This window comes from Grus americana, chromosome 7, assembly GCF_028858705.1.
Source record: "Grus americana isolate bGruAme1 chromosome 7, bGruAme1.mat, whole genome shotgun sequence".
In the NCBI taxonomy this organism is placed as follows: Eukaryota; Metazoa; Chordata; class Aves; order Gruiformes; family Gruidae; genus Grus; species Grus americana.
This window is the reverse complement of record NC_072858.1, coordinates 7,401,376-7,473,464: the sequence shown is the minus strand read 5'-3', so window position 1 is coordinate 7,473,464 and position 72,089 is coordinate 7,401,376. Positions and strand designations below refer to the sequence as shown.

At 38.3% G+C, this 72,089-nt stretch overlaps 1 protein-coding gene across 6 annotated transcripts; it reads right to left on the bottom strand.

Annotated features, from left to right (window-relative positions):
• Window positions 1-24,826: 24,826 nt before the first annotated feature.
• On the bottom strand, window positions 24,827-43,410 carry FAM204A (family with sequence similarity 204 member A). Of its 6 annotated transcripts, none has more exons than XM_054831523.1 (9): window positions 43,279-43,410; window positions 42,280-42,567; window positions 41,239-41,329; window positions 40,585-40,647; window positions 40,040-40,142; window positions 39,766-39,886; window positions 38,202-38,291; window positions 27,003-27,109; window positions 24,827-26,642 (listed from the first exon to the last, which is right to left on the bottom strand). In XM_054831523.1, exons 2-9 carry the CDS (start codon window positions 42,529-42,531, stop codon window positions 26,591-26,593), a joined length of 879 nt encoding a protein of 292 aa, XP_054687498.1. In that variant the 5' UTR covers window positions 42,532-42,567; window positions 43,279-43,410; the 3' UTR covers window positions 24,827-26,590. The 6 variants fall into 6 exon arrangements, with proteins under 6 accessions (XP_054687498.1, XP_054687497.1, XP_054687499.1 ...); XM_054831522.1 differs by lacking the exon at window positions 43,279-43,410 and adding an exon at window positions 42,740-43,088; XM_054831524.1 differs by lacking the exon at window positions 43,279-43,410 and adding an exon at window positions 42,740-43,088 and having other exon boundaries at window positions 40,040-40,139.
• Between the last annotated feature and the right edge of the window lie 28,679 nt (window positions 43,411-72,089).

The window sequence follows — 72,089 nt, the reverse complement described above, 5'->3', positions numbered from 1 at the left end:
CAGCATATTATAATGTGTGCTATTGGCTTTAATAGTTTGGAAGTACAATTTACATCCTTGTCCATTTAAATATATAAAACTATTTCAAGGGGTAGGGTAGCCAGTTAGAAAAGAAAACAAGACCATTCTCTGACTTCCACTTCCATTTTTTAATGAAGAAAAACTTATCTTTCCAGCAAAATTCTGGCTCACAATGCTTTAATGAAGCCGTACTTCTGTTAAAAACTGAAGATAAATTCTGTAGATAGTCACTTCAGAGAGATTTTAGCCAGTGAAACGCTTGCTTCCAGTAGAGATACCTGGCTTGGTGCATACATCAGGCGACATTCTTTTGTAGTTTGCAGAGCAGAACCTGATAAGATCAAGAGACAACATAATCCTGGCTAATGCAGAGTGACTTTTTATGTACTGTTTGGGATGCAGCGCAACATCAGAAAGACAATCCTTCCACCTGGAGAGGCTTGGGCAGGAGAAGTACCCTCCTGAGGGCTAACGCTGCACCTAAACAGCATAACCAGGTTTTGCCTGCTGAGCGTGTTGAGCCTTCCAGTCATTGCCTAAAAAGAGGGAGCTGTGTATTGGCATCCTACAGCTCCATCATTATCCGCTACTCAAAACTCTCAGAGCACCATTTGCAAAGCACTGTCATGAACACATCAAAAAAACCCATTTTACTTCCCACACGTGTCAGTTTGAGTTTTATTAGTCAGACACTTAGGCAGAGGCTTCTACAGGCAAAAAGGCCAGGAGAAAAGCGAAGAACGAAAGAAGAGCAGCCCATTCAAGACAAGATTTGTTGCTAAGGATCTCTGAAGCTACTGCTGCTTTTGACGTATCCTGGATGTTACACAGTCTGGGGAGCCTGCAGGCATCTGGGATTGAGATAACTGGGTTCTCACTCGAAAAGTCGACCTTAAGGTGCCTGTGCAGTGCCCAGATTCTTTGACTTATCGAGGAACAAGCACCCACCAGCCACAGGGACAGGGCTGTGCCTGACAGTCACCAGGGCTAGTTTCTGCCAACCCTGGTATCACCCCCATGTCCCCTTTAGACCTCAGATTTCTCAGCAACCATGCTCTCCTCAGGCATTTGATGCTCACTGGAGCAAACAACTGAGATAAGGATAAAATCAACTTTGATTGTGCTGCATAGAAAATATACTTCCCTTTAAATTTCCTGCCTGCCTGAGTTATTGGATACACACACAATGCCTCGTCTAATGACTCAATCATGCAAGCCGAGCTACCCAGGATGACCTGCAGAGCCTCTTGCCACAGCCTGACCTGCCTTCTGACAGAGGATGGTTTGCAATGGCAGAGCTCGCTCCACGCTTTCAAAGAGAATAACCATCATATAAAACGTCACGTGAGGTTCTAAACCACTGCTAGTTTGAAATTCCCTTTTTTTTTTTTCCCCATCCTAGCTAGGCATAGTCCAGTACTTCATTATCCTCCTATTATTAGCAAGTTTCAGCTACTCTCTAAACTAAATCTTCCCCGTTTCAGCTGAAACATCCTTGTCATATGCACTATAGTCCTGGAGGATGTTACTACCTATCTCCTTACACACACATACGTCTGCATTTCACATGCATGCTCACATAAGTTGCCACATCTGCCTTCTAACACAGGGTAACCAGGACCTTTCCCTTGTCTTCAATATTACTTCTTTAGTCATTTTTTCTGGACTTCTGATCATTCATGCTTCTTTTCTCCCTCCCCACCATTTCTGAAGTGTGGTACCTACTTCAGCTGAGGCTTTTTCCCCCCTGGACAGACCTGAAGGATTACTCTTGTGTCCTACAGCCTCTTTTTCTGATTAGTAAGCCAACAACATTCCCTCAGTGGAAATTAGCATTTCCACAAGGCATTTTTACTTGCCTTCAACATGTAAATTAAGGAACATCAGATCTTTTCCTCAAGGATACTAAATAATTTTAGTAACTAGTTAAGATCAATATCCAGTGTCATGAGTTGTAGATCTCAGTCTTTTTTCTCAGCAAATACACATTTATGATCTAGTCCTACTTGTGTCATCATCTAGCACCTTCCCTAACATCCGAAAAACTCATTGACTTTTATTCCAGGAAAGGTCTTCTCGGTATCCCAGCTTGTCCGAGTCACGGCATTAATCCAGCTTGGGAAACTTGTCCCTTTGCTGCTGGGTCTGTCTGTTTTGCAGATAGCACACTTCATTCTTCGGGGCCAAGTGAATTCACAGGTCTGACCAGGCTGCTGCGAGTCAGAGAGATAAGGACAGGAACATGCTGGGGTAGCTGAGACACTGCTGTGGCCAGGAGTAAGAATAAAAAGTGTTCTGGCAGTGACTGGGGATGATTCAGCTTCTGCTGTGAAAGGGAAGAGGTTCCCACCGAGTTCCCAAGGTGAAGTCAGAGCCTGTCCCGTGCCAGAGGCTGCCCAGGGACTGCTGGCAGGGAGCAGATCCTGCCCTCCCCTACAACAAATCCTTCCCTACCTGATCAACAGGACACATCAGCAAAGAGACAGAAAATGTCACCGCTCCGGGTTAGCAGAGTCACATCTGGCTATAGCGCTGTGAAACTGCGTCTCCTCTGCGACAGCAGAGCCCCACGCACTGAGCAAAGAGCAGCGAGCAGGCAGCGACAGCAAAGCAGCAGATATTTGTTTTTAAAGTACAGCTAGCAAATACTTGGAGAAAGTAGTCCAGCCTCATTATCTTGTAATAAAATTTGTATTTCCCCTATATATACTGTCTTACTGTAACATCAGTATATCTCGATTAGGTTACAAGGCTGTTGAGATAATTAAATAGTATACATAAATGTGAACTGGCACAGTGGGAAATATACTGCACTGCTGCTTAAATATAGCAGATAAAGCCATGGGAAAGAGGCAACAGAATATAGTGCTGTAAGATTACAGAGATATAAATTCAAGTACTCTGCTGCGGTGCTGCTAGAATATGGGGAGAAAGTTATTAGAAACAAAATGAATTCAGTAGCGCCTTGAACTCACTATCATAGTCTGGGGCAAGTTAATCACTTCATCCTCATCCACTAACACATTTATCCACCTACTAATTCTCCACCTAATTAGAGAGAAATTCAGAGCTCTACTGGTCAGGGAGGCAGGGATTAGGGTTAAGAAAACACTTGTATTTGAAACCCCCTACCTCTGCTGGTTAGTGTGAAAGATCCTATAAGAAACTCCCACCCTAGCTAATCCATGACCCTCAGCAGGGAGGAGTGTTAACAATTTGGTTTAAAACTCACACTCTCAGACAAATGCATCAAAAACGGCTTTTCTTCTTTGATTTATAGGTATTACTTGTTTTTCCAAGCTCCATTAAGGACTCTTCATCATGTACTGCAAGGGGCATTAAGCACTGAAAGTTGTTCCCAGCTCTGTATTATTCAAAGGCAATTTACACTAATTATTGGAGTCCATGGTGTTACCCATACTCATAGAATGATCCATCTCAGCAGGCTAAAGTACTTTTGAAATGTTAATTTATTACTGAGGTATAAAAACATCCTTACATTAAAGCACAATTCTTTCTTAAATGCCAAGGGGTTTGTATTACTAATATATTACATACTTACTGTTTATCTTAGATACAAGAATAAAGATATAATTTAATTTACTATATAATAGTGCCTATAAAAGCCACTATTAACACAAATTGCACTGCATTTAAACTCAGTTACGACACTGATATTATGCTTGTTTTTCTTGTTTAGTGATTTTCTCAACACACACGCAAACAGAGCACGCAGGGCTGCTTCACGGAAGCAAGCTTTTCAGACAAACAGCTCAATGGTAAAGTGAAAAAAGTGTTTCACTGGTGAAGTGCTTCACCGATTCCAAAATAATCTCATTCCCATAAAAGTGCAGATATTAGTGTGATATCACTGCTCTGAGGACAAAGAGGGAAAATGCATTCATAAACTGGCATGACAGCACGCCCGTGTATCAAATGCCAATAAACAAAAACACGCTACAAGCACCCAGTATTCAGTTAAATTCTGGCACAAAAGTCACTGATTTTAGCAAGAGCAGTGTGGCCAGTGCTGAGCACCCCACCCATATAGGTTTTGTTTTCCTTGGTTGCAATGTGTAAAAATACAGCCATGCCAACAAAAATTTATTTGACCTTGTGTTGACAAAAGCCCTTGAACAATCAAGGGGATTATTTCTTAACTGGCTCAACCGACAACTTTTACTTCACTCGAGAAGCCACTGGATTGCACTCAGTGGTAAGAGGAAATCCTGCCTTGGAAGCATCAGAGTCTTGGGATGATGCATGAGGCGTCTGTGGCAAATGAAAAAAAAAGGTCCCTTTGCTTTCCTAAGTCCTCTCCAAGGTCCCAAAGATAGTCCTCACCCATGAAATGTACACTGTCATGAATTAAGACAGTGAACATCTGAAATATCTGCATAACATCACATAAACAAAGCTTGCCATGATAGGCTCAAATCTTTTTATCCAAAAATTTTTGGCAACCTAGAATTTGTTTGTGTAGCTGAAATACAACACACAGCTTTGGAACAGCAATACTCTTGACCCACATTTCATTTACCTCTCCAGGTGTCTGAGCACTGGAGATACCCTTCCTTATACATAGTAGTTCCTGAAATGAAAGGACTTATGAAATAAAGTGTTATGCCAACATAAATCTTGTTCGCCACTAACACAATCTGTTTACCCACAGAAATCTAAATTCCAGAGCGATGGCTTGGCTTCATAAGCTGGCCAATCCACTGAAGGTACTCAGGAGTCAGACAATTTGCAGAGGAGTCGGGCAATTACATGTGGGAAGTATTGTGCTCACTCTCATGCCTAAATTCCACACACAGGACTGTAATTTGCATGCACAACAGTTTGCATACATTAAGGATTTTTTTTTTTTTTTGGTGCATAAAAGGCCTGGTAGGTGCCAAAGCAATGACTTGTGTACAAAACCACAGTAATCCTACCTGCAAGTCAGACCTTTAGATAAACAAGCTTGACTTATAAAAAGCACCTCTTAAACTATGAAAATCTCCTTTAGAGGAACATATGTTCTTACAAAATGTGTAACTGATCATGAAAATGATTCCCATTACAAAACACAACACCCCACAAATTTCTCCTGTAAAATTTATGTCATGAATTAGAAGTGAAGCATGCAATTATTTTGCTGCAGAATTTGGAAAAAAATGACACTGATCAGTCATATTTAATCTTCATTTAGTGACAGGCTATGTATTATTTTAGGAATAGGTGGGCACAGTTAATCCTGGACTACTGAGGCCCAGATCACCACAAATTCTTTGGAAAGAAGCCATCCTGGTATAAACACTCATCTTACAGAATAATCCCATCTATCTGTAACACACTGACTTGTTGGTATGCAGATAAACCTATAGGTTTTTCAAGTTTCTATTTCATTCCTCACTGAAAGTTAGCCAGCCTTTGACAATTTGGACCATCAATTGTCTCTATATAGAGGTGACTTCCAGGTCAACCTGATTTCTCTCTTGCTAAGCTAGCCAAGTCCCCGATGGCTGGGAGGAAGGATGGGTGATGCTGATGATGGGCACCTCGGAAGCAGGCATTCGGATGGGAAGAAGCAGCACACGGCACTTTCAGTTTTAGCTGAAGTCCAACTGGGAAGGAACACACTGAAGCAGAGAATGGAAATATTGTTCCTGTCTGAAAATCTTACTGTATCACAAATTGTTTTGCTTCTGCAGTTTAGTCCAAGCAATTTGTAGGAACCCCGCGTCTCACAGAAACCTACTCAATTCTCTTCAACAATGGAATGGTCTGGGAGATAAATATAGCTCAGGTGTCATTTTAGGCAATGAAATAAATTCCATGCTGCTCCAGACTCATCTTTATGATGTATGTCAGCAATGGCTTAGACTTTTCTGTGGAACACCTTCAAGAAAACAGGGTTCAGGCTAAACAAAAGGGGAAATTCTCCTTATTTCTCAAGAAGAAAAAGCAGCTTCTCCCAGACCTCAGGTTTATGCACTCGCTAAAAGCAGTGGCCCATTAGTTTTCAATGGCCGTGGCTCAGTACAGAGTAAAGATTTCATCATAGGGTCATATGAAACATTACAGGTTGCTGGAGAGAACAGATACATATAGCAAGCTCTAACCTAAATTCCTGTCTATCAAATGGCTGCCAGATCTGACTTAATGAATATGTTTTATCTTATTACACAGAAATAATTTTTATAAAGTCATGAGAAAAAAATCTGTTAGTGATCTTACTTGTATTAATCTAATTTTCAGCCACAGTAACATATTTTCTTAAAAGACTATGTTTGCCTCAGAAAATATCAACAGGTTTGCCTAATGGCATCAAGGCAGATATTCTGTATTTTGTAAATTCATCAGGATATTGCTGTGCTGCCATTCAGATCACATAGCAGCTATGCATTATATATGCAAGACTAGTGGCACCAGGCAGCTCTTTTTCTAATTAATACAAGTCAGAGGAAATTGTTAGGAGGAGGGAAAGAGACCAAAAATGAGAGAAAAGGAGATTTCCACACAATTGCCCATTGCAACATGAAAACTCAGCTCATCTGCATAATATTAATGATATCAAATATGCAAACAGATGTTTCTCTCATTAAATGCTGTATGCAAATAACACTAGGAGGAGTGGTAATGTTGTTTCAGGGTTGAGAGATCACGGGGGGTAATTAAAGGTTAATCCAGTTTTCAGTTCACAGACTCTAAGACATGAGTGGTTGTAAAGAAAAATTGTCACTTAACCTTCAATTCATTATCCACAGTGCATGGATTTTTTCTTCTAAAATAACAAAAACATATATGTATTTATCTGCACTCTAGTGCCAAGGTATGGTGCATATTGTTAGAGAAGAACAGAAATTATTTGTTGCTATGAATGCCATTAAGTAGGTGCCGGAATGCATTAATTAGGCAAAGCAGAATTTGATCAGAAGTTCTCAGACCACAATCTAAACGCTGTAATCTCACTAAACATATTTCAATTGCTGAGATGTTGTCAAATGTTAATAGAAAACCATCTGAAGTACTTGTGGAACAAGTCTCCTAAAATAATTAAAAGCCGAATGTTTGAGATGCCGTGCGAGTTTTGCTGTAAGCCCTGTGAGCTGGATGGTACCATCACTAGCAGGCTGCCAACCGTCACTTTTGCTCGGAGTATCCTGCTGGGCGGATTGAAAGCAGTAAACATTTTAGCACTTAGATCTGAGTTCAACACGCCAGATGAGACATTCCCACTCCTTGCTCATAGGAGAAAATAAAGTGATAAGTGTCTGCACTGCAGTCTAGCCATGTTCTTCAGCAGCAAGGTTTTGTGCTGAGGGAAAGGCAAGGCCAGTGTGAACTACAGCAGCCACAGGTGGGAAGAAGTAGAAAGAAGCAAAGAAATACCTTGATTTGTGCAACCCTCTCTATATAATATCTGGGTGAAAATCGATGTGGGCCTGGGATAGCGGGAGTGAGAAATCAAAGAGGAGATGACAGTTGGCTCTGTTTGGCCTTGGATCCAGGGACCATTCTCTGCCTCCAAGACTACATGGCACCTTTGGATATTTTGGTGTTTTACTTAAAAATCTGCTTCCAGAAGTCTTGCAAATTATTCCCTTTAAATGTGTGTCTCTCCAGTGTGTCTCCCACCATCTGGCGGTCCCCACTGTCTCTCTCAATCCTCCCCCAGTAACACACACCACTAGACCTTCCATCTGTGCCTCACCAATTCTTTGGGTTTGAAAACCAGTTTCCTTCCCTTCTGGCCTCTCAAGTTCCCATTTGCACAGTATATCGCTTTTGAGCCTCACACTCAAAGAACCATGACCACATCAGCCTAGCCTCAAAATTTACCTTAGTTTCCTGGGCAGAATAACTCAGATTTGGCCCAATAGCTTTCAAACAGCACTAAGTATGACATACCCTCAACTTAAGCAATCATGACTGTTCTAGCTCTAGAATTTCATTATGGAATTCAGTTTTAAAATTTCTTGTTAATTGAGAGTACCAAAAAAAAAAAGACATTTAAAGTGTATTATATGAGATAAAAATCATCAAACTTACATATCTTTGTCAGCATTCATGTGGCATCCTGTGGTATAAACCCTGCTTCATAAAAATCCCCCTTCTCAATGATTTTCACAGCTATTTACAGCCTGCTTCCATTTGAAAAAGGTCTGATACCCAAGAAAAAAAAGCCTGTGAAAAATATCGCTTTTTCTGAAGTCGAACACTGCAGAAGGATTTTACTATACTTTATTTTGTCTTGAATCGCTGCAGTGAAATAGAAGCATTATCTTCCTTGCCTTCAGTGCGCAAGAGCCGTACTTTCCCTTGGACAGTACAGTTTGTAAGGTTTGCTGTAAGCTAGCTGCAAATTTTTGGGCAACACAGCAGAAACGGTGCACAGGGGGAAAACCCACCTTCCAACCTGGCTGAGCTGGATCCTGGCTGCCTACAGCTGCACATCCTTTCCCGTGGCCACCACCCCACTTCCGCAGCAGACTGGCAGCTGCTACCCCTTCTGAGCTGCCTTAATAAAGAACTGAGGATTAATTACCCTCTTGTGAGAGAACCCCCTCTGGCGCAGTGGGTTCTGGGGCACCCCGGGGTAAGGGGAGCGCAGGGCAGGATGCGGCACGGGCATAAAGGAGCGGCAGCCGGCAGGTGCAGGAGTCCCCCGGGGGCCTGTTACAGGCTGATAGCATTGAAGCAGCCTTCAGCCCCCGGCTTTGATCACTTCAGTACAAAGGTGGCTTCCGCGCCTTCCCCGTCGCCTTCGTTCCTCGCTCAGCGCCAGGACCTGGAGAAACAAATCCGACTGGAAATCTCCCAGTCACTTATCTCCAGACCCCATCAGAAAAGGGGCCTGTCAAAATCTCATCTCTGACTTATCGCCCCCAAGTGCTGTCAAAGCCCTCTGACTCTGCAAGCAGGTGAAGATTTAAAGTTGTTCCCTGAAGTCTGAACGAGTTCTGGTAAACGCCACCTGATCCCTATTAAAGCAGATTACAAGTATCCCCTTGAAATGTCACCAAGCATTTACAGGGGGATCCATACAAAAAAAAAAAAAAGCGCCATAAAATTTTTCCTTATCATGCTCAAAATGTATTTTCAGGGGAAGTGAATGCAGGTAACCATGCAAGCGAATGGGGCCGTTGAGGATTTGGTCCAAAGCTCACAAAAGCCTAAGAAAAAGTCTAATGTATTTAGTGGGTAAATGGATGCATGAACCCTGAACGCCGACCTCTCGGGTGCACTCACACACGCGCATGTGCGCATGCAGGTCCTGACAACTGGAAACACATTCCTGCATCTCCGGTTACCTGGGAGAACCTTTGGGTGAAGGACGTAAACCCTGGGATTTTGGCATACGCAAAGAGAATAAATAGGTATTAAAATCTATTTATCACGAGCAGAGTTTTGAACGTCTAATTGCTGCAGTTTGTTAGAGGAACAAAAAGATCTTCCCTGGTTTCAGCCATATCCAAGGGGATTAATTTGTCACTCTTCAAAAACAACTCATTGGAGGAATACCCTCTTTGATTCTTTATTCCCACATTAATTAGGAGTAATAAGTACACTAGATACACTTGGTACGTAAAAAATTAGTAGAAATAAATCTGCCACACATCTCAAGAGGGCAGCGAAGATCTGGCTGTGCAGGGTGGCAGCCCCGAAAGCGAATCCCGCTAGCGGGACTGCCCTGCCACGCCGGGCCGGAGCGGGGCACTGGCCTGGGCCAGCCCCGGAGCCGCGGGCCTGCAGGGAGGGACCGGGGCCGAGGCCGAGGCCGCTCCGCCGCTGCCGCCGCTGCCCGTCCCTCCCCGCCGCCTCCTCAGCGGCCGCGGGCGCGCGCCCCCTCCGGCCCGCGGCGGGAATCGCAGCGGCCGCCCACGGCGGCCCCGTCCCGCCCGCCAGGCCCGGCCAGGCCCTGAGGAGCGGCGTGCAGGCACAGGCGCCTCCCGCCCCGTCCTTTCCAGCACAGGCAGAGCCGCCCCATCTCACCTGCAACGGCCTCAGCACGGCGTCCCTGCAAGTCCTCATGAGGCGCCAGAAGGCACCTGTCCAAAGGGGCTGGGGGGTTGCAGGAGGCACGCATGGCCACGAGTGGGGCCTGGCTGGTCTCGTCACCCTGTTTTAAGGCACATAGTATGTCCTGCAGGAAGCCCACGGGCGCCACATAGTCCATGTCGTACCTCCCATTCTGTGGTCCTCTGTGGTGGCTTTGCTCCTGTCCACAGTTTCCCTCATTTATTCCCCCATTTCCCTCAGTTACTTCCCTCCATCCAGTGAAGGAGCACAGGGGAAAAAAAAGAAAAAGCATTTTGTGTTGAAATGCAAAGTAAAAGTCAACTTGATCCTTATTCAAAAAACACCAAAAGAGAGGGTAGCTGAAAATTTCTTCTCCAGAGAATAATTCTGACAGGATTGAACCAAATCCTGTATTTCTGTCATTGGGTTTTCAAGTGGGAAACTTCCTCGATGCTTTGGATATCTCAGAGCCCCTCTACTAAGCAGTTTCTCTCACTTGAGGACAGCGGGACTGCTGACCTGCACACAGCCGTCCCCAGCTCCGGGGCAGCCCCGCTCCCCCAGCCCGGCCAGGCAGCACCCCTGCCCACGGGAGAAGGCCAGAGGAGTGCGGGGATGCCGGATTTCCAGTGCTGACACCTCCACCCTTCATCGTGTCCTTAAACCGCGTGGCTTGAGAGGCGGCAGCCTTTATTGCCTGCTTGTTTGAGGTAATTACTACATGTATTTCCTCCCTGCTGGTTCTGCTGAAGCAGAAAAGGCTTTGGCCTTCGCTATACATAATGAAGAAAAACAATAATCTGGTTTATAAACACCACTTTTTCTATACTTTCAAAGGCAGGTTGTAGGGTGAGAGTCAGGAGAATGGTCCCTATTTGGCAGGGCAGCTAATAACAGTGAAGTTGCTGGAGGGAAATCTCTTGTCGAGTCTCCCTGAGCTGGAAGGATGCAGAGCACTCTTTGTTCCCTTGGTAGTAAACAATAAACCTTTAAAGATACTCCACTGTCCCCATCACTCACTCTCCTATACCATATTAAAAACCCCCAAAATATAAAGCAGCCCAATTGAGTGTAAAGAGTGAATTTAATTTCAGAGAGGGTGGGAATTTGTGACTTTCTTTTAAAAGACACTTAGTGTTAATTAAAATCTATGTAACCCAAAGAGATATATGGCACTTTTTCAAAGAGGGATGAAGTCAATCTGATTAGCAAGTGATTTATTACCATGTTAAAATACGCTTTTTGATTTTTAAAATTCAGTGTTTAGTACTGATGGAAAACAATTGTTTGTGCTCCATATAGCAATGAAGGTTCAAGTGACTTTAAAATACAAAAAACCCCCGTGATATACTAAAAGATAAACATTTATGTTTTACAGGGAAATCTAAAAAATAAAACTTTTTTTAGAAGTAGATTGTGGAGGAAAACATATAAGCAGTATGGAAATTCTCCATGTAAAATCTACCTTGCAGTCAGCAGTGTGTTGATTTGAAATGCCTTGCCTTTCTAACTGTTCCCCTCCTCCTCCTAAGCACTGCATCCAATTTGTATGTTATTCTGATGAAATGGTTTAGGCGAGAGAAAATGAGTAGTTTGAAAAATAAAGGAAAGTTCTACAGAAGAAATGAAGTGCTATCATTGAAATCTTTATTTATGTGAAAAGAAAGGGCTAAAACATTACCTCAGAATTCAAGATTACAACATCAGTAGGATATAAAGTAAATCCATTCTAGTAGTGAAACATCAGAAACCATAATCCTTTTTCAAAGACCTTTTGTTATTTTAATGTCTGACAAATTATGCTTTTTTAAAAGAAGAAAAACACTTCGATTTAAGAGGTTTCTTTTACTTCAGTAAAAGTAGTTTCACTATTTAAAAGTTTTAATTTTCTGTAACCAATAGTATTTACTATGCTGGCTAAGTATTAACACAAGAGTAAGGTTATTTTAGCCTCAATAGGACCGAGTACAAAGTTGCCACCAAGGACTTTTGCATCAAGTTGTTATGGCAACTTAGTGTTCCAAAAAGTATTAAGTTTTAGCAATGGGTTTTGTTTTGTTAATTTGGCTGCTTTTCCTTCAAGTTTTGAAGTTAAGTGTTATAAAAATGTTACATCATTATCATTCAAATGACAGGAGGTCTCAGAACATATTTAAAACTTGTTTCTGTTGCAAGACATTCCAGGATGATGTCCAAGGACCCCCATCCCTGCCTTTAGGGGCTACCCCCCTGACCCCAGTATGAGCGTAGGAGTCATTCCAGTGTTCCTAGCACTAAGAAACAAGGACAAAAAGAAACAAACTACATATGTACCTCCAACGTACTAGAGGCAAGACGGGATGGATCAAGGGATGGAAGAAGGGACCTTTCTGTTGTGCATGCAGCATCTCTCTTTCATGTTGAAAAGCATCAGGAACAGGATCATTATTGGTATTCTTGACCCTTGACACCACATGAAGAACTGGAAGGGTGAAATAAGCTCCTGAGGGCTCTGCAGCCAAAGGGCAGTTTTTGACTGGTGCACACATGGCAGGAAATTGTTCCAAAAAAGCCCATTTTAGGTCATATGCTACAGGTAGGGAAGAAACAGAATTATGGGCTTAAAAGCCCATAACGGACAAGAGCTCAGGATCACAGATTGTCACAAGCCATTCGCAACAGCCCTCCTCAAACGTCCCCAATGTGGCAAGTTCCAGCTCTGAAGGCCCTCGGTTCCCTAACCCCACCCCTGACCCTACTTCAGAGCACAGCCTCTCCCATCTCCAAATGAGCTACGGCTTCATCCTGACATCAGTGCTTGTTCCACCTTGTCAGTTTGGGCAGGGGAGCACTGGGGCCGAGCCCAAATGAGTGGGAAGAGTCAGATGTGCAAACTGAGCAGAGTGTCCTGGGCTGACTTCCCCGGGCAGCCTCATGGGTGGATGGCCAGATATCTCTGCCGGCTTCATCTCAGCCCTGGTTTGGAGGCTTGAATGTGCATGGTAGAAGAGGGGAAAATAAAAGACCGAAGGAATTGTCTCTCTCATGAAAAGGAGCCCCTTTTTCCCCATATTGACTAATTTTCAGAGTTTTTTCATGAAGCTGGAAACTATGGGAAGATTGTGTTGTTTTTGTCAGAATTTTGGCTTATTGTTTTTCCTCACCAGTTCTCTCAACTCTTTCCTCTCCTAGGTTTCCTACTAGCCTCTTTTTGAATAGAAAGATGGATGGAAACAAACTGGGGAAATTGAAAGAAAAACCAAAAATTTCAAAAATAAAAAATTGACATCCATGTGCCCTTAACAGATTTAGAAGGTAACAAAATTATTTTTAAAATTGTAAATTGTTTTGACATTTAAAACAATATTTTCTTTCTTTTGTGGAAGGAGATCAATCCACTAAATACACTGTAGTCATTTCCCTAGAAGGCAAACAAAACAAGAAGCTTTGTCTACCAACTTCTGCCAAAGACTTCTTGATGAACTTGGGCAAATCATTTCATTTGCCAGTTTCTCAGTGCGCTGTTTGTACAATGAGAACAATACTACTTCCTTTTTCTCATCCTTTGTCTTGTTTATTGAGATAGTCACTACTCCAGGGAGTACACAATCTCTAATTATGAGCAACTAGCATAATAGCACCCTGATCTCTAGGACCTACCGCAATACAAAGAACTAATAATCATCACAAGTCTTCTGTTCTGATGCATGATCTGCAAGAGCTATGAATACTAACATATGCTGGAAAGTTCTGTTTAATTTAATGTCTTTGAAAGAAAATAAAAGCCTATTTTTCCCATTGCTGCCATTTATATGGGCTTTTACTTTCCAGGAAGCTTCCGCCTTTACATGTCTTCCTTCCCCTTTTCAAAATAGAAATAAAAGTCGTGCTAAATAAAATAAAGACTATGAATGGCCAGTCTTTTCCTTCCTACCAGTTATTGTCACCCAGGAACATGCAGCAAAGGATGTCTACGTTATCATTTAGTTTCACAGAGATCTGCAGAGATCTGCCAGCTGCTGGCCATATGCTTAATCCTAAAAGGAATTATCTATGCTCTGTGTTGCCTGTACATGTCTGATTCCCTGTTTATGTATTTTTACTTGATTATAGCATATTATAAATCCAGCTAGCTTAACTTTTATGGTTAGAATCCAAATCCTCCAGTTTTTGAGGGTGTTTTTTTATTCAAATGAAATTCTACTGCCATTGTGGAAAATTCATGCAGCAACAAATGGGATGAAAACACCAAGATTTCATACAAATGAATCCAACACAAAACAAAAAGTTTATGGCATTTAATTTACAATGACATCCCTTCTTTAGAGTTTTTTAATGATCTGATAGTATTTCACAGCAGACAGAATTTCCCATCGGCTTCCATGGCCCTGTCCAGAACCTCTGTCCATCAAGTGACTTGTATGGTTTCCACCACGGAGATCCCCGGCCACCCTGGCCATCACAAGGGTGGGAATATTCCTTCTCTCCCCTCACCACCCTTTACACGAGGGGACTGGGAAGCAGGGAATGGTGAAGTGAATTGCTCACAGTCAGAGGAAATAGCCAACCTGGGAATTGAGTTCCAGTTGCTCAACTCCCTCTAGCAGGAGCCAAACCACAGGCTATTGTTTGCTATTGCAGGCTGCAGACATCTCCAGATATTTGAAGTCAGATTTTATGAGTGGTCTCACTATACATATACCCATGTTAAAATGATACAACACGGTACTACACCGAGGAAGGTTTTTATACTTCTAGGCCACGGTAAAGCTTTACCACAAAAGCATTGTAAAATGCCTTTTACATAGCAGGCTTATTTTTCAGAATGCAGGAACACATCCCTTGGGGATGCAGATTGTTTCCTTAGGACTCAACTTAAACATTCCCATGTGGTAAAATGAAGTAGGAGGATCCAGTGAAAGGAGCTCTCATTTCTCATTTAATTTACTACCTAATACTCAGCAGCCCAAGATTTATAAGACACTACAGAACTGTCTACATGTTTCCCCTTGTGGCAGATAGCAGATAACTGTTAATAGACTTGCTTAGAAAGTTTATTTAAAGGAAGAACTTAACTGTATTATTTTTCATGGAGGTGTGAACATTGCTTAAGGAGCTTAAGTCTCCATGTATAAGTATTATCAGATAGGTTCATGAGGATGCTAATGTGCATTAATATGAAACTCCAAAACCAGCTTTCACTGGTATATGTAGATAGTGCCATTTGTAAATAATGCCCTTTCTGATATTGCAGAGTTCTGGGATTGCTGAATATATTATTATTTCCAAGTACAATAATATTAACCCATAATAAACACCCTCTCTATCCTCTTTCTGCAGCTCCTGTAAACCCAACAATAAAACCACTCATGCAGAATTCAGTCTTCTCTACAGCCACACCTGGCACCTGCCTCAGTAAGATTTTGTCCACCCTTCTAGACAGGACCATGCAGCAGTTGTGGGAAAGCAAAGGTACTGGAGGGGCTCCAAAACTATTCTCATTTTCACTTGTCAGATGTACCCATGTACTTTGAAACACTGTCCTAGTCCTAACTTAAATCTGTACTGCTCCCTGTAAGGAGCAGCAAGGAGCTCACTGGGTGGGACTGGGCTCTGGTTTCTGCACACTGCAGCATAGCTGTCTGAGCCCTTTCCTGGCTCTTGAGCAACTTTAGCATCTTTGGCCATCAGTAAGGGGAAGGTGCACACACAACCAACTCAGCACTTTCCAGGATTTAACCCGTATTGCACATGCTGTGTGGAGATGAAAACGTGATTAAAGGAGCATATATTACATTATGTCCAGCTTTAGAGAAATATTTTAATGGAATAAAGAAAGAGCCATACATTTTCTTTTTTTGGTTGAGATGTAAGCTTCACCTCCTGGTATTTACAACCTAAAGCCCTCCAATATTGGGTTGGTTAATAGGATCCAGACAATGAAGCTGACTACAGGGAAAAGCAAGAGACTATTTCAGTTTCACCAGCCAAGGAGAAGAAAAGACCCTGCTTGATAAATGGTGAGAAGTATATTAGATGTTAAAAAATATTTCATTTTTAATAATCCTAGGTGTTACTGACAACCCAGGTAAAGAGCAAAGTTCATTTCTTCAAAATATATTTAATCTGACAGTATCCCTTTAATTAAGTAGCAATTTAGATTTTCCTCTCCTCCATATACAAAGCTTTAATGAAACATGAAAGCCACAAAAGAAATTTGTGTGTGTTTCATGGCAAGGCGTGAGGAATGATTTTCTGTTTAAATTCACAGACAGTAGCTATACAAATAACATTTAATATTTGTCGGAAGTATTATCTGCCTTTTTCCCTCACAGCATTACATTACTAAGGTAATAAGTACATGAGAATACATGATTTCCTGGCTACTGTATTGAATATGCACCTTTAAACAAAGTTAGGCTTGGGAATTTACCCATATCTTAAAATGCTAATCTAACACTAATTAAAAGGCCAGTGAATACGCTTTGATGGATTCTAGTTCATAGAATATGACAAATGAATTCAGATGGCATGCACAACTGCAGCAGAATTACAATATCGGAGCTGCAGCAAGCCGAGGGAAGCCGGGCAAGCAGTTCTCTGCACTGGTACAGGGGCAGGGAAGAGGGAGAGCTGGAGCTTGCCACAGCTTCTGTGGGTGCTGCCATCCTCTCAAGGTGTGGTCAGCCACAGTCTTTGTTTCCCATTTCATAGCTGCTTTCCAGGCTATGCTGAAGCAAGAGTTTGGCTCCTTCTGTATCCCACCCATCCTCCCTGTAATATATACAGCCTTCCTGCTCTTCACTGTGCAGTATCTAGTTTTTCAGAAGGGACAACAGCCACCCTGGGGAGGAAAAGTCAGATTGTAGCATTTCCTTTTTCCCACAAAACCAGGTCATTTCATAGGCTTCTTCAATCCCTTAAGCCCCATACCTATATATTGTTAAAGAAGTGATATCTATCTAATCTATCTATCTATCCTAATATCTAACATAAATCTCCCTGCCTTCAGCTTAAGGCCATTCTCCCTTGTCCTATCGCTCCATGCCCTTGTAAACAGTCCCTTTCCAGCTTTCTGGGGTTCTCCCTATAGGTTACAGTTGAACTTTGTGCATCCCATCTGTGATAAGATAGACAGAAAGCAACCAGCCTCTCACCACGGACTAGCTTTTCACCAAAGTAGTCATCAGAATAAAGATTTAATTTATTTCTACCAAATTTGGACTACAGTCTGGAGGACACTCTTCTCTCAGCTGAGGAAATATTGCAGCCACTGAGGCACCGGGTATCCCGGGATTGACTGATCCTCCCTAAAAGCGTCATGTCAGTTTGTATAAATAATTAAATTTCCACTGGATCAAAAAGAGAGTGCCTGTACTTGGGGGTTAATGCACAAGTTCATTCATAGCCTCCCTGTGAGGCAGTGTCAAAGTTTGAGTGGCTTTTTATATACCCTCTGGCAAAAACAGAGACTGCAACTGAGCAGTGTCTTTTAAAAGATCAGTAGCATTTTAACAGTGGGCTCTGGGATGGCTCTGCACGTTTAAAAATCTGGCTCGGAGTACTTTTTCCAGGGTCTCACAGTGAATGAAATGGTGCCAGTGCTGGATATTGAACTATGATCTTCTGCAGAATGTCTATCCAGATTTTTGCAAACAAGGCTTAGAGACTCTCAGAAGGTTTAATAGAGTGGACATAGCATGGCACTAATAGAGCTGCACAGATTGGGGATTGGAGCTGGCTGGTTGCTGGCCAGCTTGGATTGAGGACAGGATGATCTTTGTCTGGCCTGCAAAAGACCATGGAAAAAGATCCAGAATCCCAATCTATGCCTTAAAAACAAGATCAGACTGTCCTTTCAAGGGGGTGGGGGAGAGTTTTTTCCAGATTTTTCTTTTTCCTTTGTGAGGGTGGATCTTATTATGAGCACAGCTGAATTCCTAGATGAAGAAAATTCTCCCCCTCACAAGTTCTGCTTGATCTTACTATCACAAACTGTGTATACACCCCTAGTATGTTCCTTGACTGCCACTTCTATGTTCCCCTGCTCTTCGATCAGAGATAAATAAACCAAAGACAGCATGATGCCTGTTATCTAAAAAGATTCAGGTAGAGCAAGTATCATAGCACAATCAGGGTGCTTGAAAATTGTATTTTCCTGGAAAGTACTTTTACTTGCCTTCTTGGATCATACACAGAGGAAGTCCAAGGTCTAGGGGGAGAAAATAACTCTTAGTAACAGAATGTTTGAACATTCATACAGGATTAATTACTTGTTTTATTTTTTCTTTAATTTTAAATGATTGTACTGCTAGCAAAAGTGAAAACTAAAGACTCTGATCTATGCCAGGCACTTAGTACATGTAAATACTCTGCAAGTTTTTCCTATCTTGAAGAATTTCAGCATAGACTACAAAGGCAAAGTGGACTGAACTGATCCCTGGAGAAAACATGTGCAACTCCACTTATATAAAAAGACTGCTTGCTTCAATAGATCTGTACCCGTTTATCCTCAGGATGAATTCACACATTTTTTCTATTATTAGATGGACATCCTATTTCTAATGGACTCTATGCGATCTAAGCACTTCCACTTCTTTTTTCTGTAAGTAAAATTCTGTGCTTATATGATAGATTGCAATTGCTGAGCAGTGTTGTAAATATCAATTGAGGTACATTAGCATTTGCAATGCCATTATGCTAAATCTGAAATACTGGGCTATATAAAAAATTTCAAATAAGGCTTCTGTTCAGTCTTGGTATAGCAAATCTTTTGTCTGTGGCATATTGCACTAGCAAATTAGTGCCACAAGGATTATACAGCTCTTGAAATATCATCAAAATGAATTTCACAACAAATAAATAACATGGGAAGAAATGTGAATTTCTAACAATTATTCCCCAAAAAACTATTTCAACAAAATTTTGCATCCTAGATGCAATTATGGCTCATAAATTTCTAGTTAACATTTACTTATGACAATAATTAAGTCAATTGAAAATACTCAATCTGGGACAAAGGCAAATTATGTAAGACCTGAGGGTTATGAGCAGTGGAAAATAGTTGCTTATAACAGATTACTTGTGAATCACAAGGGCTGCTGCCAGGTTCTCACTGTATAAAAGTCAAATATCAGGTTGCCTGTGCTTGGTTATGATTAATGTGAGATCAGGTCTCTGTACCCTGTGAGTCATATTCTCCACAGCCTTAGCCAACTTTCCTAACCTGTCTGTGCTCTTATTGAGAAAAAAAATAAGTGTATTTACCCTAATACTTGGGCCCTTGCAAGTCAGCAGCCCTATCTCTGAGCTCTGTGCATGGTCAGCGCAATAAGAATGAACAGCCTTTGACTAAGGGGCAATACAACTCAAGTTGTATTTTGTTCCCATCGGTGCAAGCAGTACGTGTTCTGTCTACACCAGGGGGAGCTCAGACACGACAAGCAGAGGTTACACTATAGCCTTATTTTCCACATGGCATTACCACAGGGAGACATTTTCAGAAGGCTTCAGGATTACAGAAACATTCTCACTAGATTACACTAACTGATGACCTGATCAGTTTGTATAATCCATGAACTTCCTCCTCCTAAACTAAGGAATTCTGTTGATGAAGGTGTGCACGCTCCCAACTAGCACCGAAAATGTGTAGTACGTGGTCTATTTGGTAGTTTTTCCAGTTTTTACCAGTCCATCTACAGCGTTAGGGATGGTGATTGGTACACCACCACTAGCAGTCATCTGTTTATCTTATGTGAAGGTAATGAAAGGGACAGGCGAGCTGCGATAAGCTCTCACCAAACAACACAAAAACATTTCTGGGAAGGTCTTTTTTGTGCTTACAGCAGTAGTTGTGTTGAATTTTAGCTCACATGCTGAAATATAAACAATATCCAGGCAGTCTTGAGTTGTTTAGCACCTCCCTGTACCTAAATAACAGCAAGTCATGCACTCAACTTGTGTAAACCAAAAAACATCTGTTTTTTAATAGGCAGAAACTCTCACCATTGACATCAGTGGAGCTAGAATAGTTTCCACCAACCATTTTCCTTCCTTTATCTTTGGTCCTCCAGCTGTTTCTGCTCTCAATTCCATTCTAGGGTTTCTTCCTACCCTGCCCCCCCCAGCTTCAGTATACCCTTTTCCTTGCATCAGAGTAGTGTCTGAAGCCTGGCCACCTCACAACACTCCCTTGTGGTTATTAGTTAAAAACTCCTCTGCAACCTGTTCCACTTCACCTTACTCAAGACTCTAAGAAAGCCAATATTCCAGAAGCCTCAGAGCTAAGGTCCCAATCTTTTGATGGAGCCCATTAAATCCACTGGGAATCACATTTTGAGGATCTGTAAATATCTGATAGAACTGGCAGAACAACAGGCAGGTGCTAGGACCAATGAATATTAATGCAGAAGAACAGAGCTCAGGCACCTGCAAGGCAGTTAACACACAGAAGAGCTCTTTCTGCACAGGCTGTGCCAGCATTTAAGTGCTATATTAGGTTCAGCAGCACCAAACACAGCAGTTTCTCCACCTAACAGCTGCCCTCAGTTTAAAGATTTATACACCTTTCTCCACTCAGCATTGAAATAGGAGCTAATATCCATTCCTCTTAGCAAATGCAGGTCCATGTCTCCAGTCTAGTTTGTTTTCATACAAATTTTGTCACCCTTATTTGTTCCAGTGCTACCAGTTTTGGAGCAAGACTCTTCTTGATTGAGGGCAGCAGAATATGATCCTCAGAGATTAGTCTGTGGCTAAATTCTGCCACTTTCATGATGAAAGAATCTGGCAATATATTCCTAGAGCATTGGCTTTTTGAATTAATCAGAAATAAAGAAAATTAATTACATCAAGTAATTCTATGCTTCAAATCCATAATTATATTTAACAACACCACCCAGCATTATCATCAGCTATGAAAATCAATGAAGGTTGATTCCAATGGAAGTGCTATCAGACTAAAACTGAGCGCAGGGTCAAGTACCATATGAGCTGAGATAATGTCAGTATTGGAGGTTTATTCCCTCCCTCTTTCCTCTTCTACAAGAGCCTCATCCTTCCTTTTGCTCCCACCTCCCTTCCCCATCCTGCCACTCCCCCAGTTAGCCCTATACAACCATTTGTGGAGTTGCACACTAAACTGGATCAGTGAAAGGCACTACTCTAAGACACTTTTTCCTTTAGGAAGAAGAGATTGGAAAGGAAGAAGCAACTGCTCAAACACACCAGAGATGGGTAACCTGAAGTCCTGACCCCACTGGCAAGCAGTCCACTCCAGACTGCAAGATGGGACGCAGATCTTTTAAAAATCCTGCTAGAGGCATGGCGCAAAACAGCAGCCCCACGGAGCTTGGAAAAACGTGCTGTTGCTTGACAAAGTGCACCCAAATTCTTTAAAAATTAGTGACCTAAAGCAAAGCTTATTTTAAAATGTTATTTGTTAGAATAAACAAAAAAACATAGTGAGAGAAGCAAAGGAAATAATTCCTAACAAAGAGTATTCTGTGATTCTGTGGGAAAGGCCCTTGGCATTGCTGTGGTGAGAGTGGAAGATATTTTATAAACATATTTCTATAAAGAGAAAAGTATTCAAATTGGAAATGCCCATTTGTCTGACTCTCACCCTTTGCAGCTTGTGTACGCCTTCAGCAGATAACAGAGAGGACAGCTCTTGCTAGCAGGCTGTTCTCAACATTCTCTTCATTAACTATGGGAAAAATAAAAGCTCCATGCTACATTCTGTGATGGTAATTAGAAGCTGAATCATACAATGTGCCAGGGCTCCAATGTTCTTTGGGTGTTTACAGTTTATCCTAGTGTATTATACCTAGTTTTATTTAAGGCTTTCTTAGAAACCTATGTTGTTATGGAGAGCAGTTTGGGGAGCTGGTGACATACTTAGAATAAAATTGTGGAAGAGGTATTTTTATAAATTCTACAGGAGAGGAATCAATGTTAAAAAAAATCTCAACACCTCCTGGTTATGCTGGGAATTGTTTCAGTTGTCAAAATAATGTGATGATTTTTCATCACAGATGCAGATGATTTTTCACAGAATCATCAGAAGATTACTTTTCCTTGTCTCATTGAGCAGTTCTGGTAAATTCAGGGGGCTACTAGTTTGGAATTAATGGTCTCTACCAGTAGAGGCCAACTAGCATTTCAGCATTAAGATCCCACAAGGTCAGCAACCAACTATCTACACAGAAAGCCTTAAAATACAATAAATCGCATCTAGCTAAGAGATTCCACAGGCAGCATGACACCACTCACTATCTAGATTTGCTGTTTGGGGTATATGAATATATTGGCCATTACAGATAGGTTGCCAAAAAGGATGAACAAAACTCCCTCTTTGGCTATCAGAAAGCAGTCAGTTTTCATTTGGGTAAGAATCCTTATTTCCCTATCTTTTCTCTGACATCACATGAATTGCACTCAGTTACAGCAGAACTTGCAAAAGGCTGGTTCATTGGGACATGTAACATAGAAATACAACTGGTCATTTCAATCTGTGGTCACTTTATGTTGACCTGAAGTCACTTCATCTGTACGAGCCAAGCAGTCGGCATTACCTGGGAAACTCCAAGAGAAATGAATGTACTAGTTAAGATGATGATTCAATAACTGACATGTTGCTTTGATTTGGAATTCAACCAACATCTTGGCATGACACTGTATTTTCACTGCAGCTTTCTCCTTCCCCAGATGGTGCCCGTCAAATTTATGAATGTAATCAAAGAATGAGCATGGTAAGAACCATCACATACAATACCTGTAGAACTCATTTTTTATATAAAGTTGACTGTTTGCATTTCTTAGCATTGGTTTAACTCCTATGCTTTTTGAGGAGAAAAATGTTATATTCCAGGTCTAGAATCTAAGCAAAGAAACAGAAAAACTCTAAACTCTGTTACACACAGTCCCAAGGGAAGTGGGAAGACAAGATCTGATGGTATAACACACACAGCTGGAAGCAGATCAAAGCAACACAGGCATTTTTCAACAAGAAAGATGACAACTTTTCTCATACGAAATTAGGGCTTCCACTTACTCTCGTGATACTTGGAACATCTGCATTCAATACCCCAGTTTCACCCTCTCAGTTGGACAGATGGTAATGAGGTGCCCAGTTTCTAGTGGCTTTCAAAGAGATTCAGGCACCTGCCTCACATTTGTCCAGGACTTCTTTCTCCATGTTATTTCCAGCCATAACAAACTGCACCCAAACCAGGAGATTCCATTTGTCACTTTGCTGCCAGCTTGCAGTTTGCCCTCACATGAACTACTCAACCTTTCTATTCCTCTTTTTAGCCACCCCATTTGTGAAGCAAACCCCCCACCCTATTATTAATATATTTAAAACTTTTTAAAATGCTTTGAGCCTGCACTATAGATACATTATAAATACATGCATAGCTGAATTACCAACATTCAAAAATAACAGGAAAAATACTTGTTGGTGGATTAACTACATATGATCGAAGCCAAATAAAAAGTTACTCTGGTTTTGCTGAGGTCATTCAGTGCTGTACAATTCTCACAAAGTAAATATTTTTGAAAGTGGGGAATGCTCTGAGATTAAGCAATACATTACATTTTTTGATCAAATGCCAGAAGCCATAGGTGAATAGGAAACAGACATCAGTAATTACAGTTCGTACTTCAGCTATTTCAAAACCCCTTGCTTCAATGAGCAAGTATTAACTGGACGGACACTCCTTCACAAATTAGAGGTTGCAAAGGCTTATTACACACCATATTTATCTTTGAAACTTGTCCAACAGAATTAAACTAAAAAAATAATGATACAGATTATGGTTGCAGGCAAAAAACTATTAAAACTCTAACAACTATATATATGTTTTTATCTGTCAAACTGTCCCTGCAGCCACTCTTTGGTTTAGGAGCTCAGGAATGCAGTATTAAGAAATACTAGCAATTGTATTAGTATGCTGCTGTCAAACTTCAAAACTGGTTGTATTTGATCACAGGAGTTGATTATTTATTTACTGATTGTGGAGGCCTTAGAATGCAATAGAATTGCAAGAATATGAGTCTGGACTATCCCCAGATGGGAGCAGAAATGAAAAAGTAGGACACCAACACGAGTGAGAAGTGTACGATGAGGAGCTTGGTGAAACAGCGCACAGAGCACTGGATAATTGTGAATGGACATTCCCCTTTCCAAATCATCATCTCACATTTAGTTCACTATAAAAGATTATATATTTAAGCTGATTAAAAAGGTTTCAGTTAACTGAAACAAGCATTTGGACTGTTTTAACACTGTTAAAAACAGGGAAAGTTAAATCTCAGAATGCAGTTTTACTCATTGGCCAAAATTCACTTTACAAAAAGCGTCAGGAATGCAAGACATCTTAGAACCACATCAGCGGTTTAGGAGGATGTTTGTTAATGGTACAGTTATGTGTTCATCTATTATGTATTCAGATGATCTCTATAAAGCTGTATTAAGCTTTTGTATTCTCCCTGTTATCATGGTTTTTTTGAACATGGTATAATTCTGGGAATTACCTAATATTCTAAGCGAATACTTTAGGTAGATCAAAATACTTGAAATGTGCTATTTTTTAAATTCATTACACAAGTAACCCAATGCAAGTTTTCTGCATACTACCTAAATAGTTACATTTAATGGCCTAACATAAAACTAATTGGTTATTTTAAGTGAAAAAAATTAGAGGTGGCTGGGTATGCACTGCTGCAACAAACACAGTGTGGCAATTTCTCAGACAATAGCTGGTTTTTGAGGGTTTGGATTTCTTTTAAAGCACATTTTCATATCAAACAGCATTGATTCTTGCAATTATATCAAGATTTTTATTTAACTAATAAACACTGTTACTATTAAGAGCAACTATTACAAGAAAATGTATAGCATCTGTTTAATATACACTACTTTTAAACATTTAATGGAATACTGTTGATAATTCGGTGGTGAAAACATCAGTATCATTCTGCTTTTCAGTATATAACAAGCAGAAAGGTCAACTGTATCTAACAGCTGCTTAAAAAGAATAACAGAAATTATGGACAGAGTGCCTGTAAGTTTTGGACAGGAAAATTTGGAACTGAGAAAAATCTTGATGAAGGTTCATGGTATAATCTGTTTATACAAGTAAACATGTCATTTACCTTTATAATCACTTTACAGAGATATCATCATTTGCTTCCTTTCGCACCAAAGTTTCTAAAGCTAATATAGTTTGTAAAACATAGTGTAAGATTTATGATGTTATACTGCAGAAACCTGTTTAGCCCCTGATTTACAGTCCTGGCAATTGTATTCAACTCTGTCATCATAACTAATTACAGCTAACTGCAGATTACCATATTGCAAACTCTCATCTTTGTGAAAGAAATCAGACGTTCTGCTAAAAAAGAAAAAGAATCAAACATCCTGAGGGCTAATGAACAAAAATGCACTATTCCATGTTGGACTGCAAACCTAAACTCTTCGAATTGGTGCCATAAAACTTGCTATTTGTTGGCAAGTTGTTTTAGCCTCAAGTACTTACGTAGTAAATCACCATTACGCTAATACCATACCTTTGGCCTGAAACATATTAATCTTGGTTAACAATAACTGACATTTACATTACCAATTCAATTCAGGCATTGTGGTAACTAAACATATACGCAAGAGCTTCAGGGAGAAAAGTTATTAGTTCTGAATATGTCCTTACTTTTCACTGAGAACAATTCTGAAGAAACATTATCATCAATTCTTGTTATAATCTTATAACATAAACATTCAAATCCTAATTGATCTGTAAAACATTTGACTTGGAGTAAAATCTGCATCTGTTTCTTGGGTGCAGCTAACTGCACCACAGAAAATATTTCAGATATTTTTCAAGATACGTATTTCTATACTTTATCTGCTCAAAGAAACTGGGACTTTTAAAACTTGAGTTCTTGGGAAGAAAAGGAAGATGGGAATTGGAAGTATTCTGAAGAACATGGCACCAGGACAGGACAAATAGTATCAGAGCCCTCCCAGGAGAGGGAGGATGGACTTTTTCAGCTGATTTTTTTCTTTTTATATTTACTAAGCCCATAAATGCATAAATAATAATGGTTTTAAACAGGTAGGGTGGGTTTGCTTTTCTTTATTTAATGCCCTCCCCCAAACTTTCAAGCAACCAGAAAAGTAGTACTTGCTGCATTAAGTCCATATAGCCTTAGCAGGAAAACTATCCCTCTCCTTACACCCACGCATTGAAACTGCAGTGCAGCATAGAACACATTCGGACCAAGTATGTTACTCCAACTTCAGAGAGTTCTCTTATCTGACTCCAAATGCCTTCTACCATGCATTATCTGAGACTTTCATATTTTGGAGAAAAATATGGTATTTAACATAGCATTGATGTTTAGATAGTATTTTTGCTACATTCTAAGAGAGCCAAAACAAGATACTGCAGTCTAACAGCATTAAGAGAAACACTAGGAATTTGATGCGTTGGGTTTTGTTTTGGGTTTTTTTGTGTGTTTAGATTTAAGAAGTAGCCACAAAGTAAAAACAGGTATTTGACTCCAGAGGAAAACAGGATGATTACATGTATCCCATGTTGCTTTTTGTTTCCCATCTTTTCTTGGCTTCAAATCTGAAATAGAGCACAAAAACCACGTTAGGATTCACAAGCATATGTGTTTCAGGTATTCAACCATACTATTCTTAACAACAACAAAAATAAAAACATATTTTTAATAGTGTAATAAAGACACGAAGGCAAATATAGCCACGTAACCCATACATTAATTCTGGTAAAGCCTCTGTACTTAAGTCTGATATACTGCTAAAAAAAACCAACCCCCAAACCCCTCAAAACCCAACAAGGTTAAACTAAACAAATAAGATTAGCACAAGCCTATTTCAACTAAGAAAACATTTAACTGAGATTGTATTGTATACACTTAGTGCCAATAAAACCACAAATGTTTAATTCCATACTCAAATGACTTACCCCCAAGCAAGCTTCTTTTTCTTTTGAGCTTCTTGGGCAGCCTCTGCTTCTTGCTTGGCTTTTACAAAGTTACGGCAAGCAGCAGCTTTGGCAATTTTCACACCAAGCTAAGACATAAAAAGGAACAAAGGAAAACTGAATAGATGCAAATGGCTCATATGAAATTTAAGCCTCACAAATTACTTGGTCTGATATTGTTTCTCAAAAGTCAATAGATATTAAAGTATCTTTCAAATATTAGGCCGATGCTGTACTATCAGATCAGAAAAGCAAGAATGTCTCAAGGGAGATACAGAAGAGTAGGATCCTGGGGCAAACAATCCTTTTCACCAAACCCTTCATTTTTCAAGAATAAAAGCAAAGGCAAATAGCCCACTAGATCCTTTTTTTGTTTTTTGGGTTTTTTTAAATAACTATATAGACATACATATACATACACACAGAGTCTTAATAATTAAGACCAATCTGTGACCTCAGCTGCACTAACACAATAGTATCAGGTTTTAGCAACATAAAAAACAGCCAAAAAGACAGTTTTATACAGGCAGAACTGCTATTACCACACATTTTCCAGTAGTACCAGTAGTCATGTTCTAATCGGTCTGTCCAGAAAGTAAATGAAGCAGTGTCCTTAGAGTCCATCTGGCATTTAGACTTCACATTACTAGCTTTTAGATTATTAGTGTGATAATATGCATGCTTTTCAAATAAGGTCATAATAGGCTCTAGGTGAATACCACTTTAATTTCATAAACTTATTCACACTGTGAGAATTAAGTTCACTTTGGTGAATGTCAAGGGGGAAAGAAGAACAAAGCAAGAAGGTACTGTGAACTACGACCAGATTGTTTTCCTGAATCAGCATTCATAACTTGTTCATTATAGTTATATTTTGCGATTGCTGTCATGACTTGATACTATCTGCAACTAAATTATGAATTACAGATTATTTTGGTCTCAAAAGTTACCATTTTTCTCCACAACAAACAAGCAATTCCTTCAGCCAAAACTGCTACAAACCGTGATGTGGACAAACAGCTTTTCTTCCTATCCAGTCCAAACCCACTGAAATTAGCTAACACGTTTCTGACTGGATCTGCTAAATTCCCCAAAATGCCATGGGAGCATCAAACAAGAGAGGCATGGGAGGCCCAAGTGAAGGAACACTCCTTAACACTTTGGGTAAAATTTCCATTATTAATGGTAATATGCTTCAATAATCTGCGGCATCTATGCTGGCAATTCTTACTTACTTCGAGACACGTTTTATCCAGGTAAGATGTGAGAGAACTCAAGAGCGCATCTTCAGGCATAGATGCCCTGACGCATCTTCTACAACTCTCTCATCAAACGCCTACCCTGTAGGCAGGCTGGCACCCCGATCATTTTGTTAACAAACTAAAACAAAACAGCATTGCTACAAGCTATTCTATCTCATGGTCCTTTCAGGGTTCAAGAATCAAGAGAGTAGCCTTTCCGTAGAAGGCTTTGGAAGTCTACATGCATGGAGGCAGTAAGCACAACATCAGTTGGTGCTTTGAGGCTCTAAACATCAGCAATACAAGCAGTTGAGAGGTAAGCGTAATATTTTAAAAGGAAAATGTGCAAAATAATGCTAAACAAGTTTTTCATCTATTTGCACGTGTTATAAGGTCATAAACATGTACTTATGGAATCACCTTGATGCACAAAATAATTCATGTGACCGGACATTTCAAAAGTTTTATACTGTTAGCTACATCATTTTTCCCCTGAGCATTAACATTTTTGACCAGACATTTCAAAAGTTTTATACTGTTAGCTACATCATTTTTCCCCTGAGCATTAACATTTTTGACCAGACATTTCAAAAGTTTTATACTGTTAGCTACATCATTTTTCCCCTGAGCATTAACATTTTTGACCAGACATTTCAAAAGTTTTATACTGTTAGCTACATCATTTTTCCCCTGAGCATTAACATTTTATATAATCAGTAATTCAATGCTAACATCCAAACTGCCAAATCTCAAGTCAAAGACTAGAACATAACATTCTCTTATTTGCATTGTCACTTAATATTTTAGGGCAGCTATTAAAATACTTGCAGTATAAAAATGCTAAAAAAACCTCACCTAAAAATATTCAAAAAATGTTTACTTGTTAATTGAAACAGGACTAAATATTAGCTTAAAAAGCAGAGCAATCTGATGGCTGAAGTCAGTCAATCAGCAGAACCACGCCATCATTTTTAGAACTGTATTTTACCTCCTAACATGCTTGAAAATTAACTCTTATGTGATGAATAACAGCATCTCCTCAAAATATATTCTAGTGGCCTACTGAACACTTATACACAAGTGCTGCAGAAAAATCTTTTGATCTGTATTTCTTGGAAGACAGAACGAGTTCTTCCATCTTTGAAGAGTATGGAAAAAAATGGGATAATATGATCCTCTGTGGTGTATGTGGAAGTAAAAGGAGAAATGTTTTGCAGCATTAATGTTATCATTTCTAGGCTAGAGTCAAATTTTCAAGAGACAAACAAATATGTCACATATAAACAAACCCAAACGTTTTAGTCAGATTAAACGTCCTCTGCTCCCACCCACACCCAGACATACATCTTCACTTCCTCCCTGCCCCCCGCAAGAAAAATCCATAAAAGCTTGGTCAATGGGTTTTACATTAAAAAAACCCAACATTTCAGGTCATCAGATAACTCAATAAAATACAGTCTTAAAAGAAGTAAGAAAGCATGAATAAAAATATATACAACAATTTCTTGTGTAGTCAAAGTATCAGCATTTTCCATATAGAACATCCAATATTTTGCTGCATTTTAATTAAGGTGTCTAAACATTATCACAAAGAACTGCAAATTGGTCAGAGCACGCAGTAAGGAAAATTAAGCTCTAAAGGCTTTTTATCACCATATTTCAGGAACCAAGGGTGTAAAATGTTCTAATTTGGGATATATTAAAAGCCATAAAAGGTCTTTCAAAAAGATTAATGGTACTTTGCTTGGATTTAAGATAAGGGCTTTAGCTGGTTGGAAAAGCAGGGCCCTGGCTAGACCCTTGAGGCATTCATCTTTACAGCCACTTGGAAGATTTGTAAAAGCGTCTGCATAACCTCAAGCAAACGCACTGCGACATTTTTTTTTTAAATTCCTTTCAATTTTACAGGTTTAAAGTGTGTAAATCATATTGGGTAGTAAAGCTGATATAACGGTTCATCCTTGTAACACTATATATATATATATATATATATATTAAGACAAACTTAAAAAAACAACTTAGTTTCTACAGGGCAAAGACCTTTCCATTTTAAAGTTGACCGATAATCATGTCAAATATCTTACTCTGGATGCTTAATGCAGCATAAATGAAAATTCTTTATCTGTTATTTTTCATAAATTTTCTACTCATCTGAAATTGTTACCTTGTAACAAATTTCTGAAGCATGGCTTCTTTTTGAACAGTTTCAAGGCATTTATTTAAAAATACCAATTATCATACTTTAACTTTTTATGGAATAACAGGTCTCTGAAAAATATTTATGCCATTCTCTTTTGTTCTTTAATTAAATGAAAACAGATGTTTTCTGAAGTAAAGCGGAACCATTACTGGAGTACTTAAAGTGTTAAGGTCTTTAATTTTTATATCAGTTTGGTCTACAATTCCTGATTGTCTTTACTCAAGCTCAACATTAATGTCAAGCAAGTTACCTAGGAGACGAAAGAGATCAAAGAGACAAAAAACCCTCAAATGTCTGATTAATCAAGCCTGCAAACAGCTTATTTCTTTTAGCCTGCATGCAAGTATGAAAATGAGATTCTGGGAGCCGTACATTGTGCAGATTTGTTCATTCTTATCAGAACAAAGCCAGCGGCAGCTTATTTCATGGATCATTGGCACTGTCATCAGTGCTACACAGAACGGGTGACAGCTCCTCATTTTGAGGCTTGAACAAAATTAGCAAAAAGTCGGCACAAATTAGCCTCTCATCTTTTTAGTAATATGACATTATTCATTTACTTTTTATCCAATTTTTAATTTTTTCCTTGTCAGCTATCCCTTTCTAGTGTTTCTTGCACAGCATCATAAAACACTTTAAAACAAGCAAAGAAATGGCTGAAGTTGAAATAGTATGTGAAGTTCAGGCAGAAGAGTAAACATTTTTATTAAGTTGCAAGAGAATCTACTGTAACTTCCAGAGAACTTCCTTGAAAATCTCGACTATTAACATTAGATATCATAAAGCGAAGATGTTTCATTACGATAGCACCATGCAATGTAAATGCTGAATGATAGGAGTAATGAGACAACAAATTCAAGAACTGCTCCAGAAATATTTAGATATGATATACAAAATGCTAAACCTACAGAAGCTCTAACAAAACATCTATATTCAAACAGGTCCTGAAACATCCTATGATCATACCAGAGAAGCCAAACAGCCTTTTAATACAGTGTTACAGTTTCTCATCAAATATGAATGTAGTTATTTCAGGCTTGCCTTTAGCAATGATTTTCTCCTTTTATGTTATGGAATGTTATCCATTGCTGACGTATATAAAATATATAAAGCAAACAAGAATACCGAGTGGATTTTGCAGTGAAAATTGTCCCCTTTCAATGATGTGCCCAACTTCCACTGTAAAATACTTTGTAATACCTTTGTTGTATTTTTATGCTGTGTATTACAACATCAAATTATATTTTGATGACACAGTAATGGAGCAAGGACAGAAAACTGTTCTAATATTAAGCTCTTTGCTAGATTTAAACATTTAAATGCAAGTAACTTCTTCCATTCATGAGAAAACACAGCATTAAAAAATTAACTATAAGCTGCTAGATGCTTTACACAGCCTCCTTATAAGAAAGGCAGTTTTAAAAAAAGAACTGTAGTACTGTTTTCAGCAATTTCTTTATCTCTGTTCTTCTAAGTAAGAAAGCTTATTAACAAGCTTTGAACTTAAAATCACATTTACAATAATGTGCCATCAACAGTTTTATAAGCTAATTAGAAAAAAAGATTAATTAATGACTGGCTGCTAATAAAATGGCAATCATGAAGAAAGAAACCAAGGGTGCTAAGCTTCAACTACCACCAATTAAGAGCTAATTACAAACAAATTATATATGTGTTTTGCTGTGGGCTTTAATTTACTAAAATGGTTTTAATTAAAAGAGAAAACATGCTGATTAATTGAACTGCAGAAAAAATCTACAGTATAAACTGTGCTTTGTCTGTCTCTTTAATTAGACTTGTAACATCTGAAATCTTTTTTTAAGGTTTGTTAAGGAAAAGATATACATAATTAAGGGAGCATAAGAATGTAATTCTAGGTGATAACCCTGCCATGTTCCAAAGGTTAAAAGAAAACCACCTCAATGAAGAGAGATATTTGGAAGCACCTCTGCTAAGTGTTAGAAAGAAAATCCTTCAGAGATGAAAAAAAATTTTTTTTTTTTTTTTTACCCCAGGTCCTTCAATGGGCAAGCCTTCCAAGTTAATTGGTGCTTGGTTACATTCCATATAAAATTGCATCAATCTCTTCAGGTACCTAAAAGCACTATGATAAATAGCGAATGCTGCACAGAATTTAGAAATGAAACTCTTATTTTACCAATAGAAGAGCAAACGCTATAACCTGTCCATCTGAGACAGTAATGTGTGTGTGACCTCATGACCAATCATATCCTACCCAGATTTTCAAATGTAAAACAGCTTCCAGAACGGTTCTCAGTGGTTACAACATTGCTCATGTACTTTCCATTCTAAATTATATGACTAGAAGGTACTTACAGGCAAGAAATACTCATTTGATCATGACAAAATGGTCAAAACTGATGCAACAAATTTTGAAGACAACAGCAGGACTGATCTTGCTGTAACATGAGAATGATATCCCAGTGAATAGCCAATTAATTTCCTCAATTATGATGTAGATCTTTTATTTAAGCTTGATTACAATACCATAGCTTCCCTATAAATAGCAGCTTTTTTAAAATCTTTCACCAAAATGCCAGAAGCCACTAAGCTAAGCACTTAGGAACAGTGCTGTCAAACAGCCTGCGCTATTTAGAGACTGACAACTACTCCAGTAATTTAGCACACTAAATTACAAAATATTTTAAAAGTTCCTTTTGACAGGTAAGTCTAATATGGTCAAGATTATTTTATCGTATTCAAGTTACAGTCCTCAGGCTAATGCACTCTTAGACAACGTGGCACCTACCTACCAGGCGGTTAACACAAAAAACACAAGTAAATGCAAAGTTTGAGGTTTAGCCAGATTAGTTCTCAAAATATTAGAGCCATAAGAAATCTGCATTCTGCTGCTTGAGACACCGCACAATGATCTGAGTACAAAAGCACTATGAAAAGTGAATTAGTTATTTCTCTAGGGGAAAAAAGGATTGGAAAAATATTTTCAGGTTTATATAGTGGGGGACACCTTTTAAAATTATTTGGTTTAATTAGGAAAAGAACTTTTACAAGTATCACTCCAAATTGAAACTGATTTACAGCAAAGTGAAATTACCAGATATCTCCACATACCCTCTTTACTCTAAAGGATAAATACCTCCAACTATGCAGTCACAGTGCTTTAATTTATCAACATTTATTCTTCAAAAAAATCCAGGCAGATTCCCACAAACACAGTAGGAACAATTAAAGTAGATGTCAAGATATTATTTCAAAAAGTTTTTTCAAAAGTGTTAGAAAAGTTGACATCATTCCAAGTGTCTGTTCCCAGCTACATATCCAAGTACGTGCTGCCATTAAATCTGAACTACCCTACCCTACAGCATCATCAAGAAAACTATTTTATCTCAGCTCAGGTAAGTGTCCACATCAACTTCATTCTCTCAACAACTTTCATTCTAAGAGGTTCAGAATTTTTGGGGGTAACTCCTCAGTTTATATTAACGCTTCTATTCGCATCTCTCAGGTTCCACAAGCCATCGTTAAATGCAGTGTTCGAACAATAGCTTTAGGTATGCCATTCTACATTTTGAAAAGCAGAACTTTAAAACACAAAGGAGACTCTGCCAATGCTGAAAGCCCTGGGATGTTGTAACAAAGACAGCAACAGATTACAATAATAAACCTTAACTGTGCATATTATACCATGCACACTGCAATGAATTGCTAGTTATTTAATACCAATAGTACTATGTTGTAGGTTTTATAGAAATAATTCAGTCTAACAGTGTGTTTAAAAATCCACAGTGAATTAAGATTACACAATATGATGCACCTGGATTAGGTTGATACTCAACAAAAATTTATTAAAGGAGTGCTGATCTTATATACTATAACTGCGCCACAGCACTGAGGTGCTCAAGCTAGACTGGGTTCTAGAAGCAGTCTAGCTACAGAAGCAGAGTTACTGATGGCCTAAATTATTCCGTACAACATAATGCAGATAGGCATGTATTCTTTCAGGAAGAATTTCACAAAGATAATGCAATCAAGAATTTCAGGATCACTAGAGCTCTTGGCAAAGCAGAACACCCCACAAAAGAACATGCTGTGGGGATGGCCAAGGATGCTACAGTTAAGAGATCTGCTACCCTGATAACTCCCTATCACTTTTCTAGTCCACAAACTAGGATGATGACAGGAGACAAGAGGTAATACTTTGTAGTGAGGTTTGCCAAGAGTTAGACTGATTATCATCATCACCACATAAGTACAATTCATTTTGTAAATATAATAGAAATGCAACTGCCAATAAAAAAAGGGTAACACATTTTTAGCTAGTCTCAAAAGCTACATATGAATCCACACATGTAGTCACTAGTGTAAATACAGAGCTTCAGGCATAAAGTATCCAAGTTCTAACTTCTAACTCTCCGTCTAAAACTGCGAATACTACTAGATTAACAAGTTTTGTGCTTATTCATTAAAGCAGAAGAAAGCAACAAATAATATATTGCCCAAAGCCTCATTTACAGCAGTACAGCAACATTTTCCTTAAAGAACCTGCAACAAGTACCACATGGAAACCAAAACACCCAAAACCTTGAAGCAGTATCATTTTGGTTTTTAGGATGCTAGATTATGCACATTGCCTAAATCATCACTGATTTTAAAGGAATCTGATTTAAAAAAAAAACCCACCTTTTCTCACTGTGTCATAATGATAGCATATTGACAGCATCATTTTGGCATTCCTTTGCTTTTCAGGACATGTTTTTACTGCCTATTCTCATCATCTGTTTATTTTTGGCTTCATTTTTCTAAATACTGAAGCTGCCCTATCAGTTTCACAGGCTTATAAATGTTATACATCAAAAATTAGTTTCACTTATTAAGGCAGGAAACGGCTTTAAGAACTCTGGGATCTGTGCCTCAAAGCAAAAGCTTTATCAGCAGGTTCCAGTCACTGCTTCTTGCAAAAGAAAATGGTGCCGATTAAAACCCCATACACCTGATTTCAAAAAGAACACCTACCCACTGAACATTTTTCACATGGCTGCAAGGGGGGCTGTACCCCAAACAGAAGGCAGCTGTTTTTCATACGCTCCCTGCACCCAACCCTGCAACATTGCTCAAGAAAAATGAAAACTATACAGAAAAAGATGAAGTTGAGATAAAAGAACAATAATTCAGCCACTTATTTCTCGAGACTTCAGAAGTGGCGTACTTCAATACAGTCATAGTATAGTTCCATGCCTGACTTGCTCACAATGTTGTGTTGCATTTGGAAGTTAGAGGGATACAAATAGCCACATTCTTTAAAAATTAACTCACTTCTTAGAAGTATTATGTAAAATGAGTTTTAAAAGGGGCATTTCTTTAAATTGCAAAGAGAAGGAAAGCAGTGATTGAATCAATACTGTACAATATGAAAACAATATTTTATTGTCTGTATACAAAACAAAGATTTTTGAATCAATCTTTTCCATAATCAAATCCTTTTTTTATAGCTCTTCACTGAATCAGAATGAGTCACTGTTAGAATGATTTCTTTAGAATAAAAAGTATTTTAAAAGATCCATTAAAAAAAAATACAGCTTCTTAAAATCACAAAGAAAAATGAACCTTGCAGTGGGCTATGTAGCACATCTTTACCACAGTAGAGAACCCCAGTGAATTCACATGGATTCTGCCTCGACAGAACTCCTCATGAGATCAAGCCAGAGTCATTTGAGTTTTCCTTCTTTCAACATACTATTTATTCAGATAAACCCACTTAACCAAAACCAAGTCAAGGCTGTGAATACTAATAATGTTTCAAGCATTTTGTTTTCAGAATTACAACATGCTAATATTTGAAAGTCAACAATTTGGAGCTAATGTTCCACAAATAATAATACATTGCTGTAGCACCTGGGATATGCTAGATGTTGTACAATCCCATGGCTACCGAAATCAGATAACAGTTTATCATAAATATTACAAAACCGTAAAACTTCTTACATTAATTTGTTTTTATAGTCAAACAATTTGCACTAGAACCTCAGTATGTTTTATTGATTATGATACTCTAACCACTTTAGAGCAGATGGGAAAATGACATTTGTAAAGGAGAACAGCAAGAGTTTCTCACGTTGTAGACATGAAAGGTAATATAGCAGTATAACAGTGAGATGCTGGTCAGACTTAAAGGGAACTTGTTTTAGGACACATTCCCATCACCATAAATAGCTGTTATCTTTGCAAATTGAAGTTTTGTGATCACCAGTGAAAAGACAGATAAGAGTCTAGTCATTAGAAACTGTCCTGTCTAAATGTAGTTTAAGAATTGTTTAAGAACACCCACTGAGGAACGGTTAGTTTCACCTAACCTTAGAGAGCCTTAAGAACTGTATTCCCCATTTCAAAAGCAGTCTGTTTTTTAAAGCCATTGCAATATTGTATTACATTAAACAGATTTAAATCTGCAATTTTACATTAAAGCTTAGCTTAGAACCCTGTACTTAAGAAACATTTTAAATATTTGTATGAGAATGAGAAGTATTCAGAATTTGACTTAATCCTTTTCTAGCACTTTTGAATTTTGATAGTATATACAGTGGACAGAAAATTCCATTACCTCTGTGAAGATGGAAGAATATGCAAGATAGAGGAATGAAAGCAAAAATTCTATAATTAATTTCTAATATAAATCTAGAATATTTACAGTTCAAATTATATAGCTCCAATGACTTAAAAATGACAGCTTCTCCACTCATCTCAAATAGTACTTTAGTTATTTTCTTACCTAGCTTCACAACTATTCCAACTAGCTTTTATCCTAATTTTCTTCCTTTGCATGTTCTCCCCGACGCACAAATAGCAGTGGGCACAACAGCCTTCATGGATTTGTTACATACTTCAGCTGCTACTACCTACCAGAAGCGCACCAATTTAACTATTTCTTATATGAAATTGCAATTCCTCATCAGTTTAAGAATTCACTCAGCCCTACATACAAATTTAAAGGGTCCAATTTTTGTAGCAAAGAGCAGCATAGCCTTCATGAAATTACTCAGATACACCAACTAACAAGACAACACCTTGCAAAAATGAAGTTTCTCTCACCTGGATTTTTTTTTTGTTAGATATGCATTTATATTCTAAAAAAATGACGACAATTAAAAAAATCAATTCATTCTATAAACATTATTTTAAGGCTACAGCAATATGTTTGACATCCATCAACTCCCATTCTTCTTCAGAATTCTTCTAGCCATAAACTCCTGATCACAAGAATACATAAGGGCGGGGGGGAAGCACTGGTGCACAAGTTTGGGTATACCTGTCCTTATTTGGGCATGTCTTGCTAAATCTCTGCCTTTCTTTAGGCTTTCCAAGGTTATGGGAGAGGGAATGCAAAGAAAAATCTGAGGCATGGGGAACTGACAGGAAGGGAACATCCTACTCCCATTTTCTTGGCTTGCGACATGCAAAAAAAAAAAAAATCAAAAGCTCAATATATATGACCAGTTACTGACTCCTCTGACCTGTGGGTCAGCACGAAGGCTTTAAAGCAAGGTAATGTACATGGTTGTATTTTTCATTCTTATGCATAGCTACAGCTGTCCAAGCATTACTAGATCAGCAGCAAAATCCTTCGATCACTGACAGAAATCTGCTTAGGAAATAAGAAAGACAGCCAAACAATCTTCAATGCTATTTTAGTTATGACATTTTTTTGTACAGATGTACAAAACTAAAATGTTTCCTCAGAGCTTTTGTTAATAGCTCACTTACCTCACGAGTGGCTAATCTATCACTCAGCTCCTCAGCCTTATCAATGTCACCTTCAGCCACAGACTTCTCTATGCTAAGTTCAAGGCCAGACTGGAAAAAGAAAAGCAAGTATCTTTAGGACAAAAAGAAATACGTTTAAAGGGAGCATCTCCTTTCTAAAAATATTTCTTTCATATTTAAGATACTGCATAAACCTGTAATTTCTATGTAACACAAATCACTTTGTCTATGTATTGTAATGGACAGTATAATTAAGAATTTACTGAAAGGCTGCCTGAGCACAAATCATTGCATTAGTTCCACCTTATGTGCAGGATAATACTGTAGGTTAAAAAAAATTACACGGACTAGTTTATGCCTGTCACAATAAAATTTCATCTGAAGATCTGGCTTATCTCTTCCATCCCTGGAGCTTTCTAAACAAAATGTGAAATATATGTGTCAGGTAACATGAAGAATGGCAATTACCACTGTATCATTACAGTTCTAAGATCTTATCTTTATCCAAAAACTGAGTTCTGGCATGATGCCACTCCACTGTGCTAATAAATTAAAAATTCTAGCAATCCTATAGAAAACAATGAAAAAGCTTCAGAATTCAACCTCTGAAAATAAGAAAATAACCTTTATGATCAACATAACTTTGTTAAGCAACATTTGCAAATAACGTAACAATAGAAAGTAAATATTTACTGGAAATTATAGTTGGAAACTTCTGAATGAGTACAGAATGGTAGCACAGCAGTAGACACTGACTTCAGAATTTCACAAAAAACTCAACTGTCTTATAACAAAAGAGAATTTACAGCCTCACTGGTTTTACATATTAGTGATATTAAAGAAAATACATTTGACAGTTTCATAACATATACATTTTTAAAAGATTGAAGCAAAAACGCAAACAGAATTCTTGAGAAACAGTGATCTGCAAATACTGCACTTGAATTATTCAGGTGGAAGTTAAAAAAAGTGCACAACTGGAAGTTGCAGTGCTAACCAATTCTGCTAGATGTCTTTTCTGAAAGTAACGAGACATACGTTCCACTACTGATAAAATCTTTGAACTTTCATGGAGAGTACCTTCATTTTAACACTTTGGGCCTCATTCCAGTTCTATCCTGAGCAGTTAATGACAGCTAAATACCCACCGAAAGTAAGAACCTGGACAGAAGTGCACAATGTCTCACGATTTGCATGCAGAAACTTACTTTAGGCAAATGAAAAATACAAAACATATCATAAGAGAGGCTAACTGGACATTTGATGTCACAGAACTTATACAGGCTTTTACTAGAAGAACTACAGAACAAACAGAGCTACCAGGAACTCACAACATAATGACTTTCCTCACTTTTCCATTGTGTTGTAACACTTATTTCAAATATGACTGGTTACACAATAATATTTATGAACAGAATGTGCTATAAATCCAGTAAAACTGTATGGTAGGTTTGGCCCTCTAATTCCTATAGCCACCTTTACTTGACACATTTTAAAGTTAAAACACAACTAAAAAAGAACAAAACAAACCAACACCCCCCCCCAAGAAAACAAACCAACCAACCAACGCATATGAAGTCTTCTGTCTCTCATGATAATAGAAGACAAAACCAGACAGGAAACAAGCATGGATACTGTCTCGAAAGCACAGCAACCTTTCAATCCAAGTACAATTCATCTGATATCTAAAAGAAAATTCTTTAGAAATATACACTTCCTCAGAGTGACTTGATCATTTACTCACTTTCAAATAGTCTCAGCTTTATTCCTATCTCAGTTAAGGTTGAGTTCTTTTACTGCCAAGTACAAGCTGACATTGCTTTTGTATCAACAGTCACCTTTTGTGGAGCCCTGCTATCCACAGGTGATTCAAATCTATCATTGATTCCAAAGTACTGTGTAAGTTCTTTCCATTTGTCTTCATTTGCCAACTGCTGACTACTAAAAACAAACAAACAAAGCCATTAATATAACCAGTTCCCTTTCCACAACTTGTAATATTCTTTTCAATGCTAAAAGAAATTCTTCCATTTGGCAGACATGCTCTTTTCACCCATTCACAGTTTTTAATAGGATTGAAATTAATTTTTCCTTCCCCTCTAACTGTAATGCCACAATCTTGAAAGCAAGCTTGTATGCAATTCCATGCAAAACATCATTAGGAATAACAGTAAGTCCATTTTACATTAAATAATACATTTGTGTTATTTTTAAAAATAAAGCAATATATTCCATCAAGAAATCACTGGAATCAAATTTAGCCTGCCCAACAGAGACACTGAACAACTTCAGCAGGTATTTTAGGTAATGTTCAAAGCTGGGCTTTGGCCATGCATGTGGTGGTCAAGCTTTTTACAAGTTTTGCCTGATATTAAAAACAGACCTCGGATCATCACATTGACCTGGTTATACCTCTTAGTCATTTCATTGTTCTTTTTCTGTTTTTCTAGGGGGAAAAAAGAAAATAAAATCCAACATTACACAGTAATACCCCACGGCATCCAATGAAGTTAACAAAACTCTAATTGGTCACATTTCCTTTGCAAGATTGATGCACAAGGATTTTTACCCAATGATCACGTGGATTTAAACTACTCAACTGTAACACTTTTCATACAAAGAACCTCCTACGCTATCTGTGAAGGAGTTTAAACCAGCATACACAAAAGTATGTTTTATAGAATTACTGAAATACTTAATACTGATTTATAATAGCTAAGTGTAAGTGCTACCTCCTTTTTAAACAGGACATAAGTATAACTTGAACTTTAAGTAGCAATTTATAACCTAGTCCTACAAGTGATGTATACAACTGGAAAAATAAAGTCCTAGGTAATAGCTAGAATACACCTACTCAGGCATTCAATTCTTGGCAAAAAACCCCCAAAACCAAAAACCAAACAAAAATCCAAACACCCCCCCCCCCAAAACAACAAGCCAAATCAACAAAAACCCCACAAACCAGCAAATCCCATTTCTACTGTATTTGATACTAATTCTATTTTGAGAAAATAAATTCTGTAATTATATAGAACACCTTTTCTGTGGCGTTTTCTTTTTCGGCCTTTGTTTCCCTGATTTGCTTGGGTTTTCATTTCATGATTTTTCTTCTGAAGCGCCAAAAATTTCTACAAGATTAAGAAAAGGCAAATCAGTACTTTTTAATCGTTTCTCCCTTTTCAAAAAAAAAATTGCAGTGTGCAGAGAAATGTTGTCCCAATACCTTACTTATCCACAGTACCTTGTTATATCAATTACATTAAATTTTAAAGCATTAAAAGCAGCCAACTCTGATGGTGTTAAACTGGAATTAGCTCTAACTTTTCATCACCTCTCTCTGACTTTCTGCCCTCCCTAAATCCCAGGACTATTCAAACCCAACAGTTTTCTCATGGGACATGCCAACGAATACGCTTTTGCTGGTTGTGCACTCCTGAGCTATTCGATGTATCGTTATTGCACACAGGCTACAGACATGGATTGACAGATGGAGGAGAGCAACTAGTTTTTGCCAATTCTTATTTTAACTTAAAAGTCTAAAGCATAGATTGCTTTGTTTGTATTTACTCTTTTCAGTCTTTACATGCAACAGGAAAATCAAGAGGTTATAAGCAACTATGAGTCTGAATGCTTACAACCAAGCCCTACAGAAAGCAGAAGGGTACACCCCTACTTTGCAGATAAGCATCACCAGTGCAGTGGCTGATATACTCAGCTGTAAATCCTTACTAATGCAGACAGCAGATATGAAGAAGGTCAGAGCACATACATTACTGAACACACAAGTCTTTATGCGATGTATAGTTATCCAAACATCTCCCTGCTGTGCTTTCAATCACCACAGCATTAGGGAGGGGGGGGGAAAGCAACATTTATTTCCTGTCTAAATCCCTGTCCACCCTGCTTGAAACACTCTAAGGTATATTACGATGACTGCACTTTGATTATATTTTATTTTGTTTCAGATTTATATACTGAATATTCAACATTGAGTTATTTTAATTTAAAAATTAACCATTTGACTTTGAGTATGTTGCATTTATGGCCTGGACATTTGGAGCCCTGTAACGATACCCACATTCCACATATTTAACGAAATTCCAGAAGGACATGTTTGAGATTCGCTTTCTCCATCTGTCACTGACAGCAAAACGGGTTCACTGATGGCATCACTTTCAGGTCCATTAATCTGGAATTCCGAAAGCCGAACTCTTTCAGTATCTTCTTTTGCATCTTCCTTTGCAAAGGAACTATGTGGCTCCTCTCCCTCATCAGAACTAAAGTCAACATCACTTTCGTTCAGTCCTGGAGGTAACAGTCCACTCCACATCTTCCAGTTCAAACAAGTCCAAGCCACTTCAAGTCACTGCAAAGACACCAGAGTTATGTAAGCTTACCCATTCTGCGCTATAATCAGCCTGCAGAACGGAGAAGCAGAAATAGCAAAACACATAGTCAGAAATATTTTAATTTCTCTTGACAAAAGAACTACCATTAGATGTTTTAGACAACCACATTATAAAGCTTCTAATACTTACTATTTCAGAGACACACAATGGATTTAAGCGCACAGGTTGAAGCTACTAGCTCTTTTTTTTTTCTTCCGTGTTCTTTAAAGTTCTATCACTTCGCATTTGTTTATAGCTGCTTGCAGTTTAAGGGCGATATTGCAGCGAACGCCTCCCGTCCCTCCACGGGCAGCGGGGGAGCACGGCCAGCCCCTCCATCGCTTCCCAGGGCAGCGCAACCGCCTCCCGTCGCCCCCCGCCCGGTGGGCAAGGCGGGCTACGGGCAAGCTCAGCGGCCCCCGGGGGGAAGGACGGAGAGAAGAGCCCGCTCGGGAAGGCGGTAAGCCTGCGAAGCAAGGGCAGCCCGCTCCGGACGAAGCGACGCGAAGCGACGCGAAGCGAAAAGCCGCTCCAAGCCAGGGCGGGGGGCGGCGGGGGGCGGCGGGGGGCACCCCCCCGTCCCCGGCACCCCCCCGTCCCAACCCCGACAGCGCTGCCAACCAGCCCGCACACCCCCCACCGCCCCTCGCCACAACCCCAGTGCCGGCATTCCCCCCAGCTGTGTTTACCTGGCCGCCATCTTAGCACCACCGGAACACCCTCCCCTCCGATTGGACTCTAACCTGCAACCAATCAACGGGCGCTTTGCTGCCTTGGGCCCGGCCTCTCTGGTCTCCATGACAACTAGGCCCGGCAAGCGGCTGTGGTGGGGCGGAGGGGAGAGGGCCCCGGCCCCGGCCCCGGCCCCGGCCCCGGCCCCGGCCCCGGCCCCGGCCCCGGCCCCGGCCCCGGCCGAAGAAGTGTTGCTCTCCCGGGCAGCGGGTTCTTCCCCGGGGAGGTTGGGGGACATAGGCTCCTTCCTGGCAGTGAGGTCGCTCTGGCGGAACGTAGCAGCTTCCTCGCACCCAGGAGGGCTCCAGAAGGGTGTGCCGGCCCAACATGTGCGGGTGGTGGCTTTTTCAGAATTAACAGCAGTGCTGTGCAAGAAAGGTGACAAGTTTTGCAGCAATCCTCGTTGCTATAAAGGAGCATGGCATGTACTCCAATAGTAAACCTTGGAATTTATACAATACCTAAGTGTTTATGTTGGGGCAGAATCACTAGGGTCAGCAGCCTTACTTGTCAAGGATGGAAAAATCCTTTTTAAGTTCCCAACAGTGCCTTGGATTAATGTGATAAAGAGAAAACCTCAAAATGCTAGTCCCAGGTCATGCACGGTTGTTCGTTGTGGATTGACATCAGAGCTTGCATTTTCCTTAAACTGCTCCAAGAATGTGGAAAAGCTCTTAGAAACTCATCAGGAATTCTGAGCCAAATAGCACTGTGCAGGGTGCTTCAAAGGTGAGCAGTAAGTCTATGCAGAGCAACCAGTAAAGGACTTGCTGATTTGGAAGATTCACTTACACCTTGTCCTTTCAGCTTACATAGGTGAGACAGTCAAAACAAGTATTTAGGAGCAGCCTGAACATCTTGCATATAAGGAGCAACGGGAGGGGAGGCACAGAGAAACTTTGAGAAAAAGATGAAGGGATAAGGCAGACATCGCTAGCACTGAAATGTGTCTGAAAGATGGGAGGTTTCGTGATTGAAGTAATTTGTAAGAGGATGCATTTCTGAGTGATGATTTGACAGGTTGAAAACTAAATCTCAGTATCAAGACTTCTGAGAAGGGAATTGCTGACACCAAATCAGGACATAACCCAGTTGTGGACAAACAATTCAGCTATGAGGGGAATGAGAAAGGGGCAAGAGTTTGTTATGAAGATGGATAATGGGGAATATGGCTTTGAATAGGGATTTCTTGGTGGATCACAGCTTCTGGGATTGGCTGCGCACGGAAGGAAAAAATAAACAGCCTTCTCATGGACATAAAACAGATCTTCAGATTCATTTCCTTTTTATGCCATAATTTTACATCCTCAGATTCATTTCTAAAATCAATTAATTCCGTAAGTAATCACTTTTTCATGAACTACATGTAAATTTCACACTCAGCTTGCTAACTAGATTTTCCTCTCATCTGAGAAATCAATTTTTAAGAGATTTATTTTATTTACATTTAATAATTGATTGTATTTGGTATACAGATAAGTGGTAATTGATAAATGTATTGATATTGGATATTCATTGCCATTTGTTCTAGCAAAATGTTAGACCATTAGGCTGCATGATACTTTCTTAATGTGAGCTAATTTGAGAACACTCCAAAAACTGAAAGATGTGTGACATCTTTATGGCCTGTAAATTTATATGTTTGGTAGGGATACATTTTCAGAAAGCAAGTTTAATTTCATGACACAATTTGTGTCCAGATGTTGGTCTCTTTATTTAGTATCCACAAGCCAATTTGTGGCACAAATTGGTGCTGGTAGTGCACGCAAATGAAGTACTTGAATGTTCACCTGCATTTCATTTTCTAATTACAAATTCATTGTATTTCTAATTTAAAGAGCCAAATTTCAGGATAATCTCCAGTTTTCCCTGCAACAAATTCTGACTTCTGAGAGGTTCTTCTATGAGAAAAAAACGTAGAAAGAGCTCCTCCCTGGCTTTTAGCAATCCAGAAGCATTTGCATTCCAAAGGTCAGTGATTGCTGAAGCTACAAAAGAGATTGTTGACTACTTAACAGAATTTACAATTTACTGGGGGTTTTTTGTTGTTGAAACAACATGTAGAATCTTTTTGTCTGGGGAAGAAAGGAGAAGGCAGCACACCCTTGCGACCAACACTGATGTCCCTACATCAAATTTGTGAGGGCTGCTGTTCTGTCCAAAACTTGATTCAATGTCGAATTTTTCTAATGCCAATTTTCTGTTCCTTGTCAAGCAAATATTCAAATAATCTGATTTATTTCCTTTTGGTCAACTGATCTAACTTCCTTTCTCATTGAATTCCTGTCCTGAAGACCTGCTGGACAATGACTCTTACAAATGAAACAAGTCATGCCTGTGAGATTCCCATGGAATATCAAGCTAGTGCAGTACAGTAATTACAGGTTAGATATTTTTGATGCTATTATTAAAAACTACTTGAACTTTAGAAGGAAGGCCTACTGCAATTAGATATAACATCAAGTTTAATTTGAATCTTTCAGGATCTCTATGAATTTCCAGGTTCTAGGTGATTTTCTCTATATCTGTGTTCCCTACCTTTACCTTCTGCTGTTGGATATTTACATATACTACTTTGAGTCCCAGTTGTTATAGTTTACTTTTTCAGATGTATTGTCATGTGGCAACAAGAATATGAGGTTCCTGCTACGGGAATATCTGTAGAGCAAAGCACATGATCTGCTCAGGAATTGAAACCAGCAGCTCTGGGGGTTGGTCTTTCTATTGTTACTGTAGAGTAACTAAGTGTATAGTTCTATGGTATTTCTAGTTCACTCTGCCCAGAGGTAGTCTTAAGCTATTTTGCTTGAGAAGAGGACATCCTGTATTCATTTGGGTAACCAATCTGTGCTTCTGGTGCTATTTTTACTCCTGATACTGTTTAGTATGGATTCTTCATACCATCACCACATTTGGCAGTGTGCGCTGTATCAAGCCTGAACAGAGCGTTTTTCCATACCTTTGCTTGTTTTCATGTAGCAGCACTGAAAGAGACGGTGCTGCTAGTTTCTGGGTTAAAAGTGTTGATAATGATCTACAAAACTGAGCATTTCTTGGGTTCTTTAAGAAACACTCTCTTAATGAGTAACCGTAACAAAAGCAATCAAATTAATCAGGTATCAGGAAAGCTGGCGCCTGTGTATATGCCTCGTCCCCATGGCTGGTTCTTACAGTGGAATTCTTTTCCTCAAACTGGCTGGAGGTTAGATTGTTGGGCTTCAGGACACGGTGGAAGCCTGAACTATTTCCTCAGACATATGCTTGAAGCCATGTTTAGCTAATCATAAATAATCATGTACATGTTTATTTCCACAAAATATACACAGTTTCCTAGTACAGAAATGGAATCTGCTACAACATAAATTATCTATTATTGGCTGTTTCTTTTTTTTAGCAGTAAATGAGGACATCAGAAACTTTTCCTTAAGCATGGAAATATGCTACATTTTATCCTTTTGAGACAGTGTTTTGGAACTATGTTGAGACAATCAAGAACTGAATTCTTGTTTAAACATAATAGGAAGGTCTTATTGTATTAGCAGATTACAGTCATCGTGTTAGTATACTATCTACCTTGTATTAATTTTTGCTAACATAATGAGAAATTTTTCTAGTATGATTATATTTTAATACAATAAAATAGTGTTGGAAAGGAAAATTAATATGATTTTAAAGAGAGATGTAAAGACAATAAAATAACCTCTGTTTTTTTCCTAAAGTTTTAATTTGTTGATAACTTAAAAAATACTTTTTATTAATCCTTTAAATAATTATATTCAAATGAGCATTTAAAGTCAGTTAAAAGGATTACAGAGGGGTTTTTTCCACATACAGTGCCATATAAGAATGAAATTAATTCTTGCTAAACAAATATTACAAGAACCATCATAGAGACAATTAATGGAAATCTCCAAAGAACATTATCTAAGACCGTACATTAAAGTATATTAGTAAATATTCTATAGTATATATTGTAAGTAGTAATGATGTTTTGTAATTTGAGCTCTCTTTACCTTGTTCAAAGTAAGACTTTAATCCAGGCAGGCCCTTGCCTGAGCCCTGATTGGAAGCCCATTAAAGTTGGTGGAAAGATTTCCATTGGCTTGATTTAGGTTTGGATTAGGCCAAGAGTGTGCAGCAGAGAGCACAGAGCTGTTACACTCCAACCCATCCCAACCTTAACCTGACTTGTCTGGATACCACAGCAATGATAAGGCAGCGAAGGTACGAAGTTCTCTTCTCATTAAGTGCCATAGCATTTATTCAGCTACTTGGCACGTGATGACTGTTGTGCTTGCTGACCTGACTGCTGTGTTGCTACAACCACATTTGTTACTTTGAGTATAAAATATGATTTACGGGACCTGCAGCCATGTAATTCACTGCAATGTAGACATCACCCCTATGTGAGGGTCTTCGCCTGGTATAGGACAAATTTCAGCGATCCAAATACATCAATCCCAATTTTGTTGTGAACACAAAGTCCATATACTGGATTGGGATCTTGGATACATTTCCTCTGCTCTGGCAATAGAAGAGAAACACCCTTCTGCCATATCACTAAATGAAATATCACCTGACTGTTTGTACACAGGAAAGAGTCAGAAAGCAGTTTTCTTAACCTCTCAGAGAGGTTTTCTTTGTGTATTAATTTGTGTTATTTAGAAGCACAATAGTGAGCCTTACAGCTAGGAGTTCCTTCATGTGGCACTCAGATATAGAGCCAGGGCAAGGCACTTAACCTCTCCTTGGTTTAGTTTGTGAAACAAACAACACTATTTTAAGTACTTTTCAAGGATATTAGATAAAAGTAATTAGTTTAGTATTTGTTCTGCAATACAGGTCTATATAATTAGAAAGTCTTATAAGAATCTCGATCGTTTTAGTTTTATTTTGTGTTGATTTAACTTTGAAGGGCTGGTTTTGATACTCCGTACCATACTTGAGATGTGCTATTGTTTTATTTCTATATATAACAGCTGATTTTTCAAGCTACTGTAATGAACCTATTTAGTCTCTATGTATACCAATGCCCTCTACTGGTTTGAAACACAATTGCTCAGCAGAGGGTATTGCTGTTCTCCTTTATTGAGGAAACTGTAATATTTAAATTATTTTCCTTTGAGAGTGGTAGAATTTTGGTTGTGTATGCAGGCTGTCTGCGAAGTGCAAGTAGCTGCACCACGGACAAGCTCACATCTGGGTGACTGTTGTACTACGCATGTAATACTGTGCCAGCTTTTTTGTTGCCTTCTGCATGTTTTTGTTTCACTGGATTTGCTATTCTTGCCATGAATGACAGGCTCATAGGTAGCTGTCTTGAGAGGGAAGAAGACACTTACCTGAGACTCGTTCAGTACAAAGCTGCTGTGTAGATGTTCTGTCAACACAATGGCCACCTCTGAGGAGCCTGTCTGCTCTTCAGCTTGGTCCAGGGCCTACCTTAGAAGACGAGGGGCAGTTGTGTTGACAGGCTGTGGTATAAATAACCCTTGAGGCACAGGAGCCGCAGAGGTAATGAAGTGCCTTGAGGAAAAAGTCTTAACTATCAAGGGATGGATCCACTCCCCCCCTGCCACAAACCAGAGGTCACGTGGCTGAGGAATGTGTATCCAAAGATAATGCTACCTTCAGAGAACTCTACTTACAGGTAAGTAACTCTTCTTTAAAGGAGGTATCTTTGTGTGGCAGACTGTTTATGGGAGCAATTTGAATTGAACTTTAAATGAAAAAGGCATATCTCTGTAAGTGGTAATAATTTTAGTCATCTCGCTGTGGCTAGGGGTTGTGGAATTCATTAGCACAGATTAACATATAAAGTGGGTGAGATATCTAATAGCAAACGTAGAGGTTTAGGGACCTTAATTCATCACTGAATGAACAGCGTGTACAGTATTAGGGACTATGAAATTTTTAATTTACACAAAGTGTCCAAGAATATAGGGAATAAATTTAAACCCAAAACAGATAATGGAGCTGTGCCCTGCCTAGCTGGCAAGTTGAATTGTTTTTACACTGAGTGAAGAAAGCTAATTATCCCAAGCACAAGGAGACTGCTAAAAATAATAAGATTATAAAGAATAATTTGCTGATATAATTACAACAAAATTGGGTACACACAATCGTCAGATACATGTATTGCTTGACCTGGGCGAGAAAGTGAAATAAATCCTTCCTCTATAGCCTTCGTAAATTTGTTTTTATCATCTCCAAGTGGTGTTTGCACAGGCAGCACAATTTGCATGTGTAATGTGGCTGTACAAATTGACAACAAGTAAATTATTCAAGGAAATAGGCTGGTCGTGGGTCTGAACTATCTCGCAAAGCCTATTCATTTTGAAGAATCACTGAGACGTGAAGCTCATACATCAACCATTTTCTGACAATCCTCAGACTTATTGTCTCCTAAAATGTCATTATGGCTATTATTTATGAAGCTAATTCATTTATTAATATATATTTAACTCTGACTTGTCATGCACCTTAGCAGGCATTCTGTGCACTGCATATTTTTGAATAGATGAAAGAGTTTTGCATGCTTTAATGATTACTGTAAGCTGCTATAGATTTATAGAATGCAGCTTTATTATCTACTTGCATTAATACCTTTTTGTAACTTTTTTTCCCTTAAGGCATCAAATATAAATGGTAAATGACATATCCAAAAGATTGTATAAAAAGAGATTTTCTCAGAGTTTCTTGAATTTTAGAACAAAATGAGATAGCTAACTGTTAAGGCCTAATTCATTTTTTTAAGAGTATATAACAAGTATGTTGATTTTTTTTGTGTATTTTGCTAAAAATATAGGATGAAATGTATAAATTTAGATGTTTATTATGCTTTTCTCTTTGAGGACAAGTTGCCATCTTTTGATTATACCAACAGGGGGAGTACAGTTTAGAGGGGGGAAAATGTAGTAGATGGAAAATAGATCTATCCTGCTATAGTATACATAGAATATAGATAATTTCCCTCATATAGAACAGTCCTTAGGAAATGAACAGCACAGAGAGTATGGATAATGAGGTTGCCTATGGTTCATGGATGTTTTCATCTTGATTCACTTATCTTTAGGGCATATTAGAAGACATAGGGATCGCAGTAACCCTTCTCTGACATCTGCAGTGTGTCAGAAAATTAAAAATCACAATCTACTATGAGAAACATATTTGAGGTAGTTCTAAATTTTATTACACACACAGAATTCAGATTAAACTTGTAATTATAATAACAAATTGGCTAATTTAAATGCATAGTTATTATGACTATACGGTCAGTTTGACTATTTGCAAGGGCCCATGATCACAATTTGAGGCTACTGGCCAGTAACCTAAGGACTGATTTGGAAGTTATGAGATCCCACTTGTGATATTGCTACCACCCACAGATTTGCTAGGTCATTTGGTCTTGCTGCCTCAGTGTTCCCATCTGTAGGATGGGGATAAAAAGTTTGACTTGTCCCTGGTGGCACAAAGGAGTAACCCATTGGGGTAAAGGAACTCCATGGTCAGAGTCGTTCTTTAGTATTAAAATTAAGAATGGTCTTATTTTTCATCTACTCCCAGGACGTGCTAGGTAGTAGAAACCATGTGATTATGTTATACCGTGGAATGGATTGTCTATGAATAAGGAGGTATTTAATTCTGTATCTTCACCGTAAAATCTTGCAGAGCTATGTTCTTCACGGTCAAAGCTATTTCACCTTAAGGAGAAGAAGAACACAAGAAAGTCTTCAATATTCAGAAGTCTTTGCAAAACGAAGAATAACCAACTCCATAGGGAGCATGAAGGTCTTTTGAAGCTAATGTTATAATGGTAAATAGTATAGATAGCCATATTGGAAAACTCACTTATTACTTTGACTTCTTCAACTTTTTTAGAATGTTAATAAGAACACAGAAAGATATATAGGAGCAAACTCAAATGACAGAAATAAAGACACTTTGAGAAACCAACTCAATCCAGACAAGAGCAAAGAAACTAGACATGTGGTTCTGAGTATGTGTGGTGTATAACTAAGGCTTTTTCGTGTCTGAAAGTCAGTAAGAAGAGTAACATTCTGTGTTTTGGAAATAGAAGCTTATGTTTTCAAAAGTGTGCTGTCACTTTTGGTACTTGCAATTTTAGGTGTCTGCCTTGAGACATCTTAGAAGGTAAACCCAGACTTCCAGAATGTTATTTTTTTAGCTGAGCCTAGTAGAGTGATGTAAATTTGCCCTATGGTAACTCAGAATGTTTTAAAATTGACAAAATAAATTCTTGAACTTGTGCAGCTTAAATTTAAATATCTTTTGCCACTTGAAAAACTTTATGGTATAAATATTGGTTGGTCTTTTGTACTTCCGAAGAAAAATGGTGTTTGCAGTCAGACTGTCAGTCATTCAGTAGTCGACACCTTCATAATTTTTTAACTTGCCAACCAGTTTCAACTAAGAGAGGTAGATACACAAACTCCCTGCAGGTTTGTTGACTGTAGCCAGTTAAAGATAGAGACTGAATTAATGCTACCACCAAATTAATGTGGAAAACTGATTTATAGCATATTTTGTGTTAGTTTACAAATAGTAACAGTATTTAAGTGATCTCAAAATGACATGTCAAAGAAAATTCATTGAGTGTTTCCTTGTTATATCTGAACATGTTTGGAATACTTCCCAGAGACTGACTGAATTGTTTAAAAAAAGCATTTATTTTCCTCATCCAACAAGAGATTACAGACTTCTGCAAAGATATTGCATGGCACATCAAACTCTAGTTCATGCCATTGCTGTGTACAGTAGTAGAGCTACTTTTTTCTTTTCCGGAGATCAAAATTACACCTGCTGTATAAGATATTCATTCATCTTTATTCAGTAACCTGTAAAATTCAGAGTGTAGAGAGGGTGCAAATCTGCTTGATAGTTCTGGACAAAATTTTTCAGCTGTGATTTTCTGAGTGGATCAGCTGTATAGCTGCAGAATGATGTGCGAGGGAAGTGCCCCATCAGACTGCCTGTGCAGCTCTTGCTGCTGCTCCTGATGACACTAATCCATATTCCACTTCTAAGTTGGCTGCTTCTCAGGGAAACGCTGCTGCTTCAACATCCTTTACTGCTGATCCTGCTTTACATTTTTGGAACAACCCAGGAATTCTCACATCCTCCTTTATTACCAGGGAAAGTAAACACAACTTATTGTTTCATAAAACAAAATTCATGAACCATAAAATCATTATGTATTCTAGCTGTAATGCCTTGTGCTGTGTTTAAAAGCCTTAGTATATCCTGTGATAGTCTTTGTTGGGCTACCATGGCCATATGTATAGCCTAAAAAGCAACCATCTTGAGATTCTTCCAATGTGTTGGGTCTCTGTAGTTACAGTAGTCAACTCATTTTACTGTAGGCGGTATGTTAGCAATATGCCAGGTGGTACCCAGAGGACTGCCTGTAGCTAGCTGCCTGATAATCCCTTGAAAGCTAAAATCAGAAAGGACGTAATGTGAGCAGCTTCCAGATGCTCTAGTTGCTGCAACCAGCCCACGTGCCTGCACCCCAAAATTGCTTTCCTTTTAACTATACCAAATGCATATTTTGGAGAGGAAGGTTTGAACTCTCCTGTAAAAACAAAAACATAAAACCAAAACCAAAGAAAACCCAGGCTTATTCATTGTGTGGCACCCTTCATTCTGAAGCAGTCACCCAATCAAGCATTATTATCCATTATGCAGCTAGAGGATGCTAACCATCAAGATACCACAGGAATGCAATAATAAGAGCTGGGTTGTAAACCCCAGTGGTTAATCCCAATCAAATTCCAGGTTAAATGATTATATTTGACCCCTAGACAGATAACTGCTTCTTCACTTTTGTTTTAAACATTTACACAGTATTGCCAAGTGCTGACGGTTTCAGAAATAATGGTTGTGTATCAGCAGTGGAAGTTGACATGCCGCGCTGTTAATGATATTTGCAAAGCACATTGGAATTCTTGGATAGTGTAGCCTATGCAACAGTTAAGGTAATTGGTGTGTATATTTTGGGGGATGAAAGAGTCTACTGAACACACATTGTTAAATGGGTGCTATTTATTTTTTTTTAAATATCTTAAATGTCCTTTGATTAGAAATAAACACTGCAGGAGAAATTATTCACTTAAATAAAAGAGGAATTAATGGTTGTAAATCAACAATCATTTTGGAAAATGTTTCTTCTTAATTCTACATAGTGTCAGGCAGATCATAATAATTTAGCACATTTTAACCATATTTCTATTGTATCTGATTATTTTTCAACAGTAATTTTCCAAAATCTTTGGGTTTGGAATGTTGTTAAAAAATTAGGTGTGATACTTACAGTACACGGAATCCTATTCTTTTCTCAGTAAAAGTTGTCTTGCCTATTTGCAGTTTACACAGAGGTAGTTTCCAAGAGAAGGATATATTTTAAGAGATGGAGATATCATCTATATCATCCCTTATCTCTTAGAAGCCAATCATTTGTATTGTAAGTACCCAGTATATGTTCTTCATCCTTTGTTTCTTCAAAACTGCGCAACATTCGTCTGTTTCTTTTTTTGCTGAGGAAATGAATGTTTTGATAAGGGTCCAGTTAAATCGGTGCCGAGTACTCTAAATTCTAAATTTAGTGTTCCCACTCTAAATTCTTAGTATATCTAGTTACGTATATTTCAAAGTGTCAGAAAACCCCAGTCACATATTTTCTACATATAGAACTGTGTGCACAGCAGAAGTCTATCTGATGTGGATTTCTGGGTAGTTTTTTTAAGGTTTGCACCTTCCTTGCTGCGCACTGTTTTAATATGGATAGATAGCAGTGAGATTGATTCTTCTAGTCTGTTTTGGTGTATGAATCAAAACCAGTCTTGTTTGTATCAGGCTAAACCATGACACAGGCCCTTGATGAAACTCAGATATACTAAAACTGGCTGGCCTGTCCATTTAGGGTCCCAAATTGAATCCAGTGCTGTTAATCAAAAATCTCAAAATATAGATGCTTCTTTTGAGTTGCAGGCAGCACTTGGCAAATTAAGTATTGTTTCCAAAAAGTGCTATGGATTTCTTCATTAATTGGCTGCTGCATTTTGCAGATGGTTGGATCAGTAGCAAGATCTCTGCATCTGTGTGTAGTTGGCAGACAGGTGTGTGATTTTTGCATTTGTGAGTTAACCATCAGCAAGAAATAGATTTTACCAGCAGTGGGAAAACTCAAGTACAAGGTTAACTTTATTGTTCCCACTTTTTTTTCTACACATCCATTGTCAAATTTTGTTTTGTATTGGAAAGCTCAATTGCCTCTCCTACAGTCCTTTCATGCCCTTAAATTGCCAACTTCCTAATAGTAAAGAATTCTGAAAATATTTAATGTTTATGGGAATGTAGAGTAATACAGTGTGTCTTGAAAGTAACTGAAACATGCTGTAAATGAGTCACGATGTAGAAAGAGTGGGATGATAGTGGTGCTGACACAGTGAATTCCTGTATAAGTTGTTTAGGTTATGTTGGGTAGCGACAGGTTTCTGCTTAAATGTGAAACAATCTGACTTTCTCCAAAACTCAAATGAGGTTGTTAATTCTTATGTTTTCCTTATCTTTAAATTCTTTATATTTTTCCAGTTTGAGACTCTGATGAGGAAAGCAAGCCAAAATAACACGTTGCCAAGGCCTCAAATTTTTCATTTTCTTGTATAGCAACATGGTATATGACAAAAAAGTAAGATCTAGGTATACAGCAGCCCTCTCAGTAAGTATGCACTTAAAACTATTTGTATCTCTGAACTGCTCTGCAAGACATAAATTCTCCATTTAAGGTAGTGTCATAGTGCATTTGACTTTGGCTGTGTCTTAAAAGACAAATTTCAAAAGCAAAATTAATTTTGGAAAATGATTTGGATACCTGAGAATTAATTTAAAAAACTTCCTGCAAGGTTCAGTCCCCAAGAATGGCCTGTATAATGAATATAACACTTCATAAGGCTTGCATAACATTGACACATGCTTAGCCCATGATGGGCCAAATATTTGATCAGTTGTAGGAACTCCTCTTACAACAGAAAAATGTTTTACCTTTACAGCAGTGGTATTCATACTGACACTTATTTGTCTGAGCACTCTATAGATATTTGGTATTTAAAATGGGAAAAATATAAAAAGAAGGAATGGTAGAGGAAAAACCAATTACCTGTGCAAAAGCCCGTGCATTGGAATAAAAAGAATTATCCACAGCAGTAACTTCTGGAAGCCATGTATACTATATTTTATCTTCCTGAAAGTTACAAATATACTTGAGATTGAAATTTAAAAAAAAATGCTGGGATCAAGATGGATTAGAGAGAAAAGATATATTTAACAGTTGTCTTTACTGAATAATCCACTCCCCTTTACCATATACGTGTTTTCCACTAATTCACATAGGAAATGTTTGGAGATGGTTGCTAAACTCAATCCTGCCCCATACATTATTACTGCAGGACTGTACTGTTTGGTATACTAATCTCAATAATATGTATGTATGTATTTTCTTAAACTTCCAGAGTCATGTTTCTGAGCATTTGAAGCATAGATCCCATAGGATTATCTAAATCTGACATTTATCTGGGTAAAAGCTAACACATAAAGTGTCATAGCTAATCACATGTTTTTTATACTTTCACTTGGAAAAGAAAGAGTACTGGAAGTGACACACTAACAAATAATACATAATCGGTACACGTGAAATAATCTTTGCTGCTTTGTTACTTCTTAAATATGCGCCATGCACCGTTCACAAATACAGCTTGTTATCTTTGTAGTTGAGAATCATGATAGTGATTGTAAGTAGCACAACAAGTAAATCATCACTGAAAATTTCACTTGGGAGAAATTACCTGTTTAAGATTCCAAGGCATGCTGTTATTATTTTAGTCATGTGATTTTAAAGTAGAAATCTGTGGCAAAACTCTCTCCTTAGCCACATACAATATGGAAAGTTAGCAGTTACTCTGCTATGCTAAATATACTAAAATGATAGTATATATTATATAGAAATAGTATATATTTCTTTCGATTTATTTTACTGCATTTTTGAAAAATTATAATCATGAGATTACATGAAAGATCAAAACACCAAAAGTCTTATTTTACACACTTCCATAAAATCTGACGTCTGGAAGGAACTTCAGGAATTCATCTAGTCCATGTTCCCTGACCCAAAGGAAGCTTTATCTATGTCATCTTCGCCTTACTTTACCTCACTGTTGTTAATAGTCAAAAGCTTTCCCTAAATACTTAACTAAAATCATTTGGACTGACAGTTGAACCTATTCTCAGCTACCCAAATTTGAACCAGAAAGCATTCTCTAACTTTCCTGTTGCCGAGACAACATCTAAACACAAGTGTATTAGGAAATATGTTTGCTTCTTTTACTTGCTATAAAAGTCAGATTCTGACATGAAACGCCTCATGCAAATTTTGACTGGAAAAAAATAAAAACCATAAACAGAGATGATAAATATCAAGGTCTATTTCTTCCCCTGTTTCTGTGCAAGATACATGAGACTATAGAATAATAAAATGCAATATTGTGTGACACACAATTCAGTAAGTATTCTAGTCAGATATTCTTCAAGTGTTGCAAGATAATCTAGCTTCCTAAACGAATGTTAAAATAACTCTTACCTTGCTTGTGCCTAGAGAAGCCCAACTACATGTGCTATTAGTGTATCGCTATGATAAAAATAAATTAGCCAGTCTGCATTTTCAGGTTAATCTTCAATTTCATAATTGAATCAGTAATTACTGTAAGTTAATATAATTAGGTGCTAACACTTATTTGAGAATTATTTATTCAGGAATCTTCACTATTGTAACATTTTTTTATAGCTCCAAATCATTCTGAGTAATAAACTGCATCAAATAAGCTTAACCAGAAATTGAATGGACATTACTTGGTATCTTGCAGTTTAGGATTTTTAAGCTACTTTTTATCACTAAGGTTCTTGCTGAAACAAGAGAAGAAACAGCTTTTTTGGCAGTCTTTCTAATTCTGCCCATAGCTGAAGTGCCACCTGAGCATTTTCAAAGGGCTGAGCCAAATTATATTGGAAAGACTTGTACTGTCTCCAGTGGTTGTTGATGACGATCCCAAGAGAAGACTTTACCTCTAAGTCTCTCTCAGAATAAGTGACTTAAAGAAGTGAATAGCAATCCCTCATCAGTGTCTGGTGATTGCACATGGGCTTGTACCTTTAGCCTCATATCCAAACATGAATTCATACTGTATTTTTTTCAGAAGAAATGGAACTTCAGATCATAGCATATAGGTGCTATGGCTAATATACCTGAAAACACAGTGATGCAGTTTAAAGCTTGTCTCAAAGATCAGTGAGGTTTTCATCTCTCTTATTTGGATTAAATGAATCCCCGGCAGTAATTTACTGAAGATACACACATTAGTCTCTGCAACTTTGTCTTTGTTATCTGTGCCTGAGTATAGGCTCACTTTTTCTGTACCATATGGTTTGAACAAGTTGCATTTCTTCTATGCACTTGAATTTGCTAGAGTTTGCATCATCCTTCTCTTTCCCTGTTGCGCTGGTTGGCTTGCTCCGGTGTTAACCAAAGCGTAAATCAATGTGTAGCCTGTGAGGTCAGTTAGGGGAGTTTAGATTTGAGTGTGAGCACAAGTCTAGAGCTAACATGACAATATATGAAGACAATATGTCTAACTCTTTTAGCTAATGCTCAATATGCAAAAGTAAAGGAAATACGGAATAATCACCTTTTGACCTCAGTCCTACTATAAATCAGGTCAATTCGGTAGAAGAAAGTATGATAGAACTTAGAAGGCAACTTGTGTGTTACATCCAAATTTTGCATTGCTGATTCAATGTGTTCCAGACCAAGGTGTGTTTGGTGAGCAGTTCACAGTGGTTTCACTTGCTGGTTCAGCAGAGAAAAATGCATTTTTCAAAGTGATGTGAGAGTGTTAAGCTGTCTGACTCCCAGGAAAGTCAATATTAGTTGTGCTGTTAGATGTCTGTTTCCCACTTTATAAAGTAACAATGAAGTGCAGTAGGTTCAACAGAACTTCAGAATTACTTTGATAAATCTGTCAGAGGAGAGAAATATTAAAATCTGTGTACTGTCTGTTTGCCTTTTTTCTTGAAATATAAATTAATTATGACTATATAAAAACCTTTTACCATAGCTAATTAATCAGAATCTCCTCATAAACTATGTGTCGACAGCACTGTATGTCTAATTATCTTTTTCACTTCAGAATTGTGCGGTTGAATAATGAAGAAAACATTACCTGATGAATTCTTTTATTTTACGATGATATCTCTAGAGACAGAAAAGACAGAGCAGCTTAAATGCCATCTTAAATTACATCTTGGCCTTGGCAAGCTTTCAGCTGGTTTTGATTTGCATGGAAACCATTTTTGTAAGACTCATATTCTCTGAAAAACAGAACTTAAAGCTATAACTAGAATAAATTATCTATAGCTATTTAGGGCTCTATTAAATCTAGATGCTAGACACCCTTTTCACATGCAGAATGCAATGGAACAGCTTTTAATACCCTGTCAACCTGTTCTGTGAAAAGTCGATTGGGCAGGGAAGGTTTGATTTGGCTGGTTTTATTAAAATATCTTTCCCCTCCTTACGCCATCGTGAACCACTCAGCCTAATTTAAACCAGGCAAATTCACCAATCTGTCTTGCATGTCTATAGAAACAGCTTTTATTTTTTAAAGTGATGACATCTACCCATAACTGTTGGCATGCAAGCTCAAGACACAGTTATTCATACACTGCTGATAGGGAATTGTTCTTTATATGATATACCAAAATAGGGAGCACATTCACTGATTAGATGCATCCATTCCTCCCTCTTTTTATTGCATCATCTTCTCTATAGCTGGTTAAGACTTTTTTTTAAGACTAAGGACACAGGGGGAGGGCCAAATCAAATACCGTTAGACTGCATCTCATTAGTCAACCTTTTAAGTTTGTTATGCTTTTATAATTTAGAGTATGTCCACCTGCAGCACCACTGTGGTTATGTATCATCCCACCACACAGGGGTGCATAAGAATGCCTGTTACTACAGTAAAATTATGATCTGATCTCGTCTTATTAATTATTTAGAGCAGAGCTTAGTTTGATCTTATGCCTGAATTCAGTGCTTATTTACTGTGGTGCAGACCAGCTAAAACCCAGGGAACTTCTTTGGGTGTGTACTCGTGAGGAAAAGGAAGACAGTTATAAATATCTTAAAAACAAATACTCATAATATTTGAAGGAAAGACTTCAAAAAACTTAAAAAGAGAGTTGTTCTTTATTTCACCTGCTGTGCTTCCTGGAAATATTGATCTAGATCACATTGTCAAACATGCTTTAAAAAATAGGAATGTCTTGTGTAAGCATTGGATTTCCATCTGCCAAGTCTCTTCTCTGCAGATCCTTGCCAAGTTATTGGGAGAAGCTGCAATAATACAGTATTTTTTTCTTGCAGTGCATAGGGGGAAAATAACCCTGAGACAAGACTAATTCTATCTCTGAAATACTGACTCTCAATGACATGTACATATGTGAAAAGACTATAGAAACCTAATAGAGAGAATCGCATAACTTTTATACATCCTAATAAGCAATCTGAAAATGTATACCTTAAGTTCAGATTTAGAGCATGTTAGAGAGTCAGCTAGTCTGACCTCCATGGTTAATGAATTCCATGAGGAGCGAGCAAACACTAAAAATGCCCTGTAGCTCAATGTCTTCAGCCAAAAAGAACTAATCCAATTGACTGAGACCAAAGAAAACGACTGGGGATGTATGGTTCCAGAATGTCTCTGAGGTATTCAAACCCAAGTCAATTTAAGGACTTGTAAGTTAATAACTAGGACTTTACACATAATCCTGTACTTTACAGGTAGCCAGAGAAGGTTTTTTACAACCAGGGTAATGTGATTTTCATGCATGGTGTCAGTCTGGAACTCAGCTGCTTGAAATTTTGACTAACTGAAGTTTCTTCATCAGCGCAATAGTAAGACCTACAAAATGCTGACATGGAATTGCATTAGCTAGTTCTAGAGTGGACACAGGCATGCAAACTTGTATTAGTGAGAGCAGATACCATGTTTTTTTCTCTATGTTTTAGAACAGGAGGAAATAAAACAGTAACAAACTGAATATGAATACTAGAATATATGACAGCCTCAATTATTACCTGCAATTTTATCATAAAATCACACGAATCAAATGTGGTAAACCAGTATATTTTGGAGCTTGAAACTAAAAGTTGGGAGTCTGTATTAGAATAAACTAGTTGCATTTTTTAGTACGTATGTGTTATCTGTACTAGACATGTATTGATGGAGAGGGTGGGAAATGGTTTTCTGACAGAAAAATGTCTGTGATAAAGGGTTGTTTTTTCCTTTTCATGTTCAAAAGAGTTAAACTGGTATTTCCAGACACCAGATTCCTGCTTTAGAATTGACTTGAGTGAAGGATACCGTTTTCCTCTTCAGTGGTTGTTGTTGTAATGATGAGCTGTTTGTACCTTAGCAGATGATAAATAGATACATAGACATTTAAGCATAGAGCCACCTGAGTTCATCTTTATACTTGCCTTGGCAGATGAAACTTGCTTTCAATTGCTGTCCTCAGATATATTGCTGAAAGTTAAGATATGAGAATCAATCATTAGGGATGAAAGCGCTGGGTATTTATAGGAGAAGGGTTATTAAAAGAAGATCAGCAATGGTTTTACCAAGAATAAATCCTGTCAGACAGAATATGACTGAGTTCTTTGAAGGAATGACAAAAGAAATAAATGATGGGAACGTGGTGGACATAATTTATGTAGACTTCAGTCAGGGGTGTAGCCAGCAATTTGAAGTTTGTACACATCCTGGCTGATCCCTTGCCCCCTGCCTGCAGTATCCCCATAATCTCGCACAGCAGACAGGCCATTGCGTATGATCACTAATGCAGCAGGCACACATAGATGTAGATTTGTATCAGAGCTCTGCTTTCAGAGCCCAGAAAAAAATGCTGGCCCCAGGAAAAAACAGATTGTATTTTGCGCATGCTGCTTAAATTGACAGTTTTAGAAAATGTCTTTTGTAAGACAAAATTAAAAATACAGGTATCCGCATTATAAAGGCAGAATGGCCTAGGTCAATAAGAAATGTATTTCTGTTAGACATTCAGTAATATTTCTTCTGAAAGCTTTCCTCTGTTATTTGCAGACTGAAAATCAAATTTTAATTTGAGGAATTTAACATTTTTTCTGAGTTTTTAAGAGTTTAGGAACTCTCCCCCTCTAGTTCCTGTTTCCAGCACCCTCCACTATGATTACATCATCTTATGTCAAATGCAGATGTTTTCACTATGTTTTGCAAGTATTGCTAATCCAATGAGTCAGAGAATCTTCTGTCAGCTTTTGTTCTGCCTCCTCTGAAAAACCGAGTGGTAATTATATGGGATTTCAACCACCATGCCTATACTATTTCCTAAAATAAGGCCAGTTTTCATATCACATCCATAGATGGTAGACTATACGGTGGTTACTTACTTGTAACCTTTTCTGATTGCATCAGTGAAGAGTCTACTCTTCTTCATCTTATCTCATAATCTATGATATATTACTGGGTGTTATTACCTTCAGCAATGTCATGCTCCTAACTCATATTATTTCCATTCTCCTGCATGCAATTAACTAGACATCATTCTTCCGTGTTTACCTACATCTTAAAATTATGGTTTCCCTTACATTTTTTCCCAATTCCTCTGGATAACTTAGTCTTTTAATTACTATTTCATAATAATAATAATGTTGCAGCTAAGCTTGAATTAAATCTATGGCTTTGAAGAGCCATGCATGTACAATTTGAGTTCAGTTTCAGATCTGAACTTTACAGGTGAACTACACTGGGATACTGAGTCCTGAAACTTTGCAGTTGTATTTCTATTTTATAGCTCACCTTAATTTCTGAATAAGGTATGGATTAAGAACATATTGTTTCTTTACAAAATTAGCTGCAACTGAAGCAAAGGAGAATAGATTTATTTGAAGCTGGATATAGATTTTTAAAATCTGAGCTGCATACTTTTCTTAGATCTTTACCACTCATCTCATGCTACTAAGATTCTGCCAAGTGGAATATGATTGAATGTAAATACAGAGTACACTGGGTTGTTTTGGTAACACATAGTATGCAGAAGATCTAGTAATTCTGCGCTCAGGTGCCTAAACGCATAAGCTTTTGACCCCAAAGGGGCTGTATTCTTGATTTCTTGGAACATAATTTGAACCTAACATGAAAAGTACTTTACTTGCAAGACCTTGGTCTATCCTCTAACACTTGCTTTACTTTTCGCTTTTGTCTAGAACTTTAAGTTTTGCAAAAATTTGAGTTTTTTCCTCACAGCATTTTGAGATGTGAAAGACTGGAACAACATGAGGAAAGTCTGTCATAAAAATCATTGCTTTTTTCTTATTGTAGCATCATATCTGTTTGTCTCTTCCTATTTCTACTAATGCTCACCACTAGACAGCCAGGGAGATTTGTTCAAGTAAGCATGTAATCATGTCCTCGAAGAAGTGGTGAACCAGATTACCACAAGGCGTGAAAATGTTTGACAGATTATTACTAGCAATATGCTTGCTTACAAGAGTCAGACCAATCAATTCTCTCTTCTGTGCTATGTAGGTTCAAATACTGACTGAATTGTTCTTTGTGTCTTATTATGTAGACTTCCCTGAATAGCAATGTAATGATATATGGTGGTCTCTCCGCCTGAACTCAAGCATTGACATGTACCAAATGTTTGCACTGAATAGCAGCAGCTGGGATTTTGTTGTTCATCTTTCTACCAGTGCTATCCTTCAGGGTGTCATTATCAAAGTAGAGCATGCTTCTCAACCTCAAACAGTATGACTCTTGTGGAAAAAAAAAAAAAATCAAGCAGCAAGATATGTGAAATTCTCATTGAATTAATGGGCCTCTTTGATTTTTTGCCCAGGAGAATAGAAAAATCAAAAAATTTTTAAGCCAAAAAAATCTGGTGTCTCCTGGGTAAAATGTGAGAGTTGAGAAGTATGACATAAGCATTAGTAGCCTTTGTGCCTCTTGATAGCTCTGCTGAATCTCCCAAGACTCTAAAAGTTGATTTGTCAGCTTAACATTAGCTTCAGCCTTAGCTGCAGCAGTAGCTGTTGTTTCACCTTTATCAGCAGAAATGGTACAGCTACTGGAGGGACTGATGTGGTAAATCTTTTTGTGACACCATTTTGTTTTTGCTACTATCTCTAATTGGCTTGCTCGTGCACTCTGCATCCCAAGCTAGATAGGCTGAAAGCTTCATCACACTTTAATTAGAAAAGAGCTATTTTAAAGTTACAGAGTTGACTAATTTTATTCGTCAAGTCTCTGAGGGTCACATTTTCAAACTGGACCACTTAAAAATGTCATTGGTGATATTTTGCACAGGCTGAATTCACAATACTGCATTATAAGCATCATAATTTGACGCATTCACAAAAATGAATGTAAGTCTGCAGCCACAAGCAAAACACTATGGGTTTTGCGTGTAAAAAGTTAACCAAGGCCAGTTAATATTTATTCCTATCTGTTGTTGTGCTTACTGCTTACAGCTTCCATCTGTTTGATCAAGTCTGGATACGCAATATTGAGTGGTTAGATATAAAGTCAGTCCTTGGCATGACTCCCTCTGTCTTCTTTTTTCTTGTATTTGCTAATCACATTGACTGAAATGAATATATTGGTTTGCAAATTAAGGCCCAGCATATATCTTAACACGCTGTAGAAGTAAGGGTGACCACAAGAGGATGATGAAGAGTTGTAGAGCATGCTAGGCCTGTATCAAATGACAAACAGTAAAGCCGATGGTACAGAACTTTCTGGACATCCACATCCTCATCTGTGACCCAGTTTGTGAGAGGGAAAGAGAGACAAAGATCAGGGAGATCAGCTCAGATGAACTGCACACTTTGCTCAGGGTAATCTTGCAATGGCCTTGCAGTGTGCTGTGGGACTACAGGACAGTCACTGTTATCTCTCACCTGCAGATCACTTCTTGGCTTCACTGTAGTCAGAAACATGTCTTACTACAGCGGGATCCAGTTGCTCACTGGCTTTCTCAAGCATGGACTATTATAGCTTCAAATATTCCCCGGAACAGCCTCTGTGTGAGAAGTGATTTTCAGTTCAGTCACGCATATTGGGATTTTTGTTGTTCTGGGTCCTGATTTAGGAGTCTGATGCAGACTGTTCATTCTGCACATATCTTATTTTTCCTGCCAAATAAAATCCATTTCCATTATACAATCTAGTACCATTGTGGTCTAAGAGGGAACTCTGGCTCAGTATTCCAGATAGGTGGTGGGGCACAAAGACCTACATCACATATGAAAAACAGACCTCGCGTATTCCGATACGTTGAATGTTTTCTTCCCAGATGCATAGCCACCTAGCGTTTTTCTTCTCTCAGGTATAATAATAAAGCCAGCATAGACAGCCTATAATCCAGTTTTGAAGATAGAGCTAGCCAGCCATGTGTTCCTAGGGCTGGTTTAAGGTGGAGGTAGTAGGAAGCCATTGCTTACATGCTCGAAACAGTGAGAGTTCTGTGATCTACCTGCAACAAGAGTAGGCAGCTCTCTATTAGTCTTTTTGTGTTCATGTAGAACTGCAACATTAAATTGCCCTTTGATTTTTAAAGCCTTCAATTTGTTTGTTTCTCTGGTACAAAGAAACTTCTTAAGCAACAGTTAACATAATCTCTTTTTCTTATTATGGTTTTAGATGTTATCGGTCACAGTATCTTTCTTCATGTATAAGGATAGAGAGTAGAGCAGGAAATCTATCCTCACTTGATAATCAGCAGAAAGGGATTCACCTTGATTAAATGCAGAGTTATGCCACATCATATTTCCCATCTCTCTTTGTAAGGCTTAGTGTTAACAGAATCTGGGGCGTCATGATGTACTCAAGCAATTTGGATGGCATTTAAGGCTTTTTTCGTTAGTTTTAAGGGTGTGTCTGCATTTTCTTTATAACCCCCTAATTTCTGTCTGTATTTTTTTCCTCTGTTATTTCCTTGTCCCCTCTCTTCCCAAATATGCAGCCCAGGAGAAAATATTTTGTGAAGTACAGTTGAAGGTTTATCTTTACTACATCCTGTTATGCTAAAATGTTTGTTATAAGCACCCAAAAATCTGCAATTTATAGTAAGATACAGTTTTGGTACACTTGGCATTCTGCATTGCCAACAGCGATTTTGACGGTACATGCTGCAACATAAGGAGATGATGAAATTTTGTGATGATACTTTAATTCTATTTCATCTTTTAATCTCATTTCAAGTGTGCAATGCAGGTGGACCTCTGCTGTTGGTTCACTAGTTTTCTTTCTCTCATACTGTTACATTTATTTATGGGGGGCAGCAAAACAAAAATTGGATAGTCATTGCAAGGTTGTTGGGAATGCTGCCATGCTGACCTCTGTTTTTGCCTTCTCACCATACAGCCAACTGTAAACCAGTTTTAAATGTAGATCTATGTTTGTTTGCATGTAGGGAAGAATTGGCTGAAAACAGAAATATCTACTATGGCGAAGTTTTGATGTTTCTAGGTTCATTCTATCAGACTGATTTTTCAGTAATGGGTAGTTATATAAATAATTTAAAAATGTTAAAATGTTTCATTTTAGATTGTTAGACCAAACAGGTGTTTTCTATGGTGTAGTTTGACACTGAACTGAGTTTTTCTTCATAATATACTGCAGTGATTCATGGGAAATGTCATTCAGTGTTTTAAATGAATCAGTTTCAATTTCATTTTTTTTAAAAAAAACAAGCCCCAAACCTCTTCCAGTTATTTCAAAGGGAGTTTCCGCCTGATGGATATATTTCATTCTGTTTTTATAAGAAAATGATAATGTTTTGGTTCTGTCCTGATTTCAGCTGGGATAGAGTTAATTTTCTTTCTAGTAGCTGGTGTAGTGCTGTGTCTTGGATTTAGGATGAGAATAATGTTGATAACACACTAATATTTTAGTTGTTGCCAAGCAGTCAAGGACTTTTCAGCTTCTCACACTGCCCTGCCAACAAGAAGGCGGGGGGCACCCAAGGACCTGGGAGGGGACACAGCCAGGACAGCTGACCCAAACTGGCTAAAAGGATATTACATACCATATGATGCCATGCTCTGTGTATAACTGGGCTCAAGAAGTAGCAGAATATCAGCTTTGGGTGGTGAGCAATTGTGCTGTGCATCACTTGATCACACTAAAAAATTCTCAGCTAGCTGTAGTGACATACTTTCAGGATTACAGCCTTGGAGAGATGGTGAGACATGAATGCCAGTTGTTTTTCCCAGATTGTTTTCCAGTGTCCTCTACATCTATATCCTGCTGTATATTAAGATTCTCATTTTCTTCTGAGCTCAGGCCTCTTCCTTTATGTCCTTGTTCTTTCTGGAAGTTGCATGCAATGTTAAAGGATGGGCTGCCAGGAGAGTTAGATTGGAGAGTACTAATATGTCATGCAGACAGCTGGATTAATAAGCGTGTGACTATTTCAGATCTGAAAGGTGGGCAAAAAGTGATTCAATTTGGGACCTATTTGGAAGAGGCAAACTAGTCTGTGAGAAGACACTTCTGTCTGCCAAAAAGCCAACTGTAGTGAAGGCTTGGATAATGCTCAAAGGAAAATCAAAACCAAAACAGGATTATACAGACCTTCCCAGCCTCTGAATTTGGTTTGATCTATACATCACAAAATGCAGGCTTCTCTCTTTCTTCTGTGGACACTTCTATGTGACAACTTCATTAGTGATCTTGGAATCTAAGTAGTGTTGGGTCACAGCAACATACTACTTAAAACTGGTTATCATTTGCAAAAAAATCTGTTTTGTAGTCAGAATTGATCAATAAACAGAAGTACTCAGATGAACTTGTTATTTATTCCATGTTTGTATTGCTTTTATTTCACTCTCTCAGATCTAGTTACAGCAGGTAATTAAGGTGTCTTTAAGAGGTTATAAGAAAGTTATGGCCAATTCGCTGGCCTTGAGGGCTGACTAGATTGAATTGAAGCACAAATTGTTTATGTTGTTTTGGACAGTAATGACAGATTACAAATCAGCTTACTTTATCAGCCTGCTAGGACCAAGTGATTAATGTAGAGGAACAGAAGACAGCCACCCAAATTTCCATTTATACCTAATGGCAAAGTACATAATTCAGTAATACATCTGCACATTGTGTGTTGGATGTCTTGGGTTCTACCTACAGCATGTCCTAATGTCCTCAAAATATAAATGCCAAATATTATCTTAAGTGTAAAGAAAGTTTGTATTCTGAGATACACGTGCTCCCAGGAACATACGTCACCATGGTCAGCATAATGATTGTAATTGGCTGGGACTGCTGTCTGTTCTCATTTCTAAATCGACAATGGTTCGTTAGATGAACCCTCATTAGATGAGCAACAATAGGTGTATGGGCACATGCAGCACACTGCTGAGAAGCTCTTCTCAAGGTGCGTTAGCAGTTTTCCCATTAAGAAAGGGAGAGGAAGTGTATACCAACGTCGCTGAAAGAAGAATAAAAATTAATTTTGGATATTTTATTATGCTAGATCTCTATGTTTTTCATATACATTTGATACAATATTCTGCTTACATATGTGCATGTGTGTATAGATATGCATACATGAATAGATCTGGAACAGGTTGCCCAGAGAGGTTGTGGAGGCCCCATCCCCCCTGTTCAAGGCCAGGTTGGATGGGGCTTTGGGCAATGTGGTCTAGTGGAGGGTGTCCCTGCCCGCAGCAGGGGGGTTGGAACTAGATGACCTTTGAGGTCCCTTCCAACCCAAACCATTCTATGATTCTATGATTCTATGATCTTTATCTTGTACGTATTAAATACTTGTGACATGCTTGGTATGGAAATAGTGGCAATGTGTATTAAACAAACACTGAAATTTCTGAAGAGTAAACTTAATAGATTATAACAAAAGTGAAAAACAGCAAGTCCCCTGTCTTGCATTTCTTTCAGACAGAGGTTATACTGATGGAGCAGGAGTTGAAGCCTCCACCCTTGCATTTCTAAACAATATTTTGTGTTTTCCCTTTCAACAACAGCCATTCTTGTACACCCTGGACAAATAATATATATGAAGTAAATTAAGAATTGGAGGGGAAAAAAGCTATCTTAAAAAATATTCTTGCTAAGTAGTCTTTTGTATCTAAGCAAAAACCTGAGCCAGACCAAGAGCCTTTTGAATATCAACAGCACATCTTGAACTGGTTCTAATTTCCATTGAAATTATCATCTGGATGTATAGAAATACTTTGACTGAATCTGGCCAAGTATTGTTGCTGTGGTTTCCTATATTAGAACATTCTATTCTTACTCTCCTTTCTGCCATGCAGTATAGTGCTTTCTATTCTGATGGAAGCTGTATGATCAGAAAGCAATCCATATTGTGTGTGACATGTGAAACACAGCTCTACATAATGTATTTGGAAAACCATTGATTTCTGAGTTTTGGAGATAATTCTTCACAAAAAATCTGTAACCTGAAAAAGGATTCTTCTTCTACATCATAAAAAAGTGGGTTTTAGGAGAAAAATAATTGGTATTAAAATCTGATTTTTGTATTTTGGAAATACAGCTGCCTCTGCTTAAGAAAGAAATATCAGAAATTTTTATCCATAATCAAAATGCTAAAAAATATTTTCTCTCATCCTGTCTTTTAGCTTTCTTTGAAGTCACAATATTAAACCTCCTTAAAAATATTTATGTGTATTTAGTTAACAAAAGCTCCTGTAAGTTGAATCCATGCTGGCAAAAGGTTCAGGTAAGCTCTCTATATAAGCTTACAGACAATTGTGTAAATCTTCAGCCATTAAAGAGAAAGGAGAAAAAAGCCATCCTCATTACACTGCTGTCATTTACTCTTCATCTCCTGTCCTCTTTAGCAGCATTAAGATGGGATGTAAATTTGCCAGTTAATGCTGTTAGAAAATGGATGGTTCAAGAAGGGCAGGAATTAGAGATCAGTATTAGGTGCAGATAAGCTCCTTTTCCTCCGCAGTGGCGGCTGTTTAACATTCATGGGAAAATCATCATCAAACAGCGTTATCACAGCTCTGTTGATGGCTGAGGAACTTCATCACTATGATAATTTTTTTTTTATAGCTGTGAGCCAAAAAGCTCCCTTTTATTTCTGCTGTCTATAACTGCGATAGAAGCTTGTTTGTATGGGTAGGGTATTGCAAACTCATAGCTCTTCAGCCAGGTTTGATTTCTTTCCACCATCACTTCCCCCCTCAACCCCTTGTGTACGTTGCACTAAACAGTAATGCTGATAAAAAAAAAAAAAGTGCTCAAACAATCCTTCAAAGAATAACTGATATTTTTATGATCAGTAATTCAAAGTTTGACAAGTGATGCCATTCTGTAATGAAACTGTCATGCATTTTGTTGTGAGTAAAGGGTAGAGACTATAAAGCAAGCAAGCAGGGAAGAAGTGAATATCTAATGTCACATTAACCTGACCAGGAAATGGTTTGAGGATCACAACATCACAATTTTTTTTTTTTTTCAGTAAGAGTCACTTTTTTTTTGCTTTTTTTCATCATCAGGTGAAGAGTTTCACAGCCTGTTACATCTTTTTATCCCCTCTAACCTGAGAGGAGACCCGTACTTTATTTTCTTGAATCTCTTTTAACTTAAAGAGATGTTAGTTCAACTGTAGGTATTTTGCCACAACATAAAATGCCCAATTTTAAACTCATCAAATTTGCGTAAGGACTCACCTCTAAATGATATTTCTACCTCACGCTCAGCCATCTTCAAATGTATCTGAGATGCAGATCATGGTCATTCTTTGCCTCATACTTGGGAGGAGTGAAGATACACTGTTCCAGACTGTATGCGTTCTTCCAAGGGAGATAAGGTGCTATTCAAGGAAATTTTTTAATTTATTAAGGTTCTCAGCTTGTGCTTCTTTGCAGCTTTGACCTCATTTTTTGTAGTTTATCTGCTCTAAATGACATTTCTCATTTTGAATATAGCTGGAAAACATTGTGCTAAACAGCAATTTTGTAGCCTCCACAGCACCACCTGATAATTTTGATATTTCCACTTTGAATTCAGTATTGATTTGATTACTTAGGTAATTTACTTTTGACACAAGCTCATTCCTTGTCTTTTCCTGAGCAGGGACTTCCAATCATGCCATGTTGTGCTGAATTATGTTTGGAGTTTGGAGATAAGGACTTTTGTCTACTCGACACTCAGCTTAGGCCACCAAACTCATTTCCCATAGGAGGAGGGTTTGAATCTAGTCAGGAACCTAAAGGTGAAAGGCTAGTGCTTTATAATTTAAATATTACCATATAAACATAAGTTTAAAGCAGATACTGTGTGGTTGGGGGAATACTAGAGTTATTTTGAGTGGAATTTCAAGGAGCTCTTCTCTAAAGAAGAAAGGGGCCCAAGAGGCCCCCAAAGCTGCTGACTTCCAAAGATCCCAGTTGTCCCCAGGGTGACCCCTTGCTTCTGGACCAAGCTGCCAGGCTCTTTCTCAGCCTGATTGGCATCTTTGGGAATGGTGCCAGGAGAGCCTTCCCAGGCTGCCGCCCCGTCTGTCCCCAGAGTCCCCAGGGCTCCTGCCGGAGCAGGGATTTGAGGAGACCACAGGACAGAGCAAGCCTTCCTTTGCTGAACTTCAAATCAAGGGAGCTCTCAACCATGGCCAGAATGGGGTGGTGGTCCCAGGAATTACTATACTCCTGCATGAAATCATTGTACTTCATGACAAAACAAGGATGTAATAAAATAAAAAGGCATTCTAGTCCAGGTTGCCACTAGCGCGAGAAGCTTATAGCTACTATGGGAATCCAGCTAAGGCAACTGTGCTCTTCCTGTGTAACAGCCTCACAGACTGGAGATGGTTTAATTTTTCTTCAGAGGGAAAGTTTGTTTCTTCTTCTGAGTTTCTGAAAGCAATGGTCACAGTATTATCAAAAGAATTTTTCAGAAACCATCACAGGCTTTTGAAAAGGTGAAGGAGTTGAGTTGTTTGGATTTGAGGCAGTATGTTTGTTTTAGCAGGATAGTAAAAATTATGGAAACTTATTATAAGTACCAAGCAAGGTCTGTTTTGGAGCTGTTCTGCCACCGTTACAATCTTCTCCTCCTTATTCCTTGCTTTTCTAAGCAGGTAACCCCATCTAGTTTCATCAGAAAGGGGTGTATAAGAATGGATTTTTTAATTTTTGTACTACTGAACTGGATGGGATTTTATCCTGCAGTAGCCGTACAATTTTCTTTCTGTGATGAAAGGGAGGAAGCCTGTGTTACCATAACATTGACCTTAAGATACTGTAGTATTGCTAAAAAGACACGTCTTCTAGCCTTTTCCAGACTGTGAAGCCTATGAAATGGGCAAATATGTTGGGGTGTTTCAGTGTTTAGTATTGCTTCAGGATGGCTTCATGACCCATTTAAATGTCCTGGGTTATATTCACTTTTTCCTGGGACATCATAGTTTCTTGTATGGTTCATTTTAAAATAACTTGACAGCAAAAAAAAAAAAAAAAAAAAAAAAAAAAAAAAAAAGCCTTGGGTTCACAAGAACAAAAGACAATGATTGTAATTTGCCTCTGCCCTTTAGCAAAGCAATCAGCAATTTTCTAGTATTTTACAGTCATCCATCTAGCTATCTATTAATCTTGTAATACCCT

Coding starts and splice junctions, on each gene's coding strand:
- FAM204A (XM_054831523.1), bottom strand. CDS start 42,531: ATGTGGAGTGGACTGTTACCTCCAGGACTGAACGAAAGTGATGTTGAC. Junction 38,292..39,765: donor AGAAGACTTCATATGCGTTG/GTTGGTTGGTTT, acceptor TTCTTTTTCCAG/TCTGGCCTTGAACTTAGCAT. Junction 26,643..27,002: donor AAAAAGAAGCTTGCTTGGGG/GTAAGTCATTTG, acceptor GCTCTATTTCAG/ATTTGAAGCCAAGAAAAGAT.